At 39.3% G+C, this 72,089-nt stretch overlaps 3 protein-coding genes and 1 gene segment (V, D, J or C); 2 read left to right on the top strand and 2 right to left on the bottom strand.

The window, feature by feature from the left end:
• The window catches only part of cyp7b1 (cytochrome P450, family 7, subfamily B, polypeptide 1), a 12,945-nt gene extending 76 nt beyond the window's left edge, over positions 1 to 12,869 (bottom strand). Inside the window, exons 1-6 of the mRNA XM_067606971.1 lie at positions 12,724 to 12,869; positions 8,879 to 9,015; positions 7,623 to 8,234; positions 5,991 to 6,197; positions 5,068 to 5,246; positions 1 to 2,813 (exon numbers count right to left, since the gene is read on the bottom strand). The exon at positions 1 to 2,813 is cut by the window's left edge and continues 76 nt beyond it. Of these exons, the coding sequence (XP_067463072.1) occupies positions 2,520 to 2,813; positions 5,068 to 5,246; positions 5,991 to 6,197; positions 7,623 to 8,234; positions 8,879 to 9,015; positions 12,724 to 12,794 (1,500 nt within the window). The 5' untranslated portion in view covers positions 12,795 to 12,869 and the 3' untranslated portion in view covers positions 1 to 2,519. The remainder of the gene's footprint in view (positions 2,814 to 5,067; positions 5,247 to 5,990; positions 6,198 to 7,622; positions 8,235 to 8,878; positions 9,016 to 12,723) is intronic.
• A 12,081-nt stretch (positions 12,870 to 24,950) lies between these two features.
• LOC137193468 (E3 ubiquitin-protein ligase TRIM35-like) lies at positions 24,951 to 26,755 on the top strand. The gene has a single exon (XM_067604691.1). It carries the CDS (start codon positions 25,534 to 25,536, stop codon positions 26,683 to 26,685), a length of 1,152 nt encoding a protein of 383 aa, XP_067460792.1. The 5' UTR covers positions 24,951 to 25,533; the 3' UTR covers positions 26,686 to 26,755.
• Positions 26,756 to 30,137: 3,382 nt separating this feature from the next.
• Positions 30,138 to 40,566, bottom strand: LOC137194811 (armadillo repeat-containing protein 1-like). Its single transcript, XM_067606970.1, has 7 exons — positions 40,278 to 40,566; positions 39,235 to 39,432; positions 37,072 to 37,163; positions 36,294 to 36,483; positions 36,059 to 36,175; positions 35,593 to 35,667; positions 30,138 to 34,637 (listed from the first exon to the last, which is right to left on the bottom strand). Exons 2-7 carry the CDS (start codon positions 39,397 to 39,399, stop codon positions 34,446 to 34,448), a joined length of 831 nt encoding a protein of 276 aa, XP_067463071.1. The 5' UTR covers positions 39,400 to 39,432; positions 40,278 to 40,566; the 3' UTR covers positions 30,138 to 34,445.
• Positions 40,567 to 45,371: 4,805 nt separating this feature from the next.
• On the top strand, positions 45,372 to 46,962 carry LOC137194884 (T cell receptor alpha variable 38-2/delta variable 8-like). The segment is given in 3 exon segments: positions 45,372 to 45,414; positions 45,688 to 45,977; positions 46,641 to 46,962. Coding segments are annotated over 3 exon segments (630 nt in total).
• The last annotated feature ends 25,127 nt before the right edge of the window (positions 46,963 to 72,089 follow it).

The following is a 72,089-nucleotide window of genomic DNA, read 5'->3' as shown; positions in this document are numbered from 1 at the left end:
AAAAAGGAAAACAGCACAGAAAAATAAAAAGTAATAAAAAAATATAAAAGAGAATAAAAGTGCATTTTAGAGTCAGAGTGCAATTATTAGCAGCAATTAAAGGCAAATGTGAACATAAGTCTTCTTTTATCACATTATCTTACATTATAGAAGTTAACAGTTTTTGGTCCATCAGCTGCTTATGATGCCTGTACTGTCGCCTGTATTGTGATATGTGGTGTCAACCATCTTTAAAACAGCTGAAAACACAGAAATATTGTGTTAACGTTTGTTGAATTATAAACAAGTCTGGAAACATTTAGTGTTTTAGTCCATACATAAAGTTCAGTTAGCTTTAGCTGTCTTTTTTTGTTTTGTTTTGGACGTCTTAAGGTGCTGAAGTGTCTGAGCTCTACACTAAAATGATGACAGCAGGTTAAGTTGGTCTATTTTACACGATCAGTAACTGCATCATACAAGAACACTGCACATATAAGCAACAAGTTTCATCATCATCATCATCAGATACAACATTCTGCACATTAGTGTCAAATCTGCCTGAAATAGTAGTGGAAGTGAAATACATGAAAAAAATACATGAAAATAGGTTTTTCTTTCTAAATTACATAAAAATCACAAGAATATTCCATATTTAGCATAACTGTTGCATAAAAAGCATTCCTCTGCAGCCCATGTTTACCTGTATGGACATTATTTTACATTCTCAACTAAACAAACACTGATGAACAAAATATGTGACATTAAAACATACAGTTTCAGTATATAAAAAGAGTAATGAAGAACCAAATCTACATAATCAGTCAACAGATACAAATTACAGACACAAGTTACTAATAAACAATCAGACCAGCAGGTTTGTGTTGCTCTGAACATTAAGAGTATAAAAGTAGTGTTTATTATCAATAACTCATACTGCTGACATGGAAGTAGTTCAGGGCATACGGCTCAGATTATAAAATATAAACTTCCTAAAGTTTCACCGTCTGAATATTATTATTTAGAGCTGCCGTCTGATTGGTTAAACATTAACTGAACAGTTTGTTCAGTCACAGTGTTTGTGGCAGCGGCAGCCATCTTGGAACGGGCAAACGTCATCGATGGATTATAAAAACTGGATTTCATAATATTTTGTATTTTATTTTATCCCCCTCATATATGTTTATGGGCTGGACAAAATATTAGGAACACTTTTCAATATAATGCACTCCATTACACCAGCAGCACCCACTATGACCTCAATAATAAACAGAAAGTAGAATTATCACATTTCTGACAATGTCAACAAAAACTGAAAATCTATAAACTCCCTGAAAGTAGAACTTATGGCAGAGCTGTTGTATTGGAGTGCAACAGAATGCACATGTGTTCCTAATAAAGTGCTCGCTGAGTGTATGTTGGACCTGTTCCACTATCACTGGCAGTAGTAACACCTAAATAAATGATTAACACTGTAATAAAACATTGTGTACCTTTACAGCTAAAGGTCAGTACTATGAGTGCCAGGCTAATCCAGCACTACCTTTCCTTACAGACGGATATCAGAGCTCAGTTTCATGCAGTATTTACACCTCTGTGTTATGTGCTGCTCACATGAGAGAGACGGCGAAGGTCAATGAAACAGTTAAACACACCATCAGCAACTGCTGTTATGGAAGAACACAACAAATCTTTGCTTGAAAGAAAGACAGAAAGACAGAAAGGTTATTAAGAATATCATCAACATTTTGAGGGATTTAATGAGAATGGCTGAGAACTGAATCAAGTCAGGTAGAAGTGAGTCAGGTAGAAGTGAGTCAGGCAGAGCTGAGTCAGGTAGAAGTGAGTCAGGTAGAAGTGAGTCAGGTAGAAGTGAGTCAGGTAGAGTCGAGTCAGGCAGAGCAGAGTCAGGTAGAAGTGAGTCAGGTAGAAGTGAGTCAGGTAGAAGTGAGTCAGGTAGAAGTGAGTCAGGCAGAGCTGAGTCAGGTAGAAGTGAGTCAGGTAGAGTCGAGTCAGGTAGAAGTGAGTCAGGTAGAAGTGAGTCAGGTAGAAGTGAGTCAGGTAGAGCTGAGTCAGGTAGAAGTGAGTCAGGTAGAGTCAAGTCAGGCAGAGCAGAGTCAGGTAGAAGTGAGTCAGGTAGAAGTGAGTCAGGTAGGAGTGAGTCAGGTAGAAGTAAGTCAGGTAGAAGTGAGTCAGGTAGAAGTGAGTCAGGTAGAAGTGAGTCAGGCAGAGCTGAGTCAGGTAGAAGTGAGTCAGGTAGAGTCGAGTCAGGTAGAAGTGAGTCAGGTAGAAGTGAGTCAGGTAGAAGTGAGTCAGGTAGAGTTCCGACAACTGGTCAGTTTTTGATCCCTTTCCTTCTTCATGTTGCTGGTCCATCCTATGGCGCCTGCTATCCCACAATGCATTGAGGTGACTCAGTAGTGTCCCCTAGAAAACAAAATGCTGCAACAGTTTCAATGACTCTTAGATCTGAAATGAGAGGACTGTCTACTGCATGTGGAGCCGCTAACACTAACACTCTCAGAGCAACACGTCATTCCCAGTTAAACTGCTCTCAGTCTGTAGCGGAAGCGGACGTCTGTGGTGGGCTGCATGATGCCGAGGCCGGCTCTGCTGGAGTCCCAGGTCGCTCTGGTCTGACCTTCCACCAGCTGAAGGTCGAAGTAGAGCAGCAGCAGACACAGGAACTGTTTGATCCCGTCGACGGCGAAGTGGCGTCCGGGACACTTGGAGGAGCCGGAGCCGAACGGCATGCGGTAATACTTCAACTTCTGTCCGTCTTTGTAGAAGTCCGTCTTCTCTTTGCCGTCCTGCACGAAACGGTCGAACCGGAACGTCTGATGGAGACAACAACAGTAAACGGTTGAACAACTTCACGACAGACAAAGTGATGAATCTTCTCACCTGTTTTAGCCTCTACAGGTGTCAGCGACATCTAGTGAACTAAAACAGGTGTGACACATTCTACAGTGGAGGTCACTACACACTGAGAGGATGGTTGGACAGATTCCTGTGTTTACTCGTCCACTTTGCTTCTTAAACCATCCAGAGTCTGAAGATCTTTAACTGCACAGGTAAGAACTGGATTGTGTGAACTCTTTGATCAACACTCGGTGTGCAGACGATCAAGAACTTGTTTAATTTTGATGTTTTGAAGTTTGCTGGTTTGTCTGGAAAAGTTTGGGATGAACCAGTTGATCAGTCCTGACTTTAATATGCTTTATTATTCATTTCTGATAGTTTTGTTGATGATGACTTCAGTGTCCGATTATCTGATTATATATATTTTATATGAATTGTTATTCTTCTTTTTTGTATTATTGTTTCTGGGTCTGTGGTGTCTTGCAGTGCATATTTCTATGGATGACACAGTAATGAAACTTTTACTTTTATCACATATTTACACAGATTCTAGTTATTTGTTCATTTTCATCCACTTGTTGTTTTACCTGCTTTGCTTTAAATCTTGTGTTTTTATTTTTGTTTTTATATCACTGTCTTTTAATTTTGTATTTATATTTTAAAAAGGACTTTAAGCAATAAATACTGTACTACTACTGTACTGTAACTTAATTTAGAAACATGCTTTCAAAATAAAGTTTTTTATTGTCTGACTCTACAACTAGATTTCAAGGCTGCACTACAAAGCCTGACTATCAATAATTATCTGTTCTCTATGTTGACATTCCATCTTTGAGAACAAAACATGTTTTTTTCATTTTAAATTAACAGGAAACTGCCTCAACTTATGTAAAAAGTAAAAAAGTCAACCTGCAGGAAACATGAGAAGATGATTCAATGCCACTGAGTTGATGCAACTGCACTTTGCTTCCAGCAGATGGCAGCAATGACTCAGCAGCGGGAGACTCACTCTGCTGAGTCATCAGAGAAGAAACTCATGAAAATTAAAACAATTAATCAAAGTAACAAATGAAAAAACAAACAAACATCAAGTCCTTAAAATCTCCTTAATGAACTTAAATTCCCCTGAAAACACAGCAAAGACTCTGAATCAGGCTGTTTGGTAGCCAGAAATCCCTTCATTTGTCCATTAATCTGAAACCCTAAACCCCTTATAAAACTTATAAAAACACCATAATTTCAAGGGGTTTTCTCATTAATTTCCACATTAACTGTAAATATTTGTCAAATGGTGTTATTAAGGTTTATGTTAGGACTTGGAAATACTTTCAGCTGCTTGTTAATGATATTTTAAGGGATTTTAATCCAGTATTCAGATATTTCATGAGGTAAAAGCCCATAAAATCTATAAAATATACACAAGTACTGCTTAATTTGTACCTATTTTTTTTCAATTCAGCACAAAGTCCGAGGTTCATCCAAAATGTGTAGTAAATGAATGCATAAATGAACTAATTGCAATGTATTAAGGAGTTCTTCATGGATTATCTCCAAGATCTAAGAGGTTTTAAGAGGTCAAATGCACTTGAAATCTATAAAATAGTTTGAAAGAGGTAATTTTTAAAAGTTTTAAAGGATTTTTCACCCTTTAAATGGTGTAAAAATCTGTGCGGATAAGACATTAAAAACACCTTAATAATCCATCAATTTAGGAGTTAGGGTTGGGGTTAGGGTTGTGGGTGGGGTTAGGGTTAGGGTTGGGGTTAGGGTTAGGGTTGAGGTTAGAGTTGGGGTTAGGGTTAGGGGTTAGGGTTGGGGTTAGGGTTGGGGTTAGGGTTGGGGTTAGGGTTGGGGTTAGGGTTAGGGGTTAGGGTTGGGGTTAGGGTTGGGGTTAGGGTTGGGGTTAGGGTTAGGGTTGAGGTTAGGGTTAGGGTTAGGGTTGGGGTTAGGGGTTGGGGTTAGGGTTAGGGGTTAGGGTTGGGGTTAGGGGTTAGGGTTGGGGTTAGGGTTAGGGGTTAGGGTTGGGATTAGGGTTGGGGTTAGGGGTTATGGTTGGGGTTAGGGGTTACGGTTGGGGTTAGGGTTAGGGTTGGGGTTAGGGTTGGGGTTAGGGTTGGGGTTAGGGTTGGGGTTAGGGTTAGGGGTTAGGGTTGGGGTTAGGGTTGGGGTTAGGGGTTACGGTTGGGGTTAGGGTTGGGGTTAGGGTTGGGGTTAGGGTTGTGGTCATACCTGCGGCTCCTCGTAGATCTCGGGATCCAGGTGCATGCTCTGAGGGTACAGGGTGATGATGTCTCCTTTCCTGATGGCCACCGAACGCTCGTCGTCCAGACGCAGACTGAAGTCCTCCTGAGCCACACGGATGTTCATGGAGACCGAGGACAGGCGGAGGCTCTCGTTGATGGTGCTCCCTGTGGAGGAAGGTCAGGATCATTTATCAACATCTGTCCTAATGGGACAAAACTTCTCACACAGAGTGACGCACATCTGGAGTAAAATCTTTTTATCAAATCTCTGTCAGGTTGGATGCTGTTGGTTTCTGTCCTTTGCTTCACTCACAAGGTCAAATTATTCAGTTTTGTCGAAATGCTGTTTTTAAATTAGCTCACAGTAATCAAGTATTCTCTGACTAACCTTCTCCTGCAGCTCCTCAACAATGAGCCTGATGTTATTCTTTATTTTCATGTGCAGAGTCAAACCAACAACATGTTTGTCCGCCTGTCAATACTTTCCTCCTTCCTCTGTCTGTCTCTCAGCTCTAAGCTCATCGGTTCCTACAGCAGACTCAAAAACAGCTCACAAATATATAGTTTCATTTTTAAAGCAAACAAGTAATAAATCAGAAGCAAAGACATTTTACATTAATGAGCTTTTCCTGGTTCTTTAAAGAATGACTGTGGCCTAAACTGGTGGTCGCAGATTTTAAAGTGTAAGTCTGATGATATTCTGTATTTTTCTCATTGTTAATAAATCCCATGTGCAGAATCAGATCATTAATGTGTTAATGCATCTCTGATAATAAAAATGTTAATTACAAACAAAGCTGCATAAATTGTCTCTTTTTAAAGTGAGTGAGATCAATGATGATGAGTGAACTAGTGGTCTAGTATTTAGGAGAGTGAACTGTGAGGACTGGTGAGCAGAGGGCAGCGTACCCAGGTAGGAGAGCTTCTCCAGCTGCTCTTTGCTGAGCGTCACGTCTCGGTCGCTGCTGAACTCGACCCCGCTGAGCCTCAGAACATCCTGGATCTCCTGGCGGACGACCTCCAGGGCCTCAGGGTGACTCACCAGATGATACATGGCCCAGAAGGTGGCAGAGGTGGAATTGGCCACAGACGCCCAGAGGATGGCAAAGTGATGAGCTGGGAGTCAGAGAGGAAGGAGGAAGAGTAGAGAGTCATCAGGCTGCTGACATATAAACTGTTTACACAAGATATGTCACATCTCACCCAAAGTTTACCCACATCTGAACTAAAGGGCACAGTAGAATAAACTAGAGTGCAGTAAATCTAGTTGGAGATAAGAGCTAAATATAAAGCTCTCAGAGGAATCAGTGTACTTTCACTATGTCATGAATCTGGAGAGAGTCCTGATGGAAGAATCTGTTTTTCATTAAAGCAGACAAACAGCCATAAGGGACCATGTTAAAGCTCTGCGGTGATTTGGAGGTAAACCACACTGGAGTTGCACAACATGTAAAACAGTGAGACTACAGACAGAAAGGAGAGAGAATTGCTTCATATTGTTTCGGAAAGTTACTGAGAGTCAGTGATGTGTCTGCAGAGCATGAACAGTATGATTCATCAAACCAGACACCAGATTAAAAACTCTGGTGGAGATCGGCTTAATTAGCACTGTGTGAAGTCGTTTGGCTTGAATGAAACAGACGTTCATTTATATGTAAAAGTTCCACACTGGTTTATCAGAGAGCGTGTTGATGTTCTGCTAATCATAGAGGACGATCTGCTCTCAGAAAGCAGAGCTCCACTTCCTGTTTGACTCTCTTTAAAGCTGCACAAATCCATAGTTTTATATAAGAACAAATAACATGTTTAATGTGACAGAGGTCGCTCATAGTGAGAATCAACCTCTTCAGGTTGTCTGAACACTGTCTGAAACATGACGCTCAGTGTTGGTTTCTTTTAACCAAATCATCTTTTCCTGACTATAACTGAGTAGTTTTAGTCTTTCAGGAGACTTTGTGATCATCTTTCAGGTTTGCAGATGATAGAAAAATTCATGTATTAGTTAAGTAGATATGGTCATATGTATGTATGTATTTGGCGGCAGGGCCTTGAGGGGAACACTATAATAGACATATGGACATCATGGTCATCATGTGAAAGTGAGAGCTCTGTAAAGTTTTGTCTGGGGCTGTTAGAAGGAATCTGTAAACAACTAGAGGTGCCTCCCAGGGCATCAAGGCCGTCAATATATACTAGTGTCTTTCCTTTGTCTTGTGAGAATTCTCCACGGAGACTCTGCGTACTCTCCGTGTCTACAACATATGTTTGGTTTGGATTAAAGAGATGCTTGACTTCAACCAACCTCAGTCTATTTGGTAATTTTTACCTATCAGCAGATTAGCAACAAATGTTTCAACACTTTGTAATTTCAGAGTTTGTGCACATGATAAACTCTTAGTGACGGGTGTAGGATCAATCCTGCACACTGTCCATCACTTGTTCTCACTTTATTAACTCTTCACATAATATTTCATGCAGGATTTTCTCTTTTCTTTCCAGAAAATCAGCAACTAAAAAACAAGACAAACATGTCTGGTCTACCTGCTTTATCGATGTCCCTCAGCATGTCGTACTGCTCAAACACCTCGGCTCTCCTCCTGATGAACTGTGAAGTGTTGGACCAGCGCGACATGCTCTGTGGCAGGAAGTAGTTGGTCAGCTTCTCGCGGATCGCCTTGGTCCGTCCCAGCAGCCAGATGGGCATCTGAGCGATGAGCAGCGGAAACATGGTGTCAAACCTGATGAAGTCCTCCCTCATCACGCCCATCCTGTCGTGGCGGCTGGCGGACGCCGGCCTGCCGTACAAGGTGAGGAAGGTGGCTTCGAACATGACCGAGCTGCAGAACTCATACATGCTGGCCGTCTTCCAGCCGCCCTCCTCCTCCGGCCTCTCGCCCAGGTGGTCCTGACGAAACACCAGCATGAGGTTATCCGTCATGCTCTCTGTCAGCGGCCGGAGGTTGTCTCCCTGGAGGAGCTGGAAGGAGCGTCTGATCTGCTCTTGCAAGCCGGGGAACTTCTGGTTGACGACGGGCGGGTAGCCAAAGGTGAAGGGCGCCACCCTGTTGGTGAACTCGTGGAAATCCAGCTGGCGGCCATGTTTGATGATGTTTGGATACATTAAAGGGTCCATGACGAAGGTCATGTATTTACCTGCAGGGAGAGAACAGAGTGACACATGCATCCAATTCAGTGTCACAGCAGCTTTTATGACTTCAAACTGAAATCAGTTCATTTTAAAGGAACCGCTGCATCAGTGGAGACAAAATAAATCCACAAAGCTTTCACTGAGTTCATCTTTACTGAATTCTGACCTGTGAAATTGTTCCATTCATCAATAGTAATCAATAGAGCTGATCCTATCAGTGGTGTGTCCATGTCTTCCTGCTCCACAGAGGAGAAGCAGCACAGTCTGCAGTCAGGAGTTAAGTTACCTTCTCTTGAATGAAATGTGTCAGGGAGCCACGCTGATCATGAACACAATGGTTTGAATCCTGTTGTGACCTTTGTCTCCGCCTCGATTTCTGTCGTCTCTTTTAATAAATGCTAATCTCTTCCAGCTGTCTTCCTTCACCAGGATGTTGGAGTGTTTGCTGTGTTTCTGTCAGAAACATTTCTGCTGTGCTTTTTCATTTTAAAAGGCTTTTATCTTTGTATTACAAGCTAACTTACTTCACTTAGTGGTATGCTAGTAGCTAGCATACCGCTGGTTAGCAACATCAAGCTAGAGTAAGCTAGTGCAAACACATTTTAAAACATAGAACCAGCGATATATAGTAGAGAGTTTAAATACCAACCTGCTATCTGGACTGTAAATACGTCTCCATACTTCTTCTTATATTCTTCCAGAAATTTATGGGCATCTTTTCCAAACTCCAGAGCTTTTCCGATGAAAGGAATCCAGCCATTTATCAGCGGAGGCTCGCCGTCTCTCCTGCACAACAGACAAAAGACAAATCCATTTCACAAAAAGCAAAACCTAAACAGAGACCTGCCATCCGAAAAAGTGAGTGGATTGAAATATAATATCCATAATTTAGATTATTATAGTTCAATATTGCTGTAGAACTGGACAATGGAACAATATATGGATGTTGTTAGCAGAATAAATGGTTTAACTCTGAAGCATTTGCAGTTTCCCTGCTATTGTTCTCCTGATGTAGTTTTATTTAACTCTTTCCTGCAACTAGTTATTGCTTTGATTTGGTCATGATTTGATTCCTCGTCCATCATTAAATATAATCTGACCCAGAGTAGTTTTTGTATTTTGCTTTAGAGCCGATACGATTAGTCCATTAATCGATTAGTCAGCAACAATTCTGATAATCGATGAATTGTTTCCACAAAAATACCAAAATGAACCAGTTTCAGGTTCATAATTGTGAAGTTTTCCAGAAGTTAAAGTGAATATTTTGGGTTTTGGACTGTTAGACACACAAAATGAAACATTTGAAGTCATCACCACTAACTCTGAGAAACTGTGATGAACATTTTTCACTGTTTTCTCACAATTTAAAGACCAAACACTTCAATGCATTGAGAAAATAACTGGCAGATTAAATGATGATAAATAATTTGTTAAATGAGGCACTAATTCACTTCCTTTAATAGTCTTATTAAGTTATAAATGGCTGCACCTCCTTTGTTGTTTTATTTAAGTCTATTTCTGAAGTTGCTCCAGCAGTGTTCATGAATGGACTCTGAACTTAAGGTGTTCCAGGTCTGTAACGTCAAGCAAACAAACTGTTTCCTGAGGGGCCAAACTGGAACAAAGTGTAAAGTGAGATAAGAGACACTCCCTCCAGCCCTTCAGACACTCTGTTGATCGTTAGTACTAACACTATTGTCCTCCTCCAGCCTCCTTCCTGCTGTCCGAACCCAACAGATTACTGCTGTAATAATATTAACAACATGTGAGCTGTCGAGGAATAAACAGTGAGGTTTTATTGGCTTGGACTCAGTATTCTGTCTCGAAGCGGCTCAGAGAAACTAAAGTTGTGCTGAATATGTTTCTGTTTTGTGTGTGTGATGATAATTCCCACTGTTTATACAGTATACTGTAGATCATACACTCTTCATGTACTTCATGCATGTTAACACGTTAACATACACGTCTAAATGATGTCATCATAACCACAGTGTCTCAGTTTTAGCCGCGTTAGCAGCACATCTCTGTGGATGCTAACGTTGCTCCACCTCCAAAAGACATTCAAAGTCCCTAAAAAGTGATATTCTAACCACTTTGGTGATCCTCCAGCAGGTCAAACTTCTACTTCTGCTGTGATGTACCTCAACATCTACTGATGGACATTCACGGTTCCCAGAGGACGAATCTCTCTGACTTTGAAGATCCTCTTTGAGTTTTCATCTGGCGCCATCGTCTGGTCAAAACTTCAATCAGCGTTCAGCTAGGAACTGGACTCAGATAGCGCCCATTCTAGCCAATAGCCAGTAAAGTGTTGTGCAGCGTCATGTTTTTCCCTCCGACTGCGTCCACCAGTTCCTGCTCAGCCCACAGACTTTACATTCAGATGTCGCAAACTTAAAAAAACACTTTTGATCAATATAAAACCTTCCTGGTTTAACAGACATCTCCTCTATAACGGAGCCTGTAGACATTTAGTCTTGTTACATTCCTATGTTAGAATAAGTTGATATTTTTTCTTTATGATTTTCTCAACAAGCGTGTGTTTTTTTCTTTTTGTCACCTAGTTTTTATTAGATTTATATGAAATATTTGACTTTAAGACTATGTGTGATGTATTCAAGTATTTTTTGTACCCAGGTGTTGTCATGTTTGTCCTGTTGAAACAGCTCTTTATGTGTCAGTCGCAGGGGTTGTTTAGAAATAAGAAGGTTGCATCAGAGAGAGAGATTAGGGAGTAACTCACTGGAAAACTTTTTTCTTCAATAAACAAGATTCAACATGTAAATCGGACTGACTCAGTAGATGAATGTTACTGTTATCTATGTACAGCCCAGTTTCACTGCTCTCATTCTTTGCATGTCAAACACAAAGGAATGCAATAATCAGCCTGTTGCTTCCTACTGAGAGCTGATGGTTTGTTCCCTGGAGGAGGGCACTGATCTCAGTCCAACTAAAAACACACACAGCCAAAAAACTTTCTCACAGCCAGCGGACGGACTGAACATGATCCTGCTGCTGCTTCTGTTTCTCATCTCAAGCAACAAAATCTATTTACTCTGACAATCAATCCTTTTGTTTACATTGAAATGAAAAAAAGCTGTTTCAAAGAGTCAAATCATTCACTGATAATCAAATAGGAGATGAATTCAGTGGAGTAATTGTTTCAGCTTCAACACAATCTCTCATTCAGAGTTTCTTTTATGGGAAATGAAACAGGTTCATCACAAACACAGTTAAACAAAGTTAAACAACAAGGCATATTTTAGCAGAATAAAACTAAACAAACTACAGCTCCCATCAAAAGCACGTCATTTGTTTCATTCATATCCAAAATCAAATTAATTGATAGTAAATTGATAGAAAATAATCAACAAGTATTGTGTGTGTGTGTATAAGAGCCTGATATATGTGAGTCCTCTGAGCTGTCAGTGAGCCAGACGTCTGATAAGAGCATCATGAAGCATCTCTTCTGGTGTTTTTAGCCTCTATGACAGTAAACTGAAGATCTTTGTGTTGTAGATCAAACAAGACATTTGAGGACGTTGTTTTTCACCATTTTCTGACATTTTATGGACCAAAACAACTAATCAATTCACCAAGAAAATAATAAAATGGTGGAGAGAAAGCATCATCTCTGGTTTTGTTCTATTGTTTTAATGTTTCGTTACACTGATCGATCACAAAATGCTTCATAAATTTTCATTTTCTTTCCGCTTGTGAAACTTAACTCGACCAGTCAGGAGCTTCTTCTAGCCACAGGATGTTTTTTTTTCTTTAAACTGGAGTGTGTGTAAAGCAGCCGACTGCATGATGAACTGCTGAGTCTTCACTCCCAGTGAGACAGTTTGGGGGGTCGGTGTTCTGAACAGCAGCTGCTACACATTAAGAATGGAAATACCCCAAGAACCGAAACTACGGCAACTCCAGCAGTTTCAAATCCAACTGGAGATCAAAAGCTTGGAGCTCAAAAATAATTGAAAGTAAAGTAAAACATCTAGTGCTTCACCAAACATCACTTCATCACCTGAACATCTGATCATTAAGCCGCTCAGGTGACAGCAAACATGAACTTACCGCACAGACATGTGGTAGTCAAATATTTACTGGATTGATTTAATATCAGAAAATCATTTACTTCCAGACAATCAGTCTGTTAAAAGTCTGTCTGCTCTCAGGTTCAACCTTTACAATCAATATTTGGGGTTTTGGACCTGAAAACATGTAAAGACGTCACAGGTAAACTAGAAATAATCATTAGTCTGCCCTGCGCACAAACAAACAAACAAACAAACAAACAAACAAACAAACAAACAAACAAACAGCAGTGAAGTGCGTCACTCATTTAACTCTGAAAGACAATTAACTCCGACTATGAGACTAAAACTACCACTAACAGCAGCTTACTGGAGAGACTGGTTTAGTGAAACCCGCCAGTCAGCTGCAGTCATGAACACACACACTGATGGACTGACGGTCTACTGACGGATCACTGACCTCTTCCTGCCGCGGGAGACGAGCAGGATCATCAGGGAGAGAAGACCGAGCAGGATCAGCAGCACCGACATGTTTCTGGATCTGCGATGAAAATAACTATGTACCGCACATAATGTCTATTCAACACGACCTGTCAAGCTCCACACTGTCAGCACACTGGCTCCGCCCACACTACTGCAGTAAAACTACCAAATACTCCACCAGTAAAATACTACTACAGTAAAACTACCAAATACTCCATCAATAAAATCCTACTACAGTAAAACTACCAAATACTTCATCAGTAAAATCCTACTACAGTAAAACTACCAAATACTTCATCAGTAAAATCCTACTACAGTAAAACTACCAAATACTCCACCAGTAAAATCCTACTACAGTAAAACTACCAAATACTCCATCAGTAAAATCCTACTACAGTAAAAGTACATGAGTACAAACTAATAATAAACACACTCAGAAGGCTTCGACCCCTAATTAACTAATAATAATAATAATAATAATAATAATAATAATAATAATACACCAACAGAACTGAATCACGTATTTATTAAATTATATCAACATACTGTGTATTTTTTTAAACAGATAAATATATTTATGTAGTATTTAGTGTTTTCATGTTTATTTACATATTAAACTTTTATTCTTTATATAAATCTCCTTTTCCCTCCTTTTTCACCTCTTCTCTTCCTCCTCTCCTCGTCCTCTTCCTCCTCTTCTCCTCCTCCTCTTTCTCCTCCTCTCCTAACTAGTTTAGTCCAGTGGTTCCCAACCTAGGGGTCGGGCCCCTCCAAAGGGTCAGCAGATAAATCGGGGGGGTCGTGAGATGATTAATTGGAGGTTTTTTAATTAATGAGCAGTTAAATAATTAATGAGCAACACTTTCAAATTTGAGGGAAAAATTCTTTTTAAAATTTTACTTCTTTTTTTAATCCACAGAACTAAAGTTGCTTTATTTACATGTTGCTTATTGATGATTAAACCGAATAAAAGCTGTAATAATCATCTTTTACACAGATTCTGAATTGACCCAGATTTAGAGGCTTTTATTGTGAAGGCACAGTATTAAGATTTCCGGGATCATCATTCCTTTCAGTCACAGTCATCACTCACTCTGTCCGGGCTCGTGCTGTCCCGCTCTGACACGCAAACCTGCAAACAACTAGAGTGAGCTTGTGAGGGCCTGAGCCCCGCAGGAGTGAAGACCCTCTCGTGTCTGTACTGTTTCTTTCTTTCTTCTTTCTTTATTATTACGCCACTTCAACCCTAAATTTGACCCCCAAACATGCTCATAAACTCACCAAATTTGGCACGCACATCAGGTCTGGTGAAAAATTTGATAAAATGTAAAAATTATCCCCCAAAGTGCCAAAATGCGCTCTATAGTGCCACCTATGTCACTAGGCCTGTAGGAATGTCGTAGAGAGTTTGAACCAAAACTCAATTATTCGTCTCATCAAGACCTACAAATCATACACTGACACCCCTGACCTAAATCCAACAGGAAGTCCACAATATGCGCATCAAATTACAACTTTGCGCCAATTTTGGACCCCCAAGAAACGCTATCTCCTCCTAGGGCGTTAATGGTTTCGGCTTCAAACTTTAATACATGACTTATCACACAAAAGTTATTAAAAACTTTGTAATAACTTGAACGGTTTAGATTTTTTAAGCCTTTTTAAGAGTGCCACATCACACCTTACAATGTAAACCAATGGGGAGGCAATCTCTGGGCATGGACTTTGTGCCAAACTTTGGTGTCTGATGTCTAAACTATAAGTCTGACCACTTTCAAACCTGTATCAATGGATTCGCGACTAAAATTCCTACTAAAATGTGATTAATAATGTGAGGTTTGGCCCAAGTCATGGGATTTATGAAGATATTAATATGGGGGGGGGGGGGGGGGGGGGGTATGAAGTTTGGTGTTATTATCATTTATTTTACAATAATTATAGGTCTTATATTTATAATTCAGTAGTGGGGATGACCTATGAGGGGAAGGGAACAAATGGAGTGAGAGTGACAGTTTAGTGATAAAGTGCTGCAGAAAAACAAAATCAACACTAAAATTTGTAGCTCTGTACTGCAGTTTTTCCTTTATTAGGGCCCGAGCACCTAGCGGTTCACTCACACTCTCCATTCAAATATATGAGTATTTTTCTGTGTCCAGCTGCAGTTACTTATTGTCTCTACACACCTGACAGTACACATGTCAATCAAACTTTCACCAGGTCATGTGGGTTAAAAGTCTTTACTTTTCTAAAAATAGACGATGAAAATTAGGAAATTAATTTCTTTTACACACAAACTCATCAAGAGTTTTCAATTTATTAATTGAAATTAAAGCTGCACGTAGTGTTTAACGGGCCTTCGCACCCTTGCACACATCGGGGCGCGGTGCAGTCCAAGGGCTTCTGTCACGGGCATGTAGACGTCTCTAGACCTGGGCTGCCAGGTCTGACTTTACAAACATGTAAAGTTTGGTGCAGTCTGGAGCATTTACAATAAAGTTATAGCAACTTCCTCTGTCATGGTGAAACATCAAATCTCAACGGTGTGAGGATGAGAGTTTTCTGCAGGGTGAGACATGTCTGTCTTGTTCACACCTGTGTCATCAAAATTACGCAAGTTTTGGGCTCATTCACTTGAATTTCAATTAGTAAACTGAAAACTTTTGATGAGTGTGTAAAAGAAATTCACTTCCTAATTTTCATCAAGTCTATTTTTAGAAAAGTAAAGACAATTTTAATGTAAGATTTAGCCAAAGTCATGGGATTTATGAGGAGATTTCACAAGAAGCGTACTCTAAAATCCTCCTCTCCAACTGCTCCTGGTGATGTCACTCCCTCAGTGCTGTGAAACATTCCGCAATACACACTCATTATAAAATCACAGGAGGAGCAAGAAAAGACTTTAAAACTCACACTCTAATATCTCAAAAACAATAAAAGATAGAAAACACATGTAAATTCAAGATTTGCAGGTCAAAGTCTCGTGACTCATTTAAAGTTCAAATGAAGTTTGTATCTCAAACTATGTGGAAGCAGTAAATGTTCAAAAAGGTGTGGGTTCACTCACACTCTCCATTCAAATCAAACTTTGACCAGGTCATGTGGGTTAAAAGTCTTTACTTTTCTAAAAAATAGACTTCATGAAAATTAGGAAAATAATTTGTTTTACACACAAACTCATCAAGAGTTTTCAATTTACTAATTGAAATTCAAGTGAATGGGCCCAAAACTTGCATGATTTTGATGACACAGACATGTCTCACCCTGCAGAAAATTCTCATCCTGTCAATCAATCTTTCAAAATAAAAGCACACCACACTTGTAATAAATATCCCTCATTTTTAAAAAGCAAAATGATCTGATCCTGACGGGCCAGAGTCCCGACCAACGCTGCAGCTTTAATTAGCAGCTTTGTTTTTTTGACTCCAAAAACAATGATATCAGTTTCATTTTTGTTTAATTGACAAACATTTTGATGAAATTCAGTCACTGACTTGTTCATTTACTCAGTGCTTGTATTGGACCTCAGTCCCCTGCTGATACAGCAGCCACAACCATTTGTGACATATAATGTTTTGTTTCAAATACATCTAATTAAATCTCAAGCTGTACCCAGTTTGAGTCAATAAAGCGCTGAAACGACACTAAGTTCACTTTAGTGATCTGTTATTTTGAGCTGCTGTTACACACAACAAGCTTTAGCTAAAAACTGTCACAAATGTTTTATTTCATGTACAAAACGACGTGCATGTGACATTCAAAAGATACACAAGTTATAAATGATCAATAACAAACAATCATTATAACAAGCTTTAATTTGGGTAAAAAATAAAAAAAATAACACTAAAACTGGCTCAAAACAACATTAACACTGTTGTGCAGGTAAGTCTTAAAAACTCCACACATCCAGTTTGTAATCTGACGAAATCACTATGACATCATCAGGCCACAGATGACATCATACAGCTGATTTCAAAGGTTGAGGAGGAACTAGTGTGTAACATCAGTTCCTCTTTAAATAAACTGATCAGATCAATATGTGACTGTTGGATCAGATCAATATGTGACTGTTGCATCAGATTTGTGGGAAACGTTCAGCTGGTTGAGCAACAGCCTTTGAGGGAAACGCCTCAATGAACCTGAGAACAGGAAGTTAAGACTCATTAAGTCTGAACAACTCAATCATTACATGACAACAAACACTGAGCGGTGCTCAACCAGTGGGGCGCGGCCCCTCCGGGGGCTAACAACTAACTGTTGCTGGGTTGATCATCCGTCAAATAACAATAGTAACATTTATCAAACATGTCAACCGAATAATTAGTTCAAGCTAAACTAATCCAGCGAGACGCTGATGAAGAGGAAGAGACAGAAGACGTATCTGAAGACTGAAGCAGCAGCAGTTATTGGTTATTTAGATTTATATACAGCAGATAAATTAGAGGTAACAGGAGGACGTTTTTCAGTTTGTCTTGAAGTTTCTTCATTTGTAACATAAAATAATGTTTTTATCAAAAGTAAAATTGTATCACTTCAAATATTAACGAGCCAAAATAAACAATTCTGTTATTTCCTTTATTAATGAGAAAGTTTAGAGAAAACAGATGAAGCATTTTTACAGTTTGTAGCTTTTCACACAAAATGAACATTTAAGGCTTTTTATTGATACTGAAGACACAAATCATCTCTTATCTGTTATATTGTTGCATCCAATTGAATAAATTGTGTTTTTTTTAATTTTATTTTAAAAAAACAGCTTTTAGAAAACAGAATTTGATATAAAGATGCTTCGTTAATGGAGAAACGACATCATCATGACATCACAGCAGGAAGCTGCAGTGTAAATTTTGCACAATCGTGCCACCAGTCTGTTTGCTTTGTTAATCAGCAGCTGACGAGGCGTTCACTGACTCATGTGAAACTACTGGATTTCAAAAGTCCAGAATCCACATCAGACAGTTCTGGAGAAAAATATCTTCAGAGCATCAACAAATACATTTAAGTTACAGCTCAGAAAATAAAGTCTCCATTCTAGGAAAGAAAAGTGACATTTATGAGATAAAACTGACTCATTTTTCTGAGAATCCTGAAGGTCTCGAGGGTGAACTCGTCATCACTCAGCAGGAAACACTGGCTGGATGAAAAAGAGACGATGATGATGATATTGTCACCAGAGAGGGTTTCCTTCAGGCTGGATGAAGGAACTTCTGGCTTATTTTGATAAGTCTCCCTAATTTAGTTTGTTCCATCACAAGCTTATATGATTGGCAGCTCAGTAACCATGGTAACGTACTCAGCAGAATAACCGTTAAGTTTAATTTAGCTGTGTGTCAAAGAACGCATCACTTGTCCGAGTTCAGAAACATAAAATAAAGAACTCTGAGTTAATCTCCATTTTATTCATGAAGGCTTCTGTGTTGGACTGAAGCCTTTTATTTAAAAGCTCAACATTTATAATTTAAGAAATAAAAGTGCGCCCGCGTTATTTTGAAGTTATTTATTTATTAAGTAAATCTCACCGCTCTCTTCGCCTGCTCTGCTGCCGGGGAAAATAAGGAACTAAAAGTCAGAACCTGCTGCTTCAAAAATGTGCACAATGTGTCTGAAACAGTCAATAAAATCTGTATCTTTATATTCATGTAGGTTAATAAATATACAAATGTCAGTTAGATGGTATTCTGCAGGAAAAGAAAAGGTTATAATAATCATCTGTGTGTGACATTTGACTCAGACAGACGTGATCATTATAAACAGTTTCCACTGTATTTTTATCCTCCTGCAGTTTCTTCATCTCAAACTGCAGCTTCCTCATTTTTAACCGTCACTGAGGCTTCGTATACAGACGTCATGTGAAACAGAAAATGTGTCAAAGACTTGATGATAATGTTGGTTAGTTGGTTCTCTCAGGTTGGCGACACCATAATTATAAATATACATCAGATATTATCCAGTTTAGTGATAATAAAATCACAGTCACTGATCTGAACGCTCATTTATTAACAAATAAAGTTAAAACCATGAACAGGAACCAGCACTGCTCATCACTTTCACCACACAGAGTCATCAAGCCAGAATCATCAAGCCAAATGCAGAGATCAAACCATCAACCTTCTGGTAATAAGTTCACTCCTCTAACCTTTAAACCATCACTGCCTGCCTACAGCTCTACATTTAATCTGGCATCAGGTTTGTGCCGAGTCGTCTCCTTCACCTTGTTAATTGCAGCAGTTTTGTCCTTTTAGGTGAAAACTTCTTTATGTTCTTCATATAGTTTCATCAGCAGGTTTGTTCTGCTGTGGAGAAGAACACTGCAGCTTTATTCCAGTCTGGTTAGCGTTAGCATCGACTAGCCAGACTTGTTCAGGTAAGCGCAGCTTTCTTTAGCTGGTTTGATGGAAAACTCCTCTGAAGTGTTTGAAGACACACTGAAGTCATGAGATGACACCAAAGTAAAGACCACCAGCTTCTGCATTAAATCCTCGTGTTTCATTCTGAGCCGACAAACAACCAACCAGGAGCCGCTAAGGACAGAACCGGCGTTACGTTTCCGTTACAGCATCGTGTGTTGGAGATTTCTATGAAATGATGCATTTCTTCTGATTACAGTGACAGAAATCAGGAGTCGGATGATTGACGGTGATTCCCGCTGGTTTAACGAGCGACGCCGCACCGACACGGTCACATGACGACGGTGGAGGTCGGACAACAGCTTCAGGAACAGATACGATGAGGAACCTGAAGGCATCTGGATTTTATTGGAATCCTTCAGGTTCCAACAGATGTTCTGATGTAAACAGTTTATTTCTGTGACTCATGAACAGATTAACTGAAGCTGCAGCAGATATTCTTCCTGTTGGGTTCAATATAAACTTTTTATGTTTGAACAGACTGACAGGAGATCTGTGGGGAATAAAACAAACGCTGGAACTGATGCAGTCTGGAAAGTCTGGCCAAGAACAGGTCCTGCTATGACCATCGTACACTCTGGTGGTAAAAACATATTAAAATAAAACTCTAAAATCACACATTTTAAGAAGAAGGACAGTAAATAGAGGAGAACTGAGGCGTTTACAGCCTCCTTGTTTTCTTCAGTCTCCTCTGAATGAACTGCAGTAACCTCTCTGTGACGAGCGGCGTTCAGCTTTTCTCTCTCGAGATCAACACTTTCTCTGTCTGAAATAAAAAAAATTCTGCTCGGCTTTCAGTCCCACACAAAAACCTCTGTTCAAACTTCTGTCGGCTGACGGAGAGTTTAGAACTGAGTCACAGATGCTGCTCTGCTCAAAGAGTCTCATTCACATTTAAAAAAACAAAACAAAAACACTTACTGCCCCGCTGAACGTTAATGAATGTGTTTACTTTGACTCAGATCCTTTTCTTTCTAAACTGGATCGAGAGCTGCAGCAGAGCCTCGACGTGTTGTTTACTGCTTTTATACTGTTTCTTCTTCTTCTTCTTCTTCTTCTTCTATCCCTTTCACACCAACATTTAAACCTCAACAACTCACAAAACCGGGAACATTTCACAGGATTCCTGATCGTTGGAGACAGACTAACATACACACAGTTTTGGATCAATAATTCCTCCCTGGTTATTCTTTCAGCTGTGCTGGGAAGAGACACATGTCTGAAGTAATGTGTCACAATGCATCTAATGCTGATAAATGCATATTTATTTAACAAAAGTGGTTAACAAGTGAATAAACGAGGTGTAAACAGAATGAGTGTAATATGATGAGTTATGAATGACTGACGGTGAAATGTCAGAATAATAACATAACTAAAATTTCTTATCAAACTAACAAATCACATATCAAAGAATTAATAAATTGTTAAATATTACTGAGACACTGACACACAGTAATTACATTCGATAGATGACTCAGCAGTTTTTCCAGTCATTGAGTCCATCACTGATTAGTTTGTAGTTCTTTGTGTGAACAGTTTGGAATAAACCATCCAGCTTCTCTTGATTTTCTCTCCATTCACTAATTTTCTGTAAAAGTGGTGGTGATGAGAACTTCTCCCATCGTCTTATTTGACCTGATATGACCTCTGCTGACTATCTCTCCGTCCTCATCATGTCAGACAGGATCTACAGCTGCTGCCTCGATGGACTCACATACGTCCGGATCTGTTCCAGTCGATGGTGTCTGCAGGCTGTAGATTAGCAGCAGAGTGTTGATCCTTCACCTGCAGGCAAATATAAACATAGTTATTAATCCTACACATCAGGCAATAAACACATCTGATGCATTAATTATAGATAACAGTTGACCAGAACTGTTCAATTACATGAGTGAAAAGAGGTCAAGAGTCCAGGTTTAAATGATTTTTGATGGGAATCAGTTATTCTGGCTTTAATGTGTCCTGTAGACAACTTGAATATATATATATAAATATAAATTCCCTTTCTTACCATAATTATGATTCAGTATATTTTATTGTGCTAGTGTTACCATTTTAATACAAGTATGTAAGAAACCATCTAATAATAGATCATTATACATAGTTCACTGTAGTTCTAGATCACTTGATTTTCTTTTTAACCCTTTCATGCATAGCGGTCACTACAGTGGACAGCTGTTCAAAAGCTGTTTTCTTATATATACATGGGGTTTTAATGGTATAGTTGCATATCAGCCAACACAGTGGACTCTAGTGTGTCGTCCCATACGCTGCCATCCACTGGCCGGCCTTTGTAAGTGCAACACAAATTTCTCAAAACCAAGATGGCCGCCTGCCGGCCGGAAATGCTCCGCAGCTCAGGAACATCTTGCTGATCCTTCTATAGTAACAGACCCTTACAGGTAAATAAAATTTTGTAACATCAAGTAACAACTAAGGAGTAATACGATTGTTAAAACTTCCAAGTATTGATTTTATGTTGGGAGAAAATGACAATGAATCATCTGTCCGCTAAGTTGGACAAACTCCTTGAAAAATGCGTTTTTAAAAAAAATGAAGTTCAAATAAAGAGGAACACTGACTGAGGTTATTATAATTCACGCATGAAAGGGTTAAAAGGTCTGGTAGGTGGTGATATTACTTTAAAAATGAATGAATGAATGAAAATAAAAGAAATGAAACGTGTGTGTGTGTGTGTGTAAGATGCAGTTTCCATGACTTTCTGTTACTGTGAAGGTTAGAAAATGATTAAAGGTTTGGCCAAAGTATTGACATAATAAAAATAGATTCACTAACATCCATTTGTGGACAAATGGATAAAACATTGCAGATGTACAGGATGAGTTATGTATGTTCATAACTGACTGTGAATATTTGATAGAATTATAGTAAAGTGTGTCTGGATTTGTCCATATTGACATTAGTTACATAACTGCAGCTGTAACAAACAATGAACAGAACTCACCTTCTGCAGGTAGCTGCAGCGTTTGATATGATGTTAGATGTTGCTTCACCTGCAGCTGTATTCACACATACAGAACATCCAGACCGTTGCACAAACTGCATTAAGTGCTTTGTGTCATTCTACTGCACATAAAGTAGCACCATACATTTAATTCAAGGTGTAACATTCAACATAATTTATAATGTATTTATTTACCATTTGATGTACTGTACCAGAGTTAGCTTCAGTCCCTTAAAATACGCAGCAGCACAATAACAGACAGTACAAAGCAAAAACACACAGGACACATAATACAAAATACAAAGCTACACACAATAAGACATCACATACACCCACAATGTCAACTAGAAATTAATAATGTAAACTTGTCAAATTAAAAGCAAGACTACCTGCGCTAATGAGAAGACCATAGATGGAGTTTAGACTCAATGGTCACACAGCTGATTGGTCTTTAGTAGATTTTTTAATTTGGCCTTGAATGTATTGATTGAACTACAGTTCTTCATATCATCAGGTAGGACGTTCCCCTGAGTTGTGGCTTTCACAGAGAAAGCTGATTGTCCAAATGCAGTGTGATTAAATGGTACAATCTTGTATAGAGGATATTCTGGAGGATCTAATAGAACTTACTGAGCGAGTGAACACAAAGTCACATAGTGGAGGAGGACAAACCATTTAACATTTATAAACTAGGCACAAATTTGAGAATAATATAAACTTCTCAAAGCTCAGTAAAATGTATTTCTCCAGAACCCTACAGTGATGGAAATGCATTGGCAGTTTTTAAGAGTTTGTTTGTAAAAGGACTCAAGAGGTTTTATGGCTGTTTCTCCAGCCTGCCCCCAACATGTGATGCAATAAGACATCTGGGAAAGAATCACAGCTGCATAAATATCTGCAGCGTCCAAAGAGAGACAGTTTCTAATATGTCTAAAATTTGCTAAGTTGTTTCCTAAAAATCCAGACTTTTACCAGTTTTTCCTTTAATTTGTCACCTTGTCTGTATATATATAATAGGCTGGACAAACTGAATCAACCTTTACTGTTATTTTGACTTCATTACTTACCAGCACACTACTTTGTATATTTCATTTTTTAAATAAATTGTACAATAGTTTTACTTGAATGTCTGCTTGCCATTATTTATTAAGTTGTACTTTATCAGTAACTATGTCAATTTTTTCACCTTTGATGAGAATATCAGTGTTATGAGGTTGTACCATAGTCTTAGAGAAAAACATACCTTTCGTCTTGTTTACATTTAGACTCAGACATGATTGATCAAGCCAGTGTGTGATCCTTTCCAATGCAGTCGTTAGCTTAGCAGCAGCTAACTCAGCTGTTTTTGCATGTGTGTACACAACGCTGTCATCTGCATACATTTGTAGCTCTGCATCATGACACTGTTGAGGGAGATCATTAATATATAGACTAAATAATAGGGGACCTAACACTGACCCTTGTGGAACACCCATTGTGCACTTCATGTTACTGGACAGTGTGTCACCAACTTTAACACATTGTCTCCTATTAGATAAATATGAAGACATCCATGCCAGCGCTCTAGATGAGAAGTTAAATTTAGAGAGTTTTGATATTAAAACATCATGATTGACTGTGTCGAATGCTTTACGCAGATCTAAAAATACAGCACCAACTACTCCTCCTTTGTCAAGTCTTGATTTAATTTGCTCTATTAAGTGCAAGGTAGCAGTTTCAGTGGAATGATTTGCTTTAAAGCCAAATTGCATACAATGTAGACCAAAATTGTTTGTATTAAGAAATGTTGTCAGTTGTTTAATGACAACTTTCTCAGCAACCTTTGAGAGTACTGGCAGTATACTTATTGGTCTGTAGTTACTGGCTTCAAGGCGGTCTCCAGATTTAAAAACAGGCGTGACAACGGCACGTTTCCAGTCATCAGGAAAGGAGCTGTGTTTAAAAGACAAGTTAATTAAATGAGCAATAGGGGGAGTTAAAATACCTTTGTGTGATTTGACAAACATGGTGTCAAATTGGAAAGCATCTCTATATTTAAAGCTTTATAAGGAGCTGATGATTTTGTTTACCTGTAACTCATTAGTTTCTACCAGCTTGAAAACCTGACCTGTAGCATCTATAGGAACAATATCCAGTTTCCTTGAAGATGATCTTCAATTAACTTTCCCTGTACTTTGAGTTTAAAATCTCCTAAAAATCCAGACTTTTACCAGTTTTTCCTTTAATTTGTCACCTTGTCTGTATATATATAATAGGCTGGACAAACTGAATCAACCTTTACTGTTATTTTGACTTCATTACTTACCAGCACACTACTTTGTATATTTCATTTTTTAAATAAATTGTACAATAGTTTTACTTGAATGTCTGCTTGCCATTATTTTTCCCAGAATTTTGCTTTCAGAGATAGTTATTAATTATTAAAACCAATAATAATTATATGCAGATTAACATGTTTTTCCTGATCCAGAATGCATGTTAATACCAATACCATCCCACCACATAGTTGATCCCAAAATGTTCAGTTTTTTCATTTACCTATTTTTCTTTTGGTTTTAAAAACCAAGTGAGTCTGTTTGCACGCTGAGATTATTTAAAACAAATATTGTAGGTGACAGTTCTTGTGTGAATGAGTTCATACTCAAAACAAGGACACAAGTAGTACGCGGTACGGGGATCAGACTTATATCTGTTCTTAAACGATGATAATCAGTTTGGAATGAAGCCCCGCCCCCTTACTGATTTACCTGAGATAAACCAGTAAACAGATGTTATTATTCTGCTTCACTGAGAGGAGACGCACTGGGATACTGGGATACTACCACTTCAACCTGCTACTGACTTCACACACTGACCAAGAGTTTCACAAGAGCAAAGACTCGGAGTGAAAGAAACTCTCTGGGAATGTTAGTATGACTTTTATCTGACCCTATGTATCTTACTGATTTTGGATGTTGGACAGATGACCTAAATATTCCATAATTTGCATGTCATTTTAGGTAATATGATAAAGCCCTTCTTGGGGGGACCTTTAAATACAAATAATGGGTTTATGGTCAAGTTTGGAACTGTTCCAGATGTGGTATGTAATGATACATAATATGTTGTGAGGTAGCTGTCAACCACTTGATTGGATGGCTCCCAACTGAATTAGTGCCCATGGAAAACCTATGTTATTCATGTGATAAGATACAGATGTGTAACCCTATATAAGCTATGCACCGACAGTGGTACGTTGCCCAGACCATCTTTGTACATGGAATGGACCCGATGGCCATCGTCTAATAAACGTCTTCAAAATAAGAACCTCGCCAGCTCTTCCTTTGAACGATATCATCACACATCCTTCCTTTCAGGGAACAAGGTGTGATTGTCTTGCTGTTTGAGTGGTTTGTTTTCAGCTGGACTCAGAGACAAAATGGCTTCCAGATCAGAGGAGGATCTCTGCTGTCCTGTCTGCCATGACATCTTTAAACATCCTGTCCTCCTGTCATGTAGCCACAGCCTCTGTAAAGTCTGTCTGCAGAGCTGGTGGAGAGAGAAACCAATCCAACAGTGTCCAGTTTGTGAGAGAAAAACTTCAAAGATGGAACCACCCTGTAACCTGGCGTTAAAGAACCTGTGTGAGAGCTTCCTGCAGGACAGAGATCAGAGAGCTTCAGCAGGCTCTGAGGCTCTCTGCAGTCTGCACTCTGAGAAACTCAAACTCTTCTGTCTGGACCATCAGCAGCCAGTGTGTCTCGTCTGCAGAGATTCAGAAAAACACACCAACCACAGATTCAGACCCGTTGATGAAGCTGCACGACAACACAAGAAGAAACTTGAGGAAACTCTGGAGCTTTTAAAGAAGAAGTTAAAGGTTTGTGAAAAAGTTAAAGTGAAGTTCAATCAAACAGCAGAACACATGAAGGTCCAGGCCCGACACACAGAGAGGCAGATTAAGGAACAGTTTAAGAAGCTTCACCAGTTTCTAGAAGAGGAAGAGGAGGCCAGGATGGCTGCTCTGAGGGAGGAAGAAGAGCAGAAGAGTCAGATGATGAAGGAGAAGATGGAGGCTCTGAGCAGAGAGATAGCAGCTCTTTCACACACAGTCAGAGCCACAGAGGAGGAGCTGAGAGCTGAAGACGTCTCATTCCTGCACAACTACAAGGCTGCAGTGGAAAGAGTCCAGCGCTGCCCCCTGCTGGATGATCCACATCTGCTCTCAGGAGCTCTGATAGACCAGGCCAAACACCTGGGCAACCTGACCTTCAACATCTGGAACAACATGAAGGAGATGGTCTCCTACACTCCTGTCATTCTGGATCCAAACACTGTTTGTCTAGAACTCATCCTGTCTGAAGATCTGACCAGTCTGAGACGAGTTGAGAAACAGCAGCTTCCTGATAATCCAGAGAGGATTAGAGACTACATCTCTGTTCTGGGCTCTGAGGGCTTTGACTCAGGGACTCACAGCTGGGATGTCGAGGTTGGAGACAGTAAACACTGGGAACTGGGTGTGTTATCAGAGTCTGTCCAGAGGAAAGGACACTTACTGGTCTGGATTATGGACAATATGGTTCTATATTGATGGATACAGAGCAGTCTCACCATCACTTCCACCCACTGATCCCTCAGTGAAGAAGCAGCTCCAGAGGATCAGAGTGAGTCTGGACTGGAACAGAGGAAAGTTGTCGTTCTCTGATGCTGATACTAACACACACATACACACCTTCACACACACTTTCACTGACACACTGTTTCCATTTATGAGAGCTGTGGATCATCTACCAGTGAGGATTTTACCAGTGAAGGTCTCTGTGTGTTCTGATTCCTCAGACAATACAACTTATTGATCAGTGAATATTATCAAACATAAACTACAGCTACAACTCACAATTATATTATTATTATTATTTTCTCAACTAAATGTTTAATCTTTTGGTCTATAAACATCAGAAAACAGTGAAACATCTTGTTCTGTTTGACCAAGAGTCCAAAAGTTCAGATTTTGATTCTTTGACACTTTGAAGAACATGTGACGATGTTGTCCTGATGATGCTGTGGGTTGTCATGGTGATGTGGATGAAATATGCAGCATAACTGACTGCTATCCTGACCCCCACTGACTTATGCGTTACATTAACGCACATCTTGCACATATTATGTATTGCACATGTCCTTATACTCCATACTGTGAATCTTTTGTACATTCCCAAAGATGCACAGCTAAAAACAGACAATTCATATTAATTCTTTTTATTCATATTAACACTTTTTTATACCTTCTGTTGTTAATTTGTCACTTATGATTCTTGTATTTTGCAGTACTTGCAGCCTGTTTGTACTATGTTTATTATTATGCATCATCACATCACATCAAAGCAAATTCCGTATTTCAAATAGGGGAGAACACACACACACACACACACACACACACACACACACACACACACACACACACACACACACACACACACACACATGTTTGTTTGATGTTTTGACATTAGAGCTTCATATTGTGACTGATTGAAACCATTTGTTTGGTTTTTGTCAAAATGTTTATTTTCTCCTTCTTCCACTCCTGAAGGGCAGCAGCGCTTTCTGGGGTGAAGAAGACCAGTTCTTCTGGATCCGTGGGGACATGGCTGTAGTTCCCAGACTTCTTTGTCCAGATCCAGCATTCCTGTGGGCCTCCGGGCCATATGAGGAACCTCTCGGACATACTTTTGGCATCTGTTTCAGTTAGTTTCTGTAGCATGTTTTTATGGGTTTGATTAAAGTGTTCCACTGACCCACCTGTCTGCAGGTGGTACACAGATGTGCGTGACCTGTTGACCTTCAGTTCCCTGGAGGAGATCTACCCTGAAGGCGAGGAGACACGTCTCCTGGCCGTCTGGGAATCTGCTAGTCGACTGGTACCGAGATGAAACAGTGTAAATTAAAATAATGAAATAACATAAACATCATATTTTTAACCCTATAAACTACAGTTATTGTTATTAAAGGTCACATTTATGAGCATTTTATGTTTTTCTCGATTAAATACAATAAAGTCCAGGATTATAAAGGTGATTCCTACTAGTTTAAATTATAGAGAAAAGAACTTTTTGAGGACTTTCAGCTTTAATCTGATGTTTTATATTCAGAAAGTTTCAGTTCATAAATCATCAACTATAAAATGAGCCGCAAAGCATGGAAACAGTGAAACTATAATAAAATACACACAGTGATGCAACAGAGAAACACGGTGTTAAATGTAATAATTACTGTCAACAGTAAAATGTTAATTATAGGAAGTTGATGCAGGTTTGGCTCACATTAATACAAATAATCCTGTTAATACCAGCCTGTTAGGATCCACAGTGGTGGAAAAAAACTCAGTACATTTACTCAAATACTGTAATAATGTAATAAGTTTTGAGGTATTTGTACTTTACTGTAGTATTTCCATAAGCTGCTATGTTATACTTCCACTCCACTACATTTATTTGGCAGCTTTAGTTACTGATAGAAAAATCTGTACATTGTGCACCATGTATGGTTATATATATATATATATATATATATATATATATATATATATATATATATATATATATATATATATATATGTATATATACACATATATATATATATATTAGACTGCAGAGGACAAATACTGCAGGATAAAGTCATACGGGTATCAGGGAGAGCTCTGTAAAGCTTTGTCTGCCATCAGTAGATACCAGTGAATCGCTTTTCTTCAGAAGAAGAAGAAGACGGAGACTCTGCAGACTCTCCAACCTCAGCCTGTTGATAATTTATCCATCAGTTTGGTCCTGCGAGCCGGTTCCTGGATGTGTTTCTCGGCCCTCTCTCCAAGCCGGAGCGGAGTAAAGTGCACGACGTAGGTTACAAAATCCTTTTTCCTGCCACGTTCAGAGATAAAGGCGCTTGCGGGGCTGGAGAGGGTCGGGGGTCGAGGGTCGGGAGCTCCACGGATTCCTTTGAGAGGTGAGAAGTTTGTCTCTTTAATCAACACTGAGTTGTGTAAAAGGCCTGAATCTGTGAGCCCAGCATCAAAGCTACGTACGAGAGAGTTTAGTGGTGATTTTAAACAGCTGTATCAGACTGGCAACCGTCGGGAGAGTGAAGGGAGGATGAGTGTGTACCGAGGTTCAAAAGTGTGAGAAATAAGAACCAAAAAGATAAAATATATAAAAAAAGGGGAGAAGAGTCTCAAAATAATTACAACAGAAAACAACAGAAAAAATTAATGAAATAAAAATAATAATTAAAACAAAAATTACTCAAAAGTAAGAAATGGTAGTTGGTAGTTAATGGTAGTATTTGGTAGTTATTAACATCTCACTGACTGGAACCAGTCGCTCGGTGAACTCAAACTGGTCGGCTGTTCAGGGAAAAATAAGGAAGTAAAATAGTTTTACAACAAACAAGTAAGACGGAGTTCAAAACCCCAAGAAATGAATGAACGGAGGATGAAGAACGCGTTCAGGGGAGGATTATATATTTATTTATATATATACGGAGGATTGTGAAGGTATTTTAATTTAAGATCATATATTTTAATATCTAATCTTTGTGCACTTTGTGTGAAAGGTGATTTATAAATGAAGTATATTATGATATATTTATATACTATGATGCAGTAGTATTAATATTAATCTACCCAAAGTATCTTAAATTGGCTCCTCATTGATAAACTACATTAAAATGCTCTTACATGTATTTGTTAGTGATAAAATAAACTATTTCATAAACTGTAATAACAGTCTTGCTTTTGATACTTTAAAGTATATTTTGCTGTTAATACTTCTTGTAACGTAGTAATTTAAAGATCTGAGTTCTTCCTTCATCACTGATGGTTCATTTATTGGTTGCAGACATTTAAAAGTGAATTAATTTATATCCAACGTGGTCCTGAATTACTGCTTCGTTTATGTTTATTCTTCTGCTTTTATTTTATGGTTCAACAATTTTTTGTGACTTTTAATCTGACAGTAAAACACGAGTCTGTAAAGATAAACATCACAATAAAAAACTTTCATGACACAGATTTTATTTCCAGCAGCTGTGAACAAAAAAACACACAGACAGCAGCACACTGATGATGATGATGATGATGATGATGTGTCAGCAGGTTTCAGTGAAGAACTCAAATAAAATCACATTAAAAAAAAAAGGAAAATAATACTAATTTTGTTCATAATAAATCTGAATGATTACACTTCGCCTGAGTAGAAGAAAGAAAACGCAGATAAATCAGCTCCTGCAGGTCCAGAAGAGTTTGTAGGTGATTGATTGTAAAAATGTTTTAATACCTTTAATAATAATAATAATAATAATAATAATAATAATAATAATAATGTCACAGCACAAAATAAATCTGGGAAACAAACAAACACTGTATTGGCCCAAATATAAGATCGTGGCTGTAAAACCCGACAGGAAGTGTCAGCTGAGCGATAATTCAGCTTAAAGTTTGGTTTTCAAAATAAGACTTCATTAGCATTTTAATTTGATTGATTTCTTATATTTTTATTAAAACGTGACAGTAAATAAAACACATTAAAACTATCTGTGTGTATCTGTGTTTTATTCACGTTATATTCGGGCCGATACCGTTTTTCACACTAAACATCAGGTGTGATTGACAGCAGGTTAACTCAGAATGTGATTGGACAGTCTGTGGTGGAGGCGGAGCTATGAGCACAACCTGACAGGTACATGAACACACGAAGGCTGAATCCAAACGTCCGAACTTCATCACACTCGCAGACTCGCTTGACTTTGAGTCTGCGAGCGCTGAGGTCTGTCCAGACCCGCGATACGGAGGCTATAGAGCGACCAAAACAATGGCCACTAATTATTATTATTATTAATGATAAATAACAACAATAATAATAATAATAATAATAGGCTGTAAAATATTCACATTTAATGACATTTGCTTGTTTCACACATCAGAACCGCGAGGAGCCGTTCAGAAAAACACTTTGGGGAATTTCAATGTATCTCCATGGAAACGCTCACTGGAGGTCGTCTGTCTGCAGACTCGCAGTATCTACACGACACACACACTGCACTAGGTTGGTACTGGCCTGGTTCGGTTTAGGCATGGGGGGGGGGGGTTGAGTAGGTCTGCAAGACTGCAGATAGACCCTTCTCTAGTTTTAGCCCTCGCGGCCCGGCGCCGTCGCTAACTTGATGTGACGGCGAACATGTGACGGGTACGACTGAAGTCCAGGAGGACTCAGTCTGCAGGTCTGGAGGAAGAACATCTGGATTCAGACCGACTCACAGAATGACAACAACAGTATCACAGCGGGACAGTAAAAATCTGTACATCATTAAAGGTCATTAAAAGGTCACAGGAAACGCTGCAGGACTTCCAAAATAAAAGGCAAACTTGGTCCAACAGGTGTGTGTGTTTGTGTGTGTGTGTGTAGGGGGGGGGGGGGGGGGGGTCCATGTCATGCAGAGATCACAAGTTCTTATTTTAGCTCTATAATCATATCATCATTTGTTAAATGCAGGAACGATCTCATTGGATGATTTAAACCTCAGTGGGCGGAGCCAAAGAGACACCTGAATCAGCTGTTTTCTTCTATAAACACATCTGGACTCAAGATTGTGTCTGTTTATAGGATCCATACCAGTAATCGATCACATGTATCCATAAACTAGTGATGTCATCGTTATCACTGACGGTCAGATGTAATCAATGATCAGTCACATCCAAACTGACTTTACAGGATGTGGAGACCAAAAAACAGTTTTCTGTCGATTGACTAACGGATTGATCGAGTCGTTGTTGCAGCTCTCGACGTCTCCTAATCAATCGATATGGATTTCATAGATGTGCCTCTGATTAGTATTTTACAGATCAGTTCAGCATCACATAGGTCGCTCCAGAAGAACCGACGCTGGAGGCGTCTGGACCTGATGAGTCCAGTTAGAATATAATTCAGACTTTAAGTTTCAGTTATTGACCCACTGAGGTTCATCTCAGCCAATCAATATTATTGAACTCGTCCCAGAATCACCAGATTTAACCTCTGAACTCACTGCTGATGCTTTTAAACTCAAACATCAACAGAAAGCTGTTAATGGTTTAACAAATTAAGAGAGTTAATTAAACTACCAATAACATAAGAGCTTCATGATGTGTTGGACGTTGTTGGTCAGCAGGTCGTCCTGGAGACTTCCTGTTTCTCTTCAATAAACAAGATTTAAGTGTTGTTGAGAAAGTGAGTTTTTCTCTCTATTGATCTGCTGTGAATTGAAGCTTCATTTCATTTGGAAACAATCACTGACACTGTTCACGAGAGCCAACAGAAGGCGGCGTGGGAGGAGAAGGGAATGTGAAACACCATGATGAGCTCTGAGGGAATGAAGGTTTTAAAAAAAAGTCCTTTAGTTAAAACTGTCTGAAGCTCAGAGTTCAGTTTTTTTTGTCCTGACTGTCAAGAGAAATGTTCACGCAGCTCTTTAACAACAAACATCTGGATTCTTTCCAACATGGTTCAGATTTCTACTCAGTTACACGACATCAAAACTCGGATCAAACTGTGCAAAACTGTCACAAACTGAATCCCAGTCAACCCTCCGGATGTCAAACGTCACCAGAAGAGGAAAAAGTAACACAAAGCTCAGGTAACATCGCTCCGTTCAACCGGTGGATGAGCGGACGTGATCCACAGGGAGTTTTTCAAAATAAAAGTTCAGTATAATAAAGGCATTCATACGGGTGTGTTGGTGTAAACACGACGAGCGGGTCCACGAACGACACGACCTCCGAAAAACAGAAAGTAAAGCACCGTTCTGTCATTGATCCGAAGAGGAAATCAATAATCAATGATCCGTTTGTTTGTTGTTTCCCCACTGGGAGTGAAGGGGAATCAAACTGGTCTGTTCTCTGATTAAACCATTAAACACTATGATGCAGTAACGTTACAGCGAGGCGACACCGTTACGATTTAATCTGTGAAAAATGTCTAAAACGATGACAAACGCCACGATTCAGTTTACGAGGATCACAGACGACATGTCGATCAGTCGTATTGATCTCAGTGACTCCTGTGGTTGTTTGTGTTTTAATGATCAACATCAGCCAGTTTAAAACTCGTATAACTTTGCTTTTATTACCGTATTGTCCTGGATATAAGACGACGCCCCTTTTTTTCAGATTAAAACACTTTGACAGTCGTTTCCTGAGATTCTTCATCCCTCCGTCACGGAGACATTAAATCCCTCGTTAGTGAATCAGACTAAAGATGTCGAAGCTTCAGAAACTGACTTGACTCTCACAAGACTGGAAGAAAACTAGCTAGCTTAGCAACATTAATGCTACAAACAAACCCAGAATGCAACACTCTCTGTAGGAGTCACGTTTCCATTTAATAAAGAAATAATATCTGATTTTACACTTCGTTATCTCCAAACATCGTTTCCTGAATATCGTCTTATATTCGTGTCAATACGGTAATTTGATTAATTGTGAATAACAGCTGTTAGTGTTTACTTCTACTCTTCTTCGTTGGTAGAGAAGCAGACATCACTGGCAAAATACTACTATGAAAATGAGTCTGAATTTGAACGGTTTTAAAAGGTTTGATGATAAAATAATAAAAATCTGAACCTTTCAGGTTTCAGACTGATGGTTTGGTCACAGGAAGTAGATTTTCTTTTCTTGTCATTGATTATTTGGACATCGTTTGTGCGTGATGATGATGATGTGTGACGGTGAGTTCAGAGAGTTACTCGTCAGCGTTTGTCGTCGTTTTGACATTTTAAAGACTAAATCGTTCAGTGAAGCAGCAGGAAGTTAAGAGTCGTCTGTGGATCAGAGAAACTAAAAGGCACAGCTGACTGACTCGTCTTTCACAACACGTCAAACTGCAGGAAGAAGAAACGTCACTCAGTCGTCTGTCGGTCAAATAAATAATCAAAAGGTAAAAGGAGGAGAGGGGCGTCCTGTTCAGTCCTCTTGTTTTTGTCTAACTTGTTGGTGTTTGTTCAAACCGCCGCTCCGTTAAGACAATTTGGTTTGTAACAGATGGACCCGTTTACAGAGAGAACGCCGCCGCAGTTCTCTCTCCCAAGAAACCACGATCCCGTTGTTTGGTCTAAAGGATCGACTCCTCTCCTCTGTAACAGCGGCGTGTTTTCATCGCAGCGTTTAAAGTGACGAGGTCACCGTTCTGTCGCAGCGCTCGTCTCTCCGGCTGAGACGGACAGCGGTGAGATTTGGCAGCTGGTAGATTTTGGTTCTGAGGGGGGGGCGGCGGGAGGTTTTAACGGAGGGGGGAGGGGGGAGGTGGGGGGTGCGTCGGCCCCCGCTGGGGTCACCAGTAGAAGGAGCGGGACAGGAAGTTGGCGGCGGCCCCCAGCCAGCTGGCCCCGTCCTGACCGGATCCCACCCGGCTCACCGCCTTGTCGGGCTCCTGGGACGGACTCTCGTCCTCGGGCAGGTAGTCCGGCAGGTCCACGTTCTCCTCCACCACCACCGAGCCGTCCTCCGCAAACGGCATCAAAACCTGGAGACAGCGACAGGAAGAACACTGTGAACGTTTCCTGTACCCGACTGACTGTCAGAGAAGAAGAAGCTCAGGTGACATCGCTCCGTTAAATGAGTGGACCTGATCCACGGGGAGTTTCAAAATAAAAGTTCAGTATAAAAGGCATTCATACAAGTGTGTCCGCAAACGACACGACCTCCGAAACAGGAAGTAAAGCACCGTTCTGTCATTGATCCGAGAAGGAAATCAATAATCAATGATCCGTTTGTTTTCCCACTCGGAGTGAAGGGGAATCAAACTGGTCTGTTCTCAGATTAAACCAGTAACACCATGATGAAGGCTGTAAACTGGACTTCATCTCAACCTGCAGATACTTCATGTGGATCCTCTTTTTTATTTTTATTGTATATTTAAGAAATAATTATTTTGGGAACCAGACTTATTACCTTTGGACAGAGCTAGGCTAGCTGTTTCCCTTTGTTTCCAGTCTTTGTGCTAAGCTAAGCTAACCAGCTGCTGGCTGTAGTTATATATTTTAATATAGAGACACGAGAGAATCTGAACATCTAACTCTCAGCAAGAAAGAGGAGAAGAAGATTTCCTAAAACCTTCGACGTCTCCTTGAATGATTTAGTGAAGTCGGTTTGTTGTTTATTGGAGTCTCAGGGAGATAAACATGCAGTAAACAGTCTCTTTAACTGCCATGAAGAAGAGATACTGAGTAAATCACTGTGACTCTGCTGCCACCTGCTGGTATGAAGGATTATTTCTAAAACTTCATCCATGTTCATGTTAGAGGAGGATTAACTTTATTAAAACGATGGTATTAATGTTACTGTAGCAGTTTATTTATCCTTTTATTCGAGCACCAAACTTTACCGTCTAACTATTTCAGTTTCCCAGCTACATTTAAACTTGACATCAACAGATCTGTCGGTTTATAAAAACCGAAACCAGACAGACTGAAACTGACCTCGTCTCCGTTTTCTCCTTTCACCACCTGCTGAGCCTTCATCACCTCGGTGGACGCGATGGCAGACGCCAGAGCCTGAGAAGAAGAACAACACTTCCTGTTATTTACCCGGGACTTCCTGTATTCATCAGTTCATAACTTCACTGTATAAACTGAGTTACCACATCAGTTCCCATCACAGCTCATATAACTCTCATCTTATTTTGATGATAATTATATTTTAATTAAGTCAGACGATGTAGAACTTCAGCAGTTCTGTTACTTTACTAGTTTTTCTTTTTCTACTTTTGGTTTCGTTCGCTGGAAAAACAGTCAAACTTACAAAATCTACAATGAATCAATTATAAACATAACGGTGGATGATAATTAGAATAATCTGAACTGTTGCTGCTGATGGTTTAAACTCTGGAGAGCAACAAGAAGGAGGAAGATGAAACGTCGGCTGTAAACGGTAACCTCGTCTCACCTCGGCCTTCAGGTCCGATCGGATTCGGACGATGCATCTCTTCACGGCCATCTGGAAGGTGAAGCTGATGACTCCTCTGATCTTCAGCAGCGCCTCCTCACACAGACTCCTCCGACTCTAAACAGGAAGAGAAACCACACGTCTCTATGGTTATTAACTCCACGTCTGGCTCGAGTTATTTCACAGCTGATGATGAATGAATGAATGATGTCATCGTTCAGGGCTTCCTGCTCACCGAGTCGTCCAGTCCGTCGATGTGCAGGATGACGGTTTTGGCCCTCTTGTTGCTGGAGCCCAGGAAGAACTGAGCTTTCCGGCGGCCGCTGACGGCCTCTTCGGCCGGCTCCGATTCGGCGCCACCGGACGCCTGCAGGAGCTCGTAGATCTCCGACGCCAAGAGCTTCGTCTCCCCCGGAGTGGTCGACCTGAACGACAACAGAACAACAACAACACGACACTCAGAACGAATCGACTGCAGCAGCAGCGCCGGTCAAAAGTTTGGACAAACTTTCTCATCGGAGGCGACAGGACGACGCCGCCAGCCTTCGTCTGTCACCCATTTGTTTGGCATCATGTTTCATGTAAATGATCCACTTTCCTCAGTTCTTGTCAATAATCCTGCCTTTGATTCTTTAGCAGGCAGGTCGACTTTCTGCTGAATAAACATCTGGACGATATTAAACCATCCTTTTTCCCTGCAGGATCACATTTACACCAGTTTCTTGTTACAGCTTTTTAATGACTATAATTTATCTCCTCTCTGTGCTGCTTCCTCAGTGTTTCCATTTAAATATCACATCCCATAATGTCTTTACTTGTATTTACGTTATTGCAGAAATGCTTTAGTAGAAAACTGATGATGGTCTCCACAGAACCTCCAACACAGTTGCTGGCTGTTTAGTAAATGAGGCAGATTTACCAATAACCAAAATAATTAATGAGTTTTCAAAAGCTCACTTTACAAACTCAACGGATGAAAAACAACCTGAGAAACTTTCTGATGTGCGACTCACTTCTGCATGACGTTCTGGAGGCTCAGCACCATCCCCAGCTCTCCCTTCAGCTTCTCCCGGTTGGATCTGCATTCTGCCAGGTAACGAACCGCCTGGGAACAACAACCAATCACAGTCAATCAGACAACAGGACACACCGTCCTCGAATCAGACTCATAAACACTTTATACAAGTCATCTGACCAGGGCTCCGTTTCACAAAGCAGGTTCAACAAACTCTGAGTTTCCGGTTCCAGAACAGCTGATTTGAGTCGGTTTAATCAACTCAGAGTAGTTTCACCTGGAGTTAGCCAGCATCAATTGAGCCCCGATTCAACGAGTCACCATGGCAACGGGGAAGCGGAAGGCTGCGCCCCACTAGGGCTAGAAATCTTAATTCGCTCATACGGCGAGTTTCAACATGTTTTCAGAAAGAAGTGCAACACAAAAAGTAAAACCTCGACATAATAATCTGATGGGGGTACCTCGTTTTGATCATGTTTTACATTGTAAAGTAAATATTAAGTGGCTGTTTGACTGAGCAGCTGTTTTATCCCCAACATAATGCTGGTTTCACACACATAAATGTCTTCTCATCTACTTCATGTTCTGTTAAATAATTAATCCTATTTAAACTAACACAGACTTCTACTCAGCCAACAGAAAGAAGGCAGATGCCCGTAAAACGGGTGGTGGCCCAGCACCGCCACCTCTAACGGAGGCAGAGGAGCTGGCCCTAAGCCAGAACATAGGAAGGCCAGTGGCTGGCTCCGACAGAAACGCAGCGCAACACACAACATCTGCTGGGATGTCAGAGCATGATTACGATTGGTAATGTTGCAAATGTAAAGACGGCTTAGGTTGTGTATGTAGATGATGGACTGTGACGTGAAACGGTACCGCTCAAAAAGATAATGGCTGGAAATGCTAGAACATCTATGCGCGGTCTGATAACCATCTCTCAACGAATATTTAATTCTCTGCGCAGTAATGCTGCACCTTCATCCACGAGATCGTTATCAAAAGGACATGCCATGTTAGTGAAAAAGTCGCCACCTACTGTGCCTAATGGACTTCTAATATACTGACTCTGATGTTTTTTAATGATTGTTTTAAATGACAGACGGCAGAACTAGACTACTGACTGAATGAATGAGGAAATCAAATGGAGTATTTGGCTCTGAAAGAGGGCGGAGACTGAGAGAAACTCGAGGTTCATTGAGAAAAACCTGGTCCCGACCAGGTTAGGTTCATAGAGTCTGTTACTACGGTAACTGACCGAGAGCTTAAGTTACCCCTCTCTGTGAAACAGGCTAGAGTTATCCCTCTTTCTCTGGTTTGAGTTACCTCCCTTTTTGAAACGGAAAACTCAGAGTTTCCCTCATTTTAGGGTTAACAGACTCTGAGTTTTCACTAAACCTGCTTTGTGAAACGGCCCCCAGCTGATGTCAGGCGAGTCTGTTCAGTCTGAGCCCATGGATGTTTTATAAGAGCTGGATACCGGTCCTGTAGGAACTGCTGCTCGCCTGGCGCATACGCCAAAAAAAAGTTTCTAGTTTCCGGGTTGTGCGGCGCACTGAATATGCGCAGTAGTGTTTCCCCTGCTGGCCCCGCCCACAAGCTCCCGCTCGGCCCATAGACTTTACGTTGTGATGACGTCACGGATTTTTAAATCGCTTTTCTCGGCTCGAGGAAAAGTTTTACAAACATAAAACCTCCATGGAAAACGCTTTCTGGACCGCAGGGGGATTTTGTGGCGGCGCCCTATTCAGCTCTTATTATACATCCATGTCTGAACCACAGACTGTATCTAAAAGATGGACGACATGACTGCTCCTCTACAGAGAAGCCCGAACATCTGGATCGCCCCCCCCCCCCGGTGGCTGGTTGCAGTATAGGTCATAAGTCCCGCCCCCTCCAAGTACACGTCAAATACGTTTTTACCAAACATGGTTTCTGTTGTTTTCTGTTGTTCTTATCAGGCTGACGTTTATCTTTAATTAGTTATTTGATGATATAAAAACGAGGCGTGACGTCATGATTGACAGCTGTGATTGACAGCCGCCCTCAGACGAAGCTGAGCGACTGAAGCAGCTTCTGACGGAAGACGCTAACGTACGTCTCCATGTGCCGCCGTAGTAGCTACAAAACGCAGGTTGGACGTGTCGGTTGCAGAGCGGCTCACCAGCAGGGCGGAGTAGACCACCTGAGGGTTGGGGTGGTCCAGGAACAGGATGAGTCCCGGCAGGCAGCCCTGGTCCTGGACGATGGCCCTGCGGTTCATGGGGTCTGCGGCCAGGTCCCTCAGCTGGTTGACCACGGCCAGGGCGTCCGGCTCCGCGCTCATCATGGCTGCCCTTCACTCACCCATGCACCGACTGAACTGAGGACGGCAGCGACAAACACGACTCAAACACACGAAGCAACATCGTTTCCATCAGAGTCTGTTTATGTGGTTCAGGATGAGCAAAGGTACAGAAATCCTGGTTCTGACTGACTGACAGAGAAGTGACTAATAATGAACACAAGGTGGAGCTCTGTCGACATCCCGGCAAGCTTCATCAACGGAAATTATATCATCAAATATTTATAATGTCAGATTATCAGTTCATCTGACAGTTATTTTCTCAGTTCGTTGTTTTGTCTTGTGAGAAAACAGTGAACCAAGGAACCAAACGTGGCATCTTTAAAATGTCTTATTTGGTCTGATCAACAGTTCAAAATACAGAAACTTCATATTGAAGAAGCTGCAGACATTTTTCCTTAAAATGATTATTTGAAAATAATTTTATTTCAATTTATTTTCCTGTCAATCAACTCACTGATTTGTTCATGGCTGCAGCTTTAATCCAATCCAGTAATTTGACATGATAGACCCACCTGTTGTCATCATATAACACACACATATAATATATAATGTACATATAATATATATATATATATAATATAATATTACGGTTATAGGAGGATCAGACATTTGCCGAATTAACCAGAAAAGCCTCGCATGTTTTCAGGGATTGATTTGTGAGTGTTGTGTGTGTGAGTTCAGTCTCTTGTCAGCAGTTTCGCGTTAAATTGTCAGATTTTCTACTGACTTCTTCCTACAAACAGCAGCCGCGGTGCCGTCAGCCGGTCAGACCGGCTCTCAGGCGGCCTGAGGCGGATCACAGCAGCTGTGTTGAAGCCGGCAGCTCCGTCTGGAGGAGCTATAACCCGAACACGGCTCACCTCTGACGGTCACCGGCACCGAAGCGGCAGGGATAGCAGCTGCTGTTAGCTGGTTAGCTGTCCGGTTAGCTTCTCCCTCCGTCAGCCCGACATGAACCCGAACTGTCCGGTAACGTTAGTGAGCAGCGGCTGAAGCGGAAACACGTGACTCCAGAGTCAATCTGTGTCTGAATTAAATTAAAAAAAAAAACGCTTTTATGAAGCTGTTTACACCGACGGGAAATAAATCGTGGCCGTTCTTCCTGCTGAAAAGCGACCAAGGCGGCGACGTATCAACACCGCGGCTTGTGATTGGATGGCGTGCAGCCACCTGATGTCGCTGACCAATGAGCTGCGGTGTTGATAAAGTTAAAGGTCCCACATTCTGACCAATGAGCTGCGGTGTTGTTAGAGTTAAAGGTCCCACACCCTGAAGGATCAGCGCCAGAGCTTCATAACAAAAAGCTGAAATAAAATAATTCATTTACTAAACTATCAGACCTATAAATAATATTTACCTTCATGCTGCTTTATATTTTTACTGCACTGCATTTATTTCTCAGGTTTCTACAACAGACTATTAGAGCCACGCTGGGAGAAAATTATTATTATTTTTTGAGATTACCAGAATAAAGTTATAATATCAGATGTAACCACCTGTCAGTCAAACGCTTCCCGCCATTTCTTCCTCCACAATAGACACAAAACTTCCGAGACTGTGTTTCTATCTTGATTTTACATGTAAAATTATTTTGTATTTTGATATTTTTCATATTTCACTGAGATCACTTTGTAAAGATTTGTTTTCACTTTTATTAAACTTTTATTTTATTTCATTAAAGGATCTTTTTTCTGATGAGCAGAGTAAATAAATAAATAAATTAGATATTTGATTCAATGATGTAAAACAATAAAACATAAAATATTCCATGAAGGGTGAAACCTTTTTCTGCTGTTTATATAAAATAAATATAACACTAAATTATTGACATGTTGCATCATGAGTACCTTCATTTGTGATACAAATATGTTTACTTTAGTAGGATTTTGAATGCAGGACTTTTACTTGTAATGGAGTATTTTTATTCTGTGGTATTTCTACTTTTACTTAAAGGACGAGTTCCCAGTGTTTCCAGCGTTTCCAGTGTGTTAAACCAGCAGTCAGGTGTCTGTAATCATTCCTCCTGTTCATACTGGACATTAAAAGATCCTTCAAATGTGCTTTCAATGGAAGTGATGGAGGCCAAAATCCACAGTGTGTCCACACAGTCATTTAAAAGTCTGTGTGAAGCTTCTATTCAGCTTCAGCAGTCTGAGTTAGTCATATCAAGTGGATATCTGACACATTTACAGTCTTTTTAGCATCAAATTCCCTCTTTGTGTTTCCTCGGACAGTGTTTCCCTGTTGAGCTGCAGGTGGAAGTATAGTAACAAAAAGAGGAACTTTGGCACTAAAAAGACTGTAACGTTGAAAGATATCTACTTGATTTGACTCATTTGGACGCTGAAGCTTCATATTAGCTTCAGACTGTGGAATTCGTCCTCCATCACTTCCATTGTAAGGTCATTATGAAGGGATCTTCTAATGGTCAGTATGAACAGGAGGAATGATTACAGCAAGAAACACAGCTTTAATGTTCATTTGAAGACTGACTGTTGGTTTAAGACACATTTGAGAAATTGTCAACTTGTCCTTTAAGAGAAGAGCAGTGACATATAGAATAGTATCATCTGCATAGAAATGTACATTACAATTTGGGGTGACAGAGATGATCTTATTTATGCATATGATGAATAAAAGAGAACCTTCAGGCTTCAACAGTCTGAGTTAGTCATATCAAGTGGAGATATAGAAAAGTATAAGACTGCAGTCACTCAGTCCTGACGTAAAATTAAATTACGGAGGATAGAAACACAATAACGCTCAAAGCTTATTTCCACTGTGGTCCTCTCAGGGGGAAAAAGGGGTTAGACGGCAGATATTCAGGTCAGAGAAGATCGGTTAAAACACATGAAATAACAATACACTCAACCAAACCAACCAACAAACGTATGATTGACTTTTCATCAACCATCTTCTTTCAAGAGTTTAAAACTCTTCTCTGTCTGTGTGTAAAATGTGATGATGTGTGATAGACTATAGTAGTCAGTAACTGGCAGCTGGTCTTTATTGTTTTGAAAGTGAAGTTTGACTTAGTTTCAATCATTCTTCTTTCCACAGTCAGACAATTAAAGTTTTGGAATGAGTGTGTTTTAGGGAGGAAGTTTAACTATAATAGGCTTATTTTTGTTGTTCTTGTTTTTGATAAGTTGTGGAAAACTGATGTACCAGCAGGTGGCAGCGTCATCACACTGAATCAGAGTCACTGCCAGAATATTAATGTTGCTTTTAGTGCCACAGAGAGCTGAATAAAAATAAATACATTCTGGTAATTTTTGTATCTGAATCAAGAACTTTATTTGACAGCTTTAGTTACTTTTCAGATGAAGATTTGACACAATGGATAATATAACAAGCTTTTAAAATACAACACATTGTTAAAGATGAAACCAGTGGTTTCCAACCTTTTTGTCTTTTGACGTCTTACAAAAAGCAGTGTGTAGTCGGGGTCACATTTCACATGTCTATGAGTTGTTAACAGCTCCACCAAATAGTGATTTTTCCCTCTAAACTTCTCACATGCTTTCATTTCAATAAATGTTCAAATGATCCAATATTTCAGCAAAAATCAAAGATTAGAGAAAAAGTCCAAAAACTGAAAACAGATTTGTGTATCAGAACTTTGTTTTTTCTTCTTTCCTCTCCCATTAATCATCTCACCACCCCTCAGATTTATCTGCTGACCCTTTGGAGGGGCCCGACCCCTAGGTTGGGAACCACTGGACTAAACTAGCTAACTGTATATAAAGTAGTGTAAACTAGCTCCACCTCCAGCAGCTACAACAGTAACATGCTGCTCTAACACTGATGCTTCACTATTAATAATCTAATGATGTCATATATAATAATATATCAGTCAGAGGGACCAAACCACTACTTTTACTGCAATACTTTAACTACATCAAGCTCATAATACTTATGTACTTTTACTGCAATACTTTAACTACATCAAGCTCATAATACTTATGTACTTTTACTGCAATACTTTAACTACATCAAGCTCATAATACTTATGTACTTTTACTGCAATACTTGAACTACATCAAGCTCATAATACTTATGTACTTTTACTGCAATACTTTAACTACATCAAGCTCATAATACTTATGTACTTTTACTGTAGTAGGATTTTTCATGCAGGACTTTTACTTGTAATGGAGTATTTTTACTTTGCTATATTGGTACTTTTACTGCAGTGAAGGATCTGAGTACTTCTTCCACTACTCTACAGTTTAAGGATCTATTCAGATCTTAAACCTTACACTGAGGACTGTTCTCCTCCTGTGAAGAACTCGCTGCAGTTTAGAAGTGAACAGATCAGACAGCAGTTTCTCGTCGGGTAGATCTGCTGCAGCCCCACAGTGACAGAAAACCAACAGTCTCTGCACAAAAACCTGACAGAGCAGAAATGTTTGAGGAGTGGAAGAACTCTGATCATCTGCTGTCTATTTGGTTTCATGTTGCTTTGTCTATTCAATATTTGCCTTTATCTCACTTATTAGAGGATATTTACATTCATGCAGTTAATATTTCTGGTGTGTATTCATAACTTCCAGTACAGAGACAAAAATATTGTTTGTTGTTTTAAAATAATTCTCAAAATTATAAATAAATGACTTCCACGAGGGCTCTTGAGTATTTGTTACAACTCTGTGATTCATCTTCCTGCTCTGCTGTAACATGAAAATATTTTGTATTATGAAAATATTGTACATGTGTTTCTGAGATAATGATTACACTCTGATCTTTCTCTCCACTGCTGTTTTACTCTAAACAGTTATACATTCAAATATTAATTTATTATGAACTATTGCATTAAAGTCATCAGTCAGCATCTGTGAAATATAAGAGACCCTCTCTGGAAACTAATGTTTTTAGCACATCACACACTTAAAAACATCTCAACTTATGAATTAAAGAAGTAAATATTTTAATGGAGCAGTATCTGCTGCAAAATAATGATCACATTAATGTCTGAAAACATGTAGATTGAAGCCAAAGTTTATTACGTTCACTGTTCTCACAAAGAAACATTTAAAAATTTAATGAACAAGCTACAAAGTCTGATAATTATCCTTTTATCACCTGATCGTAGTTATATAATATCCTGAAGAGGAAGACAGCAGCAGGAAGAAAAAACAGCTAAGAGCTGAGAGGAGGGAGGAGAAAACCTGAGACTGAAGAACAGAAAAGACACAAACTTTCACTGTGGACTTTAACACAAACACGGTTGGTTTTTAAGATGCTGTCAGTGCACTTTAGTCTGTTTCTGACTTTGTTTCTCGTCACACTGACAGGTAGGTGAGCAGATGAACTACTAAATAATATTTTCTACTATTGACTTTAAAGGAGTTTTACTGATAAACATGAAGTAAAACAGAGTTATCTCTTCCTTTAGGTGTCAGCTGTGAAGAACTCACTCCAGTCAACAATGAAGAGAACAGTTTAGAAGGCAGCACTGTTACTCTGTCCTGTAAATATACTAAAGGAGCTGCTGATTATTTCTTCTGGTATCGACAATATCCAGGAAAACCACCAGAGTTCCTCATCTCTCACACAGACACAGGGGCTTTACTATCAGATCCAGTACCTAGACTGTCTGTTAATGTGATTAAAGATAAAACCCAAATGGATCTGCAGATCTCCTCTGCTGCAGTGACAGACTCTGCTGTGTACTACTGTGCTGTGAGGCCCACAGTGACAGCAAACCCACAGTCTCTGTACAAAAACACAAGCTGACACACTGACAAGCTGCTGGAAGCCTTTTTTCCACACTGTTGTACTGAACTTTTTACCTCCACTAGAGGGCCACATTATCAAGTAGGCGGTGCACTACTTCTGCACTGTGTTCAACCATTCTGTCAATAATAACTGCTGCTGTGAAGAGAACAATTCTCAGACTGAATGTTGAACATCAGATAGTTTCTCCTGTTGATTTAAACCTTGTTGTAGAGATGGAACATTGGCTGTGGATTATTCTTGCTGCTCTTTTCTTTGGTAAGACAGAAAGCAGAATGTGTTTCCTTTCTCAACAGTTTTTAACACAGAACTGAGCTATAAGTGCTTTTAATGTCCATCATAAAGGAAACATTTATAACTTTTTTAGAAAAAAAGATGTGGTTCAGTCTGACAGACAGCAGTCAGTAAAAACAGACTATTCTAGATGTCTCAGTGTCTGCTAGGTAACTCTTTAAAGCTGCTGATTGTTCTCCTTTAATCAATCATCTTTATTGATTCATCTCTTCCTCTGCATGTTCTGTTCTTCCCCAGAGTGTAAAGGACAAGACAGCGTGACCCAGCCAACAGGAGATGTCATTGCTGCTGAAGGAGACACAGTTACACTTGTCTGTCAATATAAGAGCAGTGCATCAAATCCCTATCTGTTCTGGTACAAACAAGAAGTGAATAATTTCCCAAAGTACGTTTTGCGACGATTCTCTGGAACAGGAGAAAATGCTGCAGAGTTCCAGAAAAACAGATTTGATGCTACATTGAACAAAACATCAGTTCCTCTGAAGATCCAGAAGCTGCAGCTGTCTGACTCTGCTGTGTACTACTGTGCTCTGCAGCCCACAGTGACAGGAAACACCAAAACTCTGTACAAAAACCTTTGGAGCAAAGACAACAGAATACTCCACAACATCCACTAGAGGGAGTCACACACTGTTCAACTTCAGTGGTTTCTTATCAAACAGTCTAGATTATTTTCCCTCATGAGACACAGTTGTGATGAAGAGTTTTACAAATGAATGTCATTTGACATATGAGTCTCCTCCTACTGACTGCAGAGGTGGCTGCATGGCAGAGAGCTGTTTGATTCCAGCTGTGAACATCAGACCAAACACAACTCACAAAACCACTCAACACTTATTCAAACTCAACATTCACTTACAGCACATTTCACTTGTGTAACCATGGAAACACTGGCTGTCATTTCACTGTTTTCAGCTCTTGTAGGTACGTATGTTTTTGTCATTGTGTGATATTTTCCAAATGATGGATATTTGACTCTGGAACAGAACTTTAATACAACATGTTTCCTTCACTAGGTAACACCTTGGAAGATGATTTCTATAGAAATCAGTCAAATGAACAGTTGATCAGTTTGTGTCCACAGAGTAACACTGTACAGTTGACATTTTCCACTGTCTTCTCCTCTCAGCCTCATGAACAATGTTAGTCTAATGGCTTCATTTTCTCGACTTTTTCCAGGACTAATAGCTGGAGACACAATCTCTCCTGTAAAAGAAGAAGTCAGTGGAAGAGAAGGAGAATCTGTCACACTCACATGTACCTATGAGACAAGCTATACTACTCCTCGGCTTTACTGGTACAAACATCATTCTGACCTTCAGGCACCTCAGCTTATACTCTGGAAAGGAGGAAAGAGGAACACAGGTGAATATATTCCTGATGAACGATATGGATCCAAAACATCAGCTACAACAACTGAGCTGACCATACAGAGTCTAACCCTGGCAGACACAGCTCTCTACTACTGTGCTGTAGACACACAGTGATAGAAAGTGTAGAAGAGGCTGTACAAAAACCTGAACACAGATATCTGACTACTGTTCAAAGAGGAGGGAAGTGGTATTCAAACCACAGCTTCATATCAGATGGATTCTGCTAATTCCTGTTTTATCAGAGTCACTGTGGTTACAGCTGCTAATGAAACACTGTGGGAGGATTCACATGAGCAGCAAATCCACATCAATGACAAACCAGCTGGATGATGCTTCAAACACAAGACACCATCAAACATAAAGTGACATAAAACTGTGTGTTGAACAAAAACCTGAAGTTACTCGTCGGGTTAAAAATTGAATGTAATGAAAATATGATAATGTTTGTTTCATACTGTCAGTTTTTATCATGAGCTGTTTAAGTTCTGCTGTAAAATCATAATTTGACATTAAAGTCAATCTTTAAAATGTTCAATATTATATTTCAGTATCATATTAGCTATGAGCTAATCAGTATGATGTGATATGAGCACATTGAACACATTATTAGTCAGAGCTGTGAGAGCAGGGAGGAGGAGATTAAGGGAGGAGCAAAACTGTCACTGAAGTACAAAAACCTTTTTTAGTGTCAAAATTAAAAATATCCACCTGCAACTGACCTATTCAAGAAATATAACATGCAGTTCACTTTATCCACCAGTCTGTGCTTCCCCTCTTCTACACTCTCTAGTTTTAAACTACCAACTGTTGCTGAAATATCTGGCCTCATTCGAAAATCCAAATCTTCTGCCTGCCAACTAGATCTTCCTCCTACTCACTTGGTAAGAGCCTGTCTACCCCACCTGTCCTCTCTAATAACCGACATCGTACATTCCTCCCTTATTTCTGGTCTCGTTCCTTCATCTGTCAACACAATTTGAATAATTTCAATATCAAATTTACCATTTCTCTCTTAAATACTCAAAAGAACAGTTGCAGCTCAGATTCAGGTTCACTTGTCAGACAATAACCTGTATGAACATTTTCAGTCTGGTTTCCGTCCCTCCCACAGTACAGAGACAGACTTGGTCAGAATCACCAATGACCTGTTGATAGCAGCAGTCTCTGGCCTCTCAACCATACTTGTCCTCCTGGATTTGAGTGCAGCCTTTGACACCATGTCACATACCATCCTCCTTGACAGATTAGCTTCCACTGGAGTCACTGGTATCCCACTTTCCTGGTTTCATTCATATCTCTCTGGTTGCCCTCATTTTGTCCAACTTAAAAATCTAAAATCCCAGTCCTTCCCTGTTATTAGCGGTGTTCCTCAGGGCTCTGTCTTGGGCCTCCTTCGTTTTATCATTTATCTCTCACCACTTGGCCATGTTCTCAGAAAATTTGGAATACAGTTCCGCTGCTATGCGGATGACACCCAGCTCTACCTGTCTACCAAACCTACTTCCACTCTTGCATCCTCTTCCTCTTCTGCTTGCCTGCTGGAAATCAAATCCTGGCTTTCACATAATTTCCTCAAACTTAACAGTGATAAAACAGAGATTCTCCTCGTGGGTACAAAATTTACTTTATCCAAACTCACCAGTTTTTCACTGACTATTGATTATTCCACAGTCACCCCTTCCCCCCAGGTTAAGAGTCTGGGCGTCATCCTTGACAGCACATTATCCTTTGAGCCACACATCAATAATATCACCCTGTCTGCTGACTTCCACTTACACAATATCTCTCATCTCTGTCTGTCTCTACATCCAACAGTGCAGCCATTCTCACTCATGCTCTGATTACATCCTGTATTGATTACTTCAACTCTATCCTTTCTGGTCTTCCTCACAAGTTCCTCCATAAACTTCAACTTGTTCAAGATTCTGCCGCCTGTATCATTACCAGAACCTCTTCCAAAGAACATTTCACTTCTGTTCTCCAGCAACTATACTGGCTTCCTGTTAAACACCGTATTGACTTTAAGATTCTACTTCTCACCTTCAAGGCCCTTCATAAGTTAGCACCTCTGTATCTCTCTGACCTCCTTCACACCTTCACACCCTCCTGTACTCTCAGATCATCCTCTGCCATTCTCCTCACTACACCTCCTGCCTGCTTGACAACCATGGGGTCCAGAGCCTTCAGCTGTGCTGCCCCTCACCTCTGGACCTCTGTCTCCTGATTTTATACTTCTATTTACTATTTTAACCCTATTTTATATGATGCTGCTTTGTTGGATTTATTGATGTTGTTTTCACTGCTGTGTGTTTCATTTTAGTTTGTGTTTGTAAGGTTTTTTTGTAGCAGTGACAGGAAACACCAAAACTCTGTACAAAAACCTTTGGAGCAAAGGCGACAGAATACTCCACAACATCCACTAGAGGGAGTCACACACTGTTAAACTTCAGTGGTCTAAGTGTTTGTTTTATAAAACTGAAACTCTGATGTTAATGATCTGCACATGAATATCAGAGATATGATGCAGCAACAAACAACCAGACAGTTATACATATATAATAACAGTATAATTAACACAAAGTAGTTTATTTGTGTTGACTGTTCAACTCAGTGATTTTTGAGATGTAAAAAAATAACTTTCTGATATCAGTTAAACTCAAAGAGGAACAACAAGATCCTCCAGTGTGGACAAAAGTGACAACAGAACATCTCAGATACAGTTTGGATCATTTCTCAGAGGCACATTTGTTATTAACACACAAAAAATGTGATTGTTGGAGTTGAACCTCACTGATCACAGAATGTCAACAGCTGGTTTCAGAGCCCCGTCCACTAAAGTTCAAGTTTGTTATGAAACAGTCTGGATTTCTTCAATAAAATTCTTGGGAAAAGTGCAGAAATTAAGATGAAAGAATGATGGAGAGTGATAAACTTACTACTTAAATACTCTTTAATAATTCAAATTCAAAAGCCAGACATCAAATTTTATAAAGACCTCCAATCTAGCGACCCCCACTCCTACCAGTACAAAGCCCTTCAGTGCCAAGAGTTGAACAAAGATAAGAGTCCCCTCTGCCAGCTGGTCCTGAAGCTCTGCCCTCACACACCAGGGCTTCAGGACAGACACCAAACAATCTGGCCCAACTCAATCATCTCAAAACAACAAGGAGATGATATCAAATATTGGAACCAAACCACCGAATCACAAAGTAAATTAGAATTGTATTTGACCCTAAAGAGAGAGTACATGGTGGCAGAGTACCTGACCACCGTGACTGATAGAAAACTAAGGAAAACACTGACAGACTGAGTGGACACAGCCGGGCCATAGAAACAGGTCGTCACAGGCAGAACAGGCTCCCCAGGGAGGCCAGGCTGTGTTCACTTTGTCATAAAAGAGAGGTTGAGACAGCATCTCACTTCCTGTTATACTGTGAGAAATATAAGGATTTAAGAGAGAAAAAATAAATCATATATATCCTGAGTTGATCCATCTCCCCGACCCTCAGAACCTGCCTCTATGTGGGGAGAGAAGTCAGTGTGCAGTAATAGCTGCAAAATATGTTAAATATTGTCATACTTTAAGAGAAACAAGCTCTGTACTACATGTTTCTGTGTGATTACATCTGTAAAAAAAGCCTTTTATTATATTGTATTTGATATGATTGTTGATATTTGCATATTGTATATTTATTGCTAATCATCTGTCAGTGTTAATAATTTTCTGTAGTGTTTTGGTAATATAGGTTTGTGATCTGTCATGTCAATAAAGCTTATTTGAATATGAATTTGATATGTAGTTGTATGGTGCAACACTGATGACAATAAGGTTTTGGGATGTTAACTTTGTATGTGAGCTATTGTTGACATAAGTGAGAGTATCACACAGTAACTCTTCAGACAACTAATCTAACAACAGAGAGGAAACCACCAAGGATGTCCTTTCTCTCCACTGCTGTTTGATCCTTAAAGCTCAAACTGCTTCACACAACCTGACAGTTTGGTCCAGAGGATAAAAAACCAGACACAGGATCAACAATTATTTTCATTGATTATCTAAAAGCAACAGATTTAGGTTGAAGCTGATGTTTAACTGCTTAAATTCCAGCAGGTACAATGACATTCACCAAAGTAGAGAAGTTGTCCTGTAACACTCATTGAGACATTGTGTGTATTTGAAGTAAACTAACACTCAAGACTTTATATAATGTCAGAATTCAGAAGCTCAGTTTCTTTAAGTTTCCTCAGAGACACTTTGCTTTTCATCTCTCCCTGATCTCACTTTGGTTGGTTTGGAACAAGAATCATCAAAAATCATCAACTGTTATGTAATTTCATCTCAACACTTTCATAATCAGTAGAGCAAATCATTTCTACATGAGACTTTTTTATAGTTTGTATGTTGGTTTCATCTGTTTGACTCAATGATAATGAAGAAACAAACACTATTTATATCCAACATGAGTGAAACATGATTTATATGATGGTGACTGCAGCATCAGAGTTTCCAGAGTTGAAGGTAGAGGAAGAGTAACTGAGAGAAGTGAAAATACAGATCTAAGAGGAGACGGAGAGATTCAGGGAGGAGCTAAACTGTTACTGAACTATAGAAGAGAGACAAACTTCCATATTCAGCAGAGTTCAATACACAAACCACAAACATTACCTTCATTCAACATGCTGGCATTACAATACTCTTTATATTCTTTACCATTTCTGGCCATTCTTGCAGGTATGTTGGATTCTATATTTTATAAAAGTTTAATACTAATAGTATCTGAATGTGATTCATTTACTGAGTCTTTGACAACATGTTATAACAGAGTTATCTCTTCCTTTAGGTGTCAGCTGTCAAGAACTCACTCCAGTCAACAATGAAGAGAACAGTTTAGAAGGCAGCACTGTTACTCTGTCCTACAAATACTCCAAACAAGCTGATGGCAATGATCGATTCTTCTGGTATCGACAATATCCAGGAAAACCACCAGAATTCCTCATCTCTCACACAGGAACGGGGGATCCACTATCAGATCCAGTACCTAGACTGTCTTTTAATGTGAGTGAAGATAAAATCCATCTGCAGATCTCCTCTGCTGCAGTGTCTGACTCTGCTGTGTACTACTGTGCTCTGCAACCCACAGTGACAGGAAACACCAAAACTCTGTACAAAAACCTTTGGAGCAAAGACAACAGAATACTCCACAACATCCACTAGAGGGAGTCACACACTGTTAAACTTCAGTGGTTTCTTATCAAACAGTCTAGAGTTATTGTGGTGTACTACAGGGTTCAACCTGAGGTCCTCTCATCTTCAATTTACACATTTCCTTTGGGTTAAGATTTGTGGTTTAAAACAATAATTTCAGTCGTTTTACTGATAAAACTTGATGGTATATTACATTAAAATACAGTCATTATGGCAGCTGGTGTGTTACATGTTAAGTGCTGCTGTTTCAGACTTTCCTACAGTTCAGTGATTCTAGAACTGAGATCCTTCAACTTGTGAAAATTCTGTCAACAAGTTGACAGAATTGAGTTTCAGCTGTCCATTAATGTGAAGCATATTGCTCATAGTCTGTGTATAATATCTGATGCTGAGCTTTCCTTTCATTATCAGCTGACTTCAGTTGTACAATGATGTAACAATTTTGTCTCTACTGTAGGAGCATAACATCAGGTCCTTTGTGTTTTTGTAAACCCTGAAAAGGTGATCCATCCTTTAAATAATCACAGCTACATGTCTGGAACTCCCTGTATAAAGGGGTCACTAAAAAAACATTTCCCTCTTCCAGCTGATATAAAATCATGCTAACAGTCTGTTAACTGTGAGCAGGAATCTTTGGGAAACTCACAGTTTGGGTTGAACATCCACCATAGGTGTCCTCTCTCTCTCTCTCTCTCTCTCTCTCTCTCTCTCTCTCTGAAACATGATTTATATGATGGTGACTGCAGCATCAGAGTTTCCAGAGTTGAAGGTAGAGGAAGAGTAACTGAGAGAAGTGAAAATACAGATCTAAGAGGAGACGGAGAGATTCAGGGAGGAGCTAAGCTGTTACTAAACTATAGAAGAGAGACGAACTTCCATATTCAGCAGAGTTCAATACACAAACCACAAACATTACCTTCATTCAACATGCTGGCATTGGACTATTATGTATTTTCTTTACTGTTTCTAGTCATTCTGACAGGTATGAAAGTTTCTGCATGAAAAAAATTCAATTCCACTTTTGTCTGAATGTGATTCCTTGATCGTGACTTTAACATGTTATAACAGAGTTATCTCTTCCTTTAGGTGTCAGCTGTCAAGAACTCACTCCAGTCAACAATGAAGAGAACAGTTTAGAAGGCAGCACTGTTACTCTGTCCTACAAATATTACAAAAGTATAACTAGTGCTGCTGATTTCTTCTGGTATCAACAATATCCAGGAAAACCACCAGAATTTCTCCTGTACATCTCAGGATTGAACAGTACAAGACCAGCAGACTCTCTAAACAAAAGGTTCTCTACTAAACTGTCTGGAGAAAAACATGTTGATCTGCAGATCTCCTCTGCTGCAGTGACAGACTCTGCTCTGTACTACTGTGCTGTGAGGCCCACAGTGACAGCAAACCCACAGTCTCTGTACAAAAACACAAGCTGACACACTGACAAGCTGCTGGAAGCCTTTTTTCCACACTGTTGTACTGAACTTTTTACCTCCACTAGAGGGCCACATTATCAAGTAGGCGGTGCACTACTTCTGCACTGTGTTCAACCATTCTGTCAATAATAACTGCTGCTGTGAAGAGAACAATTCTCAGACTGAATGTTGAACATCAGATAGTTTCTCCTGTTGATTTAAACCTTGTTGTAGAGATGGAACATTAGCTGTGGATTATTCTCGCTGCTCTTTTCTTTGGTAAGACAGAAAGCAGAATGTGTTTCCTTTCTCAACAGTTTTTAAGATACAACTGAGCTATAAGTGCTTTTAATGTCCATCATAGAGGGAACAGGTAATTTCTGCCTCCATGTATATTTTTTCTAGATGTCTCAGTGTCTGCTAGGTACAGGGTATCTGTGTCTAGTTAACTTGTATTCAGATACATATTGAGTTTTTATTATAGACTGAGTTAGATATCTGCTTCAGATATCTAGCTTCACGTTAGAGAGTGTGTGTGTGTGTGTGTGTGTGTGTGTGTGTGTGTGTGTGTGTGTGTGTGTGTTCAGTGAACTGTATCAGTTCAGTTTCTGTTCAGTCTGACTGAGGGAGGTTTTTGTACGACGCTTTTTCACTGTGTGAACAGATACTAACTGTTGATATGGTGGCGACCTGTACAGTAGTAAACTGCTACATCTTCAGCCTGAACTCCACTGATGGTCAGAGTGAAGTCAGAGTTTGATCCACTGCCTGTAAAACGACGTGGAATCCCTGATGCTCGCTGATTAGCAGTGTGAATGAGCAGTTTAGGAGTTTCTCCATCTCTCTGTTGATACCACTCCACAGAGTTAGAATTAATAACATCCTGACTGGTCCTACAGCTGATGGTTGCGGAGCCTCCCAGAGCAGATGTCACTGCTGCAGGCTGAGTCACTGTGACCTGGCCTCTGGACTCTGAGGATACAGAGACAAAAACATAAAGCAGCGTCATGGTTTTGATGGTTTTGTGGGCTTCATTTCAGAGGGACGGATGTTCATAGAGGAGAGGAGTTTGATTCTCTGGACTTTACCTGTGAAGCAGCAGCAGAGGAGAGTCCAGATGAGGACGGAGATCAAAGTCATGTTGTTGATGAGGAGGATTTCTGTGGCTTCTGTTGTGATGAAGGACAGCTGTCAGTCATCCAGTGTTCAACTCTCAGGACTATAAACTCTCCCAGAGCACTGGAGCATGGTGCCGCTGATGCAAAGTGGCTCTCTATGGAAATGCTCTGACTGACTCCAACAGGGACTTGGATTACTCTGATGATGCTGTTTCATCAATGGATCAATCAACTTATCACAGTATTGATTAGGATGTGTCAGTGTTTATTTTTATGTGGTTTGGGCTTCATGTGTATTGACAGCTGTTTTTTTTTTTAGAATGTATTTTGTTATATTCAAATGTATTACCACAAAAAGATAATATAACTTGAGTTTTAAAATCATTATATACGAAATAAAATCACATATTCATAAATTGGCGGCTCTGGGTTGTTGTAAGTTTTCGAGTTATTTCAGTAATTTTACTTCATTTTGGTGAGTTTGTTTGTGTCAAAGTCAGAGAGCTGTGTCTCTCTACACTGAGAGGTTTTTGTACGGCGGCTCAATGAGTTTGTATCACTGTGGTACACATTCGGTGGAGGAACCAGACTGGATGTTGGAGGTAAGTTTCTGCTAAAATATTAAATACTGTATCATCAGTTAAGTTTATAATTTCTACGTCTGAACATTTGTAGTAGATATAAGTTTCCACTGTGCTGATCTGTAGTAAGTAACTTTAATACAACATGTTTCCTTCACTAGGTAACACCTTGGAAGATGATTTCTATAGAAATCAGTCAAATGAACAGTTGATCAGTTTGTGTCCACAGAGTAACACTGTACAGTTGACATTTTCCACTGTCTTCTCCTCTCAGCCTCATGAACAATGTTAGTCTAATGGCTTCATTTTCTCTACTTTTTCCAGGACTAATAGCTGGAGACAAAATCTCTCCTGAAAGAGATGAAGTCAGTAGAAGAGAAGGAGAATCTGTCACACTCACATGTACCTATCAGACAACCGAGACTCGTGTTTACCTTTACTGGTACAAACATCGTTCTGACCTTCAGGCACCTCAGATTATACTCAGGAAAGGAGCAAGATCATGGAGTGGTGAATATATTCCTGATAAACGATATGGATCCAAAACATCATGGATATCAACTGAGCTGACCATACAGAATCTAACCCTGGCAGACACAGCTCTCTACTACTGTGCTCTAGACACACAGTGATAGAAAGTGTAGAAGAGGCTGTACAAAAACCTGAACACAGATATCTGACTACTCTTCAAAGAGGAGGGAAGTGGTATTCAAACCACAGCTTCATATCAGATGGATTCTGCTAATTCCTGTTTTATCAGAGTCACTGTGGTTACAGCTGCTAATGAAACACTGTGGGAGGATTCACATGAGCAGCAAATCCACATCAATGACAAACCAGCTGGATGATGCTTCAGACACAAGACACCATCAAACATAATAAATGGACACTGAAAACACTGTAAAACAAACTCTTATTAAAAATTCAAGGTATCAGATTAGAATGACATCATATGTAACTGATTCATGGAAATTAATGTTTTGTCTACTAAACAGATTTAAATGATGTATATAAATGACACTTTAGAGGAGTTTTCCATTCAACAGCATGAAACCAAATCACACAGCAGAAGTCCAGCAATGAAACAACAATATTTGTTAAATAACTTTTGTTCCTTTAATGCCAATTCTCTTTCAGAATCTAAACTGTTTCTGACTAAAGGTCACGCAGGCTTCAGTTTTATAACTTTATAACTTGTCAAAGAAGAGACACAAAGTTGTATTTCAGTCATTTGTAGTTTAAGAAGCATCCGAATGTCTTTCTGGTTGAATTATATAAGTGTTGTGGAGTTATGAAAGATTAATCACAGCCTTTTTGACAACAGACTGCTTTTAAAAACTGTTATGTCTTCACACAGTTTATACAGTGTGTGATTGGTCCATCACATTCCAAACTAGAGCTGCAACTAACCATTATTTTCATTATTAATCTGCTGATCTTTAATATTCATTAATCGATAAATTGTTTTGTCTAAAAAATTCCAAAATATTGTAAAAAATGTCTGTCATAATTTCTTTGTAGGAATTTGTGCACTAAATATCTTTATGAATTATGAGTTTTTATTATGCACAACTCAAACATGAAACTACTCATCCAGTGACATAACTCATATTAGAGTAGGTATAATAACAGGGAAATAGTCCTCCTTGTTGCCCACACAAGAGAGGTCAATTAGAATTATGATTGTTTCTAAATTTAATTATGATTTTGCAAGAGTATAAGGTCTTTTCAGGTTAAGTGACTGAGATGCAAGCACAAGACAATAGAAACAAGTTCACTTTAGTTACATTCACATTTATTACTAATAATAGTACTAAACACTACAACATTTTACAGACAAGACACAAGAGGGAAAGAGAAACTGGTACACAAGGCTATGGCTAGTGAATGATTGAAATGCATGATGCAGAGTTATCTATTGTGTAGTTGGTATGAGAGACCTGATAAACAGATGAGATGACTGTTACCTGAGAAGCAGTGAGTCAAATCAATGGTACAACAGCTTAATTTTGAATTGTCAATTGAAATGACAAATCATGAAAGCAGCAGGGTTTAAGCAAGTTGATGAAGGTTTTGTATGAATACTTGCTTGCTCTCTGGGGTGGCTTCTTACAGAGAATGGAGTCTGATGTGCTGTGGTGAGGAGCTGGAGTCTGGATCTAGTAATGATGAATGAATCGGCCGGTCTGAGCTTGAAAAATTCCCATTGGAAGAAAGCTCCTGGTTTATGCTCTCATGCTCTCCTAGGCTTGACCCTCAACTCATGACTCTAGATTCTGAGGTTTCACCTCCTGTTGTTTTGATTCTGCTGCTTCCATGACACAGAAATATAATGAACATAATCAGCAACAAGTTTTAGTTCAGGCAAGCTGTTCTTTTTCATGCACACAGAAAGACATTTTCTGACATTTTAAATAGTTGAAGCAAGTGTTTGGCCTGAGATAACTGTCAGGAGCTCCAAGTAAATATGATGAGTTTGTCAGGAGGCTGATGGATCTCAGTGTTCAACTCAAACTTAACAGAACTGAAAGCCGTGTTAAACTGTGATGAAGTTCATGATGTCATTGATGGTTCAACAACCTATGGAGGTGATTTCCTGGCCCCGCCCACTGAGGTTCAACTCAACCAATGAGATTATTTCTGTCTGCAGAGCAGAAATGTTTGAGGAAGTAAAATCCCAATCAGCTTGATGCTGAGGAGAAGGGCTGTGCAGCAGAGAGGCTGTTTAGTTTCTTCATTCTACTGCAGTGGAAGAACATTGATCATCTGCTGTCTGTTTGGTTTCAACAACTCCAAAGACATGTTGCTTTACCTCTTTATACTTTTATCTCACTTTATAGGTGAGTGTTAGAACAGAGATGAAAGACTCATTTTACCTGATGTATTAACCAGATATCTGCTTTTCATAGCTGGATGATTTTGTGGAAGTAAATTCACAAATAGAAAGAACATGTTGGGTTTTTAATGTATTTTAAAATGATGAAAGATGACAGTAAAAGTCAAGAACCTCTGTTGAGTCTCTTTTAAAATCTCTTGCAGACTAACTGACATGAATGACTCATTTTGCAGCCATGGGTTCCATGAACAGCATAAAGCCAGAAAATACTGAAGAACGTGTTGCAGAGGGAGGAAACATCAACCTGACCTGTAAATATGAGGGTTCTATCAGAAATATCCAGTGGTACCGACAAAACCAGAGATCCAGACCAGAGTTCCTGCTCTCCATCACAGAGGACGGATCGATTCATCCAACTGTTTCTGATTTCTCAGCTCACATTAACATAACAGAGAAAGACAAACGTGTTCATCTGCAGATCTCCTCTGCTGCAGTGTCTGACTCTGCTGTGTACTACTGTGCTCTGCAGCCCACAGTGACAGGAAACACCAAAACTCTGTACAAAAACCTTTGGAGCAAAGACAACAGAATACTCCACAACATCCACTAGAGGGAGTCACACACTGTTAAACTTCAGTGGTTTCTTATCAAACAGTCTAGATTCTTTTCCCTCATGAGACACAGTTGTGATGAAGAGTTTTACAAATGAATGTCATTTGACATATGAGTCTCCTCCTACTGACTGCAGAGGTGGCTGCATGGCAGAGAGCTGTTTGATTCCAGCTGTGAACATCAGACCAAACACAACTCACAAAACCACTCAACACTTATTCAAACTCAACATTCACTTACAGCACATTTCACTTGTGTAACCATGGAAACACTGGCTGTCATTTCACTGTTTTCAGCTCTTGTAGGTACGTATGTTTTTGTCATTGTGTGATATTTTCCAAATGATGGATATTTGACTCTGGAACAGAACTTTAATACAACATGTTTCCTTCACTAGGTAACACCTTGGAAGATGATTTCTATAGAAATCAGTCAAATGAACAGTTGATCAGTTTGTGTCCACAGAGTAACACTGTACAGTTGACATTTTCCACTGTCTTCTCCTCTCAGCCTCATGAACAATGTTAGTCTAATGGCTTCATTTTCTCTACTTTTTCCAGGACTAATAGCTGGAGACACAATCTCTCCTGAACAAGATGAAGTCAGTAGAAGAGAAGGAGAATCTGTCACACTCACATGTACCTATGAGACAGATGATGATGATGTTACTCTTGATTGGTACAAACATCATTCTGACCTTCAGGCACCTCAGTTTATACTCTGGAAAGGAGCAAAGGGATACACAAGTGAATATATTCCTGATAAACGATATAAATCTCAAACATCAGATACATCAACTGAGCTGACCATACAGAGTCTAACCCTGGCAGACACAGCTCTCTACTACTGTGCTCTAGACACACAGTGATAGACAGTGTAGAAGAGGCTGTACAAAAACCTGAACACAGATATCTGACTACTCTTCAAAGAGGAGGGAAGTGGTATTCAAACCACAGCTTCATATCAGATGGATTCTGCTAATTCCTGTTTTATCAGAGTCACTGTGGTTACAGCTGCTAATGAAACACTGTGGGAGGATTCACATGAGCAGCAAATCCACATCAATGACAAACCAGCTGGATGATGCTTCAAACACAAGACACCATCAAACATAATAAATGAACACTGAAAACACTGAAAAACAAACTCTTATTAAAAATTCAAGGTATCAGATTAGAATGACATCATATATAACTGATTCATGGGAATTAATGTTTTGTCTACTAAACAGATTTAAATGATGTATATAAATGACACTTTAGAGGAGTTTTCCATTCAACACCATGAAACCAAATCACACAGCAGAAGTCCAGCAATGAAACAAACAACAACAGATCTATTCCAAACACTGAGGGAGTGTTTGCTGTATCGTATAACACTGAGGCCTCTAGTTTCATGGTGGGAAACTGTTTTAACAGAATCTCCCCTATGTGCTGGTCCAGCACTGCTTTTTCCACACAGTCCTCCTGAACAACAGAACGTCTCCTGCTGCTTCCATGACACAGAAATATAACAAACATAATCAGTAACAAGTTTTAGTTCAGGCAAGCTGTTCTTTTTCATGCACACAGAAAGACATTTTCTGACATTTTAAATAGTTGGAGCGAGTGTTTGGCCTGAGATAACTGTCAGGAGCTCCAAGTAAATATGATGAGTTTGTCAGGAGGCTGATGGATCTCAGTGTTCAACTCAAACTTAACAGAACTGAAAGCCGTGTTAAACTGTGATGAAGTTCATGATGTCATTGGTGGTTCAACAACCTACAGCGGTGATTTCCTGGCCCCGCCCACTGAGGTTCAACTCAACCAATGAGATTCTTTCTGTCTGCAGAGCAGAAATGTTTGAGGAAGTAAAATCCCAATCAGCTTGATGCTGAGGAGAAGGGCTGTGCAGCAGAGAGGCTGTTTAGTTTCTTCATTCTACTGCAGTGGAAGAACATTGATCATCTGCTGTCTGTTTGGTTTCAACAACTCCAAAGACATGTTGATTTACCTCTTTATACTTTTATCTCACTTTATAGGTGAGTGTTGGAACAGAGATGAAAGTCTCATTTTACCTGATGTATTAACCAGATATCTGTTTTTCATAGCTGGATGATTTTGTGGAAGTAAATTCACAAACAGAAAGAACATGTTGGGTTTTTAATGTATTTAAAAATGATCAAAGATGACAGTAAAAGTCAAGAACCTCTGTTGAGTCTCTTTTAAAATCTCTTGCAGACTAACTGACATGAATGACTCATTTTGCAGCCATGGGTTCCATGAACAGCATAAAGCCAGAAAATACTGAAGAACGTGTTGCAGAGGGAGGAAACATCAACCTGACCTGTAAATATGAGGGTTCTATCAACAATATCCAGTGGTACCGACAATACCAGAGATCCAGACCAGAGTTCCTGCTCTACATCACAGAGGACGGATCGATTCATCCAACTGTTTCTGTTTTCTCAGCTCACATTAACAAAACAGAGAAACGTGTTGATCTGCAGATCTCCTCTGCTGCAGTGACAGACTCTGCTCTGTACTACTGTGCTGTGAGGCCCACAGTGACAGGAAACCCACAGTCTCTGTGCAAAAACCTGACAGCTCTTCACTGAACATTTACACACTTCAACTACTCTTTGTGTTGAATTTCACTGCCATCAAGTGGACAGAGAGTGCACTTACATGTGCACCAGTATCCTGGTTGTGATGGTGTTTTTAGAGATTCCCATTTAGTATTTCACAAGTAAACATCATATCCTGGTTTTAGAAACCTGGAACTGTTACCTGAAGTAAAACTAGGGAAGTGTAGCATGTAAACATCTGTTCCAGATTTGTTAATATTCTCTGTTGGTAGAGAAATTAGGCTGGGATGTTGAGGAATCATGACACAACTGGACACACATGATCAGAAATCAGTATCCTGTTAGAATCATGTATATAGGGATATGTATAACCAGGTTTCTAATGTTCCATGTAACCGTCATATCCTGAATATGATCAAAAGCCGGATAAGACTCAGAACTGAATACTAATGTGTGATTAGATACAGCTTCAGTTCACACAGGTGTTTCTCACTGGTGTTGTACTGTAATGAGACACTGATCCAACCACAGCCGACAACCTGGTGGAATCAGGTTATAATTGGAAAATAAATTATATCAGACATTAATTTTAAAGTTCAAGTTTTAACTCCTTTAACTGACATAGTCAGCTTATACAATGTAAAAAGATTATGCGAAAATGACAAGTCTTCTATCTAATTTCTAATTTTAAGAGACTCGTTAGCACAATATACCATTTTGGACATCTTTTTAGGACAGGTATGACTGTTTTTTGCTGATCCAGCTAATTAAAATACCCGACAAATGAAAGCATTTAATTTAAAATCATAAAAATACTATATTATCATGAAGCAGTCCTGCTCACTGCTTTGTAACATTTTCCATAACGGTTAAAAACTATGAACTAGTCTTTGCTATACACCGCTTTCAATTGTTCGTTTCTGATGCCGGGTCAAACAAAACTAAAGTAGCTCAGTTATAAAGCAATATTTCAAGTAACGGCCACCCAAAACAGTTTGAGTGACAAACATATGGTCAAGCGTGGTCCTGCATCAAGTACAGGTGTGCCGCTCCTGAGCAAATCACCAGTGTCTGGCCCACTTGGCCAGTAGATCAGAGTTTTACTGGCCCTTCTATATTTTCCTTTCTATATTTTCTTTAACTCTTTTTTCAATTTGGTGAGTTATTCATTCTATACATAATACGTACAACAGTTAACTTCACATTAAATTTGGTTGTTTTTTAATAATAATAAAGTGTATTTTTCCTCTGTATAATTTCACTGATCACTGTATCTTGATCAGAACTTTATAACTTTATGATACACAGGATTTGAGTTTTTGTCTGAGACATATATATATATTAACTCAGATTTCTCTCCACAAGCTATTTGGACTCTTAGGGAGAGATGAACCACTAGGGCCCCTGGCACTCACCCTTCCCGTTTAGTGATGTACAGGGACAGCTGTAGGATCTATAGTCCATTCTGCTAAGGGAATTTAGCTCATCCTATTCAGTCAGTTGTTAACAGGCGGTAATGAAGTTTAAGTATGTAAAATGGTGTAATTCTTGTAACTTTGTGTAACATTAATCATGTCATGTTTTTTGTAATATGTACATATTTTTATTGTCATGCCCTTTGTAAAATATTCACTTTGAAAAAATGAAGACTGTGATAATTAGTCATGTGACTCAGACCTGTCAGTACTCAGCAGTTGTGCTGAGCGAACCTGAAGAAGCTACAGGCGAAACGTGTTGTTCGCTCCTAATAAAGTCACAGTAAAGTCATCTCAGTGTGTGGTGGGTAATTTTGATTTTCACCTTATATGTTCCTGCGACCGACTGAAAATACTGGTTGTGCATGGGGAGTTCTGTCCTTACAAATATATCAGTATACACTGTCCCCTGCTGGGATCAGTGATGTCACAGTGATGTCATTAAAGGAGGAGGGGCTTCCTCTACAGATGGGAGAAGCCCAGCTGTCCCCATCAGAAAGTAAGCAGACTTCAGAAAGTTGACTTTGAGGATTACTGAGCTGTTTATCTTTGAACATGTTGCTTTAAGTGCCAGCTCTGCTCCTCTGTATATTCACTGGTAAGTCACATTTTCATTAATCTCTTGGAGTTAAATTAAATGAGAAGAACATTCATATCTGACAATGTAATTAAAGCAGCTACATAGTTACTGAAGCACAGAACAAGAAGCCCAAGAAAATGTACATTTGTTCACTAACTTCTGGATTTAAATATTTTCATGTAGGTGTCAGCTGTGAAGAACTCACTGCAGTCAAGAATGAAGAAAACAGTTTGGAGGGCAGCACTGTTACTCTGTCCTATAGATACCCAGAACTTTCATCTAATGATTATTTCTTCTGGTATCGACAATATCCAGGAAAACCACCAGAGCTCCTTATCTCACACTTGGCTTCTGGAAAAGTAATAAATCCAATCTCTGGACTAGAGATTACAGTGAAAGACAAACAAATCCATCTGCAGATCTCCTCTGCTGCAGTGACAGACTCTGCTCTGTACTACTGTGCTGTGAGGCCCACAGTGACAGCAAACCCACAGTCTCTGTACAAAAACACAAGCTGACACACTGACAAGCTGCTGGAAGCCTTTTTTCCACACTGTTGTACTGAACTTTTTACCTCCACTAGAGGGCCACATTATCAAGTAGGCGGTGCAGTACTTCTGCACTGTGTTCAACCATTCTGTCAATAATAACTGCTGCTGTGAAGAGAACAATTCTCAGACTGAATGTTGAACATCAGATAGTTTCTCCTGTTGATTTAAACCTTGTTGTAGAGATGGAACATTGGCTGTGGATTATTCTTTCTGCTCTTTTCTTTGGTAAGACAGAAAGCAGAATGTGTTTCCTTTCTCAACAGTTTTTAACACAGAACTGAACTATAAGTGCTTTTAATGTCCATCATAGAGGGGACAGGTAATTTCTGCTGCCATTTATAACTTTTTTAGAAAAAAAGATGTAGTTCAGTCTGACAGTCAGCAGTCAGTAAAAAACAGACTATTCTAGATGTCTCAGTGTCTGCTAGGTAACTCTTTAAGGCTGCTGATTGTTCTCCTTTAATCAATCATCTTTATTGATTCATCTCTTCCTCTGCATGTTCTGTTCTTCCCCAGAGTGTAAAGGACAAGACAGCGTGACCCAGCCAACAGGAGATGTCATTGCTGCTGAAGGAGACACAGTTACACTTGGCTGTACATTTAAGACCAGTGGAAATCGCCCTTTGTTCTGGTACAAACAAGAAGTAAATGATTTCCCAAAGTTGTTACTTCAACGCTTCTCTGGAACAGCAGGTAATACTGCAGCTGAAGAACGAATTGATGCTAAAATCAACGGAACATCAGTTCCTCTGAAGATCCAGAAGCTGCAGCTGTCTGACTCTGCTGTGTACTACTGTGCTCTGCAGCCCACAGTGACAGGAAACACCAAAACTCTGTACAAAAACCTTTGGAGCAAAGACAACAGAATACTCCACAACATCCACTAGAGGGAGTCACACACTGTTAAACTTCAGTGGTTTCTTATCAAACAGTCTTCTTGTAGTGGTGATAAAAACAACAGAAAATGAAACACTGCAGATAAAACATGTATTATTTATATAAACAATACCTCATCATAATCAAATTAAACAGCAAATCATCTGATATCTAATAAAGTTCAAATTCAACTCTGTGGATCAACTATTTTTGTGAGACACTCTTACATTTCCATAACTGCCCAAATGTGAAACAATTTTAAAAATGTGACCAATATATTTAAGTAGAATATTCAGTATATGAATAACATGGTTATCATATATATAATAGTTTCTAAATACATTAACTGGTATATTGAACTCCACTATTGACAGATCACACACTTTAAATCTGCACCCCCACATCACCAGCCGAGCTTTTAGATCCTCCACCGAGGGCTTTCTAAGTACCTCATACACATTTTAAGACCCGGGGAGATCATGCTAAGCTTTGGAATAGTCTTCCAACAAACTGAAGGTTCTTGGATAATGTAGACTCTTTTAAAAAGCAGCTAAAAACCCATTTGTTCAGACAGGCATTTGGATAGTATGTGCTATTTTATATCTTAATTTATCTATTTTATCTGCTCTCCTTGTGTATTTTATCTGGTGTCTTTTGTTTTTATTTATTCGGATTGCACTTGATTTTATTTCTTTGACTGTGAAGCACTTTGTGACTGGTGTTTGTGAAAGGTGCTATATAAATAAACTTTGCTTGCTTATTTTAAATCAAGCATCTCCATGAACCAGTTCACATCACACTCAGCTCTCTCATTCTTACCTTTATAAAAGAAGTTTATCTGTTCTCTCAGGCTGTGATTTCTTGTGGTGTACCACAAGGTTCAATCCTAGGTCCTCTCACTTTTGATTAATGTTTTTTTTTTTGTTTTTTTTTTAAACATGGCACCAATTTCCATTGTTTTTCTGATCATATGAGATTATATATTCCATTAAAGTCCAGTCATTATGGCAGCTGGTTTATTACGTTAAGTGCTGGTGAGATCCTATAACTTGCCCCTCAAATCCTGTTGATCAAGTGAAATATAATCTTGCTAAACCGTCCATTGAGATTAAGCATTCTTCTCATAGTCTGGGTATAATGTTTGATTTTCATAGAAAATACTTAATTTATTATTTAATACAATAAATCAAGTGAAAATGTCATGGCCAAAAATATTACTACCCTTAACTTAATGTTTTGTAGGACAGCCTTTGGAGGCGATAACTGCAGTCAAGTGCTATTCTTCTCCACTGGTAGTTCAGACTCTTCTTGAGAAAACCATTTCAGTTCTTCAGGTTTGATGGGTGTCATCTCCCAACTGCAAGTTTCATCTCTTTCCACAGATGTTCAATGGGATTCAGATCAGGACTCATTGAAGGCCACTTCAGAACAGTCCAACGTTTTCTTCTCATCCACTCTTGGGTGCTTTGATATGTATGTTTGGGGTCATTATCCTGCTCGAAGACCCATGACCTACGACTAAGACATAGCTTTCTGACACTGGGCTGTATGTTTCGCTCCAAAATGCCTTGATGGTCTTCTGTTTTCATTGTGCTGCACTGCACAATGTAAAGTCATCTCAGTGTGTGGTGGGTAATTTTGATTTTCACCTTATATGTTCCTGCGACCGACTGAAAATACTGGCTGTGCATGGGGAGTTCTGTCCTTACAAATATATCAGTATACACTGTCCCCTGCTGGGATGATGTCACAGTGATGTCATTAAAGGAGGAGGGGCTTCCTCTACAGATGGGAGAAGCCCAGCTGTCCCCATCAGAAAGTAAGCAGACTTCAGTAAGTTGACTTTGAGGATTACTGAGCTGTTTCTCTTTGAACATGTTGCTTTTAGTGCCAGCTCTGCTCCTCTGTATATTCACTGGTAAGTCACATTTTAATTAATCTCTTGGAGTTAAATTAAATGAGAAGAACATTCATATCTGACAATGTAATTAAAACAGCTACATAGTTACTGAAGCACAGAACAAGAAGCCCAAGAAAATGTAAATTTGTTCACTAACTTCTGGATTTAAATATTTTCATATAGGTGTCAGCTGTGAACTCACTGCAGTCAAAAATGAAGAGAACAGTTTGGAGGGCAGCACTGTTACTCTGTCCTATAAATACCCAGAACTTTACCCTGGTGATTATTTCTCCTGGTATCGACAATATCCAGGAAAACCACCAGAGATCCTCATCTCGCACTCAGATTCTGGAAAAGTAACAAATCCAAAACCTGGACTGGAGATTACAGTGGAGGACAAACAAATCCATCTGCAGATCTCCTCTGCTGCAGTGACAGACTCTGCTCTGTACTACTGTGCTGTGAGGCCCACAGTGACAGCAAACCCACAGTCTCTGTACAAAAACCTGACAGCTCCTCACTGAACATTTACACACTTCAACTACTCTTTGTGTTGAACTTCACTGCCATCAAGTGGACAGAGAGTGCACTTACATGTGCACCAGTATCCTGGTTGTGATGGTGTTTTTAGAGATTCCCATTTAGTATTGCACAAGTAAACATCATATCCTGGTTTTAGAAACCTTGAAATGTTACCTGAAGTAAAAGTAGGAAAGTGTAGCATGTAAACATCTGTTCCAGATTTGTTAATTTGTACAGACTTTTTTCCACTGCCTTAAAGCCAAGAAATGTAGCACTAACATAATCTCATCATCCATGATAACACTATCATGTTTAGTATCACTCTGTTTGTTTCACTTTCAGAACGCTAAAGCTACTATCGAAATTACAAAATCTTGTTAAATATATGTCACAGATATGTCACAATTAAAAACAAATCATTATATAATGAGGACTGGATGGTGAAAGGCATTTGGTCGGTGATTCACTTAGTTGATAGTAGTGGCTGTGTCATGTCATATGAAAACTTCTGCCTTAGATATGATTTAACTGGCAACTGTAACATATCTAAAGCTACAACTAAAGCCATCCCCAACTCCATAATATGCTAAATTAAAGGAATTTTATCAAATTCTACTCCCATCACCCCTTGTCTCCCACAACTTTCAGTTGGAGGCTGCAACTTTAATGAAGTCAAAATTCCAAACAAAACAATTACAAATATGTTTAACAGCATCTCATCGTATCGTATCTTACAGAAACTCAATTTTGCAAATCTATTTGCAAGGCATTATATCAACATGTTACAAACTAAATATCTAAAATTTCCCATAACTCCCAAGGCAAAAGAAATGCACTTCAAAATTTTAAATGGAGTGTATCCATCCAGTTTCTTCTGCACTCTTCTGACCACCCATCACCTTGCTCCCATTCTCCCAAGCCACAACTCAGTTCGGGTTATGTTGCAGAGTGAGAGTGTGTGAGTTTGGGCCCACAGTACATTGTTGATATACACATTAAAGATGTTTGCATTTGTGATATTAGAACCTAATTAGAGGTAACAGATGAAAATTTAAAAAAAGACCTGATGGATATTAGAGAAACTAATATTTATTTTGTCTTTATTAATATTGGGTATTATTTCTATTTGGATTCACTTTATTAGTGATCTAAAGTGGTTTTGTTTTGTGTACCTTTTTGCATTTAAAGTCTACTTGTTGTGTCATAGTTCATCATAGGTAATTCATATTTTGGTATTAACTGTTAAAAAGGGTAGGAAAAATTAACGCACAAGATTAAAAAACTAATAGGAGGCATATACACTTAACACCATTCCTTAATTTTATTGGAGGCACCATCAGCTGTTTTTTAGTAAAAATTTATCATGAAAATGTGGCTTAAAACTGAATAAAAGACAGTTTCTGTTGAACAACCACAACACTGATGTATTATCTTGTATGTGTGTAAGTTACTCTTTGGTAGACGCCATTGTAGCGGACAAACATTACGCTGACTCATGCATCTTGTGCACTATACTCTTTCGTAGAGGGATATGAAACCATTGACAGGCAACCAAATGAAACGGTCCATTACCTTGATTAAAATTACAGATCTCTCAGTTTGAAAATGTTGGAAACATTTGGGATAATGTAAGTACACAACTCAACAAAATATATAGCATAGGTCTAGTTGTTTTTAGACATTTTAATGCAGAATAGTTACATATTATAGCTTTAAATATGAAACTGTAACCTAGGTCCCGTCCATAGTAGCAGATTCACATCATACTCTATAGCCACATGGGACGGGTGTTACATTCACATTTAAGAAGCTGCGACCATCAAATATTTGGCATTTCTGCTGAAAAACTGTGGAACATAACATCTCCAGCTGCTTCCATGACACAGAAATATAATAAACATAATCTGTAACAAGTTTTAGTTCAGGCAAGCTGTTCTTTTTCATGCACACAGAAAGACATTTTCTGACATTTTAAACAGTTGGAGCGAGTGTTTGGCCTGAGATAACTGTCAGGAGCTCCAAGTAAATATGATGAGTTTGTCAGGAGGCTGATGGATCTCAGTGTTCAACTCAAACTTAACAGAACTGAAAGCCGTGTTAAACTGTGAAGTTCATGATGTCATTGATGGTTCAACAACCTACAGAGGTGATTTCCTGGCCCCGCCCACTGAGTTTCAACTCAACCAATGAGATTCTTTCTGTCTGCAGAGCACAAATGTTTGAGGAAGTAAAATCCCAATCAGCTTGATGCTGAGGAGAAGGGCTGTGCAGCAGAGAGGCTGTTTAGTTTCTTCATTCTACTGCAGTGGAAGAACATTGATCATCTGCTGTCTGTTTGGTTTCAACAACTCCAAAGACATGTTGCTTTACCTCTTTATACTTTTATCTCACTTTATAGGTGAGTGTTAGAACAGAGAGAATGTGTTGCAGAGGGAGGAAACATCAACCTGACCTGTAAATATGAGGGTTCTATCTACAATATCCAGTGGTACCGACAATACCAGAGATCCAGACCAGAGTTCCTGCTCTACATCACAGAGGACGGATCGATTCGTCCAACTGTTTCTGATTTCTCAGCTCACATTAACAAAACAGAGAAACGTGTTGATCTGCAGATCTCCTCTGCTGCAGTGACAGACTCTGCTCTGTACTACTGTGCTGTGAGGCCCACAGTGACAGGAAACCCACAGTCTCTGTACAAAAACCTGACAGCTCTTCACTGAACATTTACACACTTCAACTACTCTTTGTGTTGAACTTCACTGCCATCAAGTGGACAGAGAGTGCACTTACATGTTCACCAGTATCCTGGTTGTGATGGTGTTTTTAGAGATTCCCATTTAGTATTTCACAAGTAAACATCATATCCTGGTTTTAGAAACCTGGAAATGTTACCTGAAGTAAAACTAGGGAAGTGTAGCATGTAAACATCTGTTCCAGATTTGTTAATATTCTCTGTTGGTAGAGAAATTAGGCTGGGATGTTGAGGAATCAGGACACAACTGGACACACATGATCAGAAATCAGTATCCTGTTAGAATCATGTATATAGGGATATGTATAACCAGGTTTCTAATGTTCCATGTAACCGTCATATCCCGAATATGATCAAAAGCCGGATAAGACTCAGAACTGAATACTAATGTGTGATTAGATACAGCTTCAGTTCACACAGGTGTTTCTCACTGGTGTTGTACTGTAATGAGACACTGATCCAACCACAGCCGACAACCTGGTGGAATCAGGTTATAATTGGAAAATAAATTATATCAGACATTAATTTTAAAGTTCAAGTTTTAACTCCTTTAACTGACATAGTCAGCTTTCACAATGTAAAAAGATTATGCGAAAATGACAAGTCTTCTATCTAATTTCTAATTTTAAGAGACTCGTTAGCACAATATACCATTTTGGACATCTTTTTTTGACAGGTATGCCTGTTTTTTGCTGATCCAGCTAATTAAAATACCCGACAAATGAAAGTATTTAATTTAAAATCATAAAAATACTATATTACCATGAAGCATTCCTGCTCACTGCTTTGTAACATTTTCCATAACGGTTAAAAACTATGAACTAGTCTTTGCTATACACCGCTTTCAATTGTTCACTTCTGATGCCGGGTCAAACAAAACTAAAGTAGCTCAGTTATAAAGCAATATTTCAAGTAACGGCCACCCAAAACAGTTTGAGTGACAAACATATGGTCAAGCGTGGTCCTGCATCAAGTACAGGTGTGCCGCTCCTGAGCAAATCACCAGTGTCTGGCCCACTTGGCCAGTAGATCAGAGTTTTACTGACCCTTCTATATTTTCCTTTCTATATTTTCTTTAACTCTTTTTTCAATTTGGTGAGTTATTCATTCTATACATAATTCGTACAACAGTTAACTTCCCATTAAATTTGGTTGTTTTCCTTCAGTTGTGGATACGTAATGTAGATATATTACACAAATATGCAAAATATAAAATCAGGCACATAATTGGTAGATGAATGATGTATATATGTAGGTTTCTCCATGTTTTGTGTAAAGTCAGAGAGTATGGAATACATAGAGAGAAGAGAAAAGATATTCATGATAATAACATTTCAGCGAGTATTGATGACCTTGATAATAAAGATCTGCAGAAATATACTCGTTAAGATAGAACAGTGAGAGAAAGAACATGATGGCATTTGTTTGTGTGCGCATGTTCACTCCAAGCTCCTTCTGTCTGCTTCTTCAGGCCACCTGTCCACCACAGACATGAAGTTCAACTGTAATGAATGAATGAAAAGGAGAAATGCAGTGGGGGAAAATGAAACAGAAACTAAGAGCATCTATCTCCACAGTAAATCATCAATTGAGTGTTATTAATCATCTGTGTTATGGTTTTTTATTTGTGCTTTAAAACCACCACAAAACAATCAGAAAATAAGGTTTTATTTCTCTTATTCACTGGGGGTACAGTGCGGGGTGCGGGCCCGCCCATAAAAACTAAATACCAGTAACTTTCCTCTGCTTGTTAGCCATGAGGCTAGCTAGTGTAACGGTTTATCAGTGGTGTGGATGATAGTTAATGAGTTAACATGATTATGTACTCATTCTGCATAACTAACATAATGGTAAAAATACCTGGGCTTCACATTTCAGTACATGTTCATACAGTTACAGTGGAAACACATCTGTCACTGGAGAGATTCTACTGGTAGTTGATCTAAAACGTTTAAGGCTGAGACACAGCACCATTTCAGGGTTACTGATCCTTTTAGCTAATGATGGATCGTCACATAACAAAACAGCTGGCCAGGACTGATAATATTAGAGAGATTATTAGGTGTAAAAACACTAGAAATAAACATGTGAACTAAACTTTGTGGGAAGTAAATGTCAGTGAAAACTACATTTTGAATCTGTTGACATGAGGTTGGAAATGCTTTTCTGTGGCTTTGTGGATAGAAATAAAGGGTACTGGCAAATGGATGAACTGGAAGATGAAAATGAAACAGTCATTAGTGATAGGCTATTGTAACTAAACACAATAACTT

The sequence above is a fragment of the Thunnus thynnus genome, chromosome 12, assembly GCF_963924715.1.
Source record: "Thunnus thynnus chromosome 12, fThuThy2.1, whole genome shotgun sequence".
Classification (NCBI taxonomy): Eukaryota; Metazoa; Chordata; class Actinopteri; order Scombriformes; family Scombridae; genus Thunnus; species Thunnus thynnus.
The sequence above is the reverse complement of the archived record's forward strand: the minus strand, read 5'-3'. Positions and strand labels throughout refer to the sequence as shown.

Excerpts from the sequence above, each read along its gene's own strand:
- LOC137194811 (XM_067606970.1), bottom strand. The coding sequence starts at position 39,399 with ATGATGAGCGCGGAGCCGGACGCCCTGGCCGTGGTCAACCAGCTGAGG. Across the intron at positions 37,164-39,234 it reads TGGTCTACTCCGCCCTGCTG|GCGGTTCGTTACCTGGCAGA; the intron begins GTGAGCCGCTCT and ends TGTTGTTCCCAG. Across the intron at positions 35,668-36,058 it reads GATCGGACCTGAAGGCCGAG|GCTCTGGCGTCTGCCATCGC; the intron begins GTGAGACGAGGT and ends TCTTCTTCTCAG.
- LOC137193468 (XM_067604691.1), top strand. The coding sequence starts at position 25,534 with ATGGCTTCCAGATCAGAGGAGGATCTCTGCTGTCCTGTCTGCCATGAC.